Genomic DNA, 54,515 nt, shown 5'->3' on the forward strand with positions numbered 1-54,515 from the left:
TTAATCTCAGCACTCGGGAGGCAGAGCCAGGCGGATCTCTGTGAGTTTGAGGCCAGGCTGGGCTACCAAGTGAGTTCCAGGAAAAGGCGCAAAGCTACACAGAGAAACCCTGTCTCGAAAAAACAAAACAAAACAAAAAAACCAAGACACAAATTTAAAGCAAGAACGGAAGTAGCAGCCATGGAGGAACACTGCTTACTGGCTTGCTCTCCATGCTCACCTAGGACAACCAGAGCAGCGGTGGCCCCACCCACAGTGGGCTGGGCCCTCCCACATCAATCATTAATCAAGTAAACGACCCCACAGACTTGCCCACTGGCCATCTAAGATAATTCTTGTGTGTGCCAAGCTGCCAGGGAAAAACAAAAATAAAACCAACCGGCCAAACAAAAAACAACCAAAAAACCCACCAGGATATGGTCTTTTAACTCTTTGTGAGAGAAAACTAACCTGTTCTTTAACCCGAGATGACATCAGACTATGACCTGGAATAGTGTAAGAGTGTAAGATGAAATATGCTCCTTCTTGCCTGGCGGTGGTGGCACAGGCCTTTAATCCCAGGGCTCAAGAGGCAGAGGCAGGTGGATCTCTTGAGTTCGAGGCCAGCCTGGACTACAAAGCGAGTTCCAGGACAGCCAGGGCTACACAGAGAAACCCTGTTTCAGAAAAACCTAATCCAAAACCAACCAACCAACCAAACAAACAAAAAAACCAACAACAACAACCCCCTCCCCCCCCAAAAAAAAACCAACCCGCTTTTTCTTCTCTTTAGTTGTTTATCACAGCAACAGAGAAATAACTAGAGAGGAAAATAATAAAACCGTTTCCTGGGAAGAATGCTTGGGCACTCCTTCCGCCCATTCATTCCTTAAACTGTTTCTGGGTCCACGCTGGCTTGTCCTAAAAGAGCTATGAACGAGGCACTCAGGTCCATAAATCTGTTGTCTTAGTGTCATTATATTTCGGAAGAAAACAGGAATAGGGGCTGGCAAAGGAACACGGATTTATTTACAGCCTGGCCAGAACTGCCTGGAGATAAGTTCTCAGGTTCCTTTGCCCTTCCTGTTTACAGCTTTACAAGGAAAGACGACGCAAAAGCCAGGAGGCATGCATGCAGAGGGGGACCGGGACGAGACATCCCGGGGTTTTCAAGCTACTCTTCGGGGGCAGGGCCTTCGCCTTTCCGTTTCACAACATGGAGTCCAGAGGACACTAACTGCTCAGGGTCCCCGGGACACTGGTTCAGACGGTCTGGACCGGCGGTTGTCATCGCGGGAGGCTTCCTTAGATCAGTCCTTCGCCGCCGCCTTGGACAGACTGACTCGGGCACCCGACAACCGCGTACCCTGGGCCCAGATGTCTACACGGCCTCAGTTCCGGTGGGAACCGGAAGCAGCAGGGCGGGATCACTAGTTCTTCCGGCACGCAGACCCGCCCCCTCTAGCGTTAAGTCGCTGCCGGGGCAACAGCGCGCCATTTCCGCCGCTGGGAGACGTCATTCCGGCGCGCCGGCAGGGCTACATCCGGGTTTCTGCTGGCGGGCTCCTCGCAGGCTCTCGGACGCTGGGCGAAAGCCTTGTGGACCGCGATCGCCGAACCCTCGAGGTGAGCGGGCGGCGGGGTCGCGGGTGGCGTCCTGGGAGCGCGGGCTGATCCCCTGCGGCGAAGGCCCCGCGGCCTCCCTGCGGCCCGGTCTCCAGCTCTGCCCGCTGCGGGACCCGCCGGCGTCCCGATGCTGACACTAAATAATCGCGTTCGTGTTGTGAGCGTCTGCTGACCGCTGTGGGCTTCTTACCACCTCTGTGCTGGGGAGGCGTCTGTGTTGTAATCCGGTGGGTCCAGGGCTCCCTGCCTCCTTTGAGGGCTTTGCACTCAACGTGCACTCGTAGCTGAGGTTGGAACTTGTTGCGGTTAACCGGTGCTTAGTGAGGCGGAGCAGGGAGACCTTTGTAACTTCTAAGCAGTTCCACCGGGCCAGAGGAGGTCCAGATCTCGCTGTACGGAAGACCGCTGTCAGGCAGTGGTGCAGCTGAACACGGTGGCCTCACGTACTGAGGAAGTTAGTGTGCAATGTACCGTGCTGGGGTTTTTGTATGTTGTATCCACGCGTGTGATAACCACGCACAGAGGCGCTGGTAGAGGTGGGCTGTGGTTTAAGTGTTCCTGATTTTATCCATCCATCCATCCATCCATCCATCCATCCTTCGTTCCTTCCGGTTTTTGGAGACAGGGTTTCTCTTATGTATCCTTGGCTGTCCTGGAACTCTCTCAGTAGACCAGGATGGCCTTGAACTCACAGAGATCTGCTTTTCTCCGCTTCCTGAGTGCTGGGGTTAGAGGGATGTGCCATTTGGCCTGATGAGGATGCTGGATTTTTTCGTTTTGTTTTGTTTTTTTCTTTTGGTTTCTCAAGACAGGGTTTCTCTGTGTAGTTTTGGTGCCTGTCCTGGATTTTGCTCTGTAGACCAGGCTGGCCTGGAACTCACAGAGATGCGTCTGGCTCTGCCTCCCAAGTGCTGGGATTAAAGGCATGTGTGCCAACACCACCAGGTGAGGACGCTGTTTTTTAAGTACCTACTGGGAGTTCAGTTTTTGTTATTTTGTTTGTTTTGAGACCAGGTCTCACTGTGTGGCCCTGGCTGACCTGGGACTCACTATGTAGACCAAGCTGACTTTGAATTTACAGAGATAGACCCTGGTGGGGTGGTGGGATGGGGTGGGAGGAGTGGGGGAATGGTGTTGTCTTTTCTAAAGTGCCACCTTGATCAGTTCTTACAAGCTCCTTCTGAAACTGACTGTAGCCACCGATGCAGTTAGAGAGAGAGATGGCTGAATAGATTCCTGGGTAGAACAGTTTGTTTATCCCACACTCTATAGGTGCGACTTTGAAGTATCACTCGTAAAGACTGCAGCCTTCCATTACCTCAGACGCTGCTCGGGTTTGGGAGAGAAAACCTGAGTGTTACACTGTCATTCAGTCTCATGAAACAGTATTTCAGAAGACGTTCGGAAGTTTCCCTGGGACTCCAAATCGGCTAGATATAACCCTTTCCTGGAAAACCGAGAAGGCTTGGTTTCTAAGGTAATAACACAGAGCTGTTACTTCTTTCCTGTGGCACTCGTGTGTGATGTTTGACTCTGACAAGGCCATGGCAGTGTGGGTTGTTAGACCTGAGTAGACTGCTGGGACTGACTTCTTTCACTTGTTGAAGGGCTGGTCACTTTGTCCTGTGTTAATGGCTACTTTATTGAGTAGTAGCATGAGGCTAATGGGATTTCCTTTGGAGGAAACAGGAGTAGAGATTCCCGGGGAAATCTTCAGCTAGCCCTAGGTTTTCACAGTGCTCTTCTTGTCCCCCTTCCTTTAGTGACCGGCTATGTCGCTGTCCCACTTGTACCGGGACGGGGAAGGCCACCTGGATGATGACGACGACGAGCGTGAGAACTTTGAGATCACAGACTGGGATCTCCAGAATGAGTTCAACCCCAACCGGCAGCGTCACTGGCAGACCAAGGAGGAGGCCACCTATGGGGTGTGGGCTGAGCGTGACTCGGACGAGGAGAGGCCCAGCTTTGGAGGCAAACGGTACTGTCTGCTGGGCTGCATGTCCTGGCTCTAGAGGGTCGGGGAGGCTCCCCCAGAAGACTCTTCCCTTGGCCTTATTGAGTCCTGTAGCTCCAGCGTCTTGCTGTGTGTTGTTGAGCGGGAGTGGCAGGTTCCTCCTCAGTAATGGGTGTGTTAAGAGTACAGCTGCGTATGGAGAGAGGCGTGCTAGTCACCACAGGCACGGCAGCTTTGGAAGCGTGCCCTGGTCAGGAGCATCCTCACAGGTCCTGAAGGACAGGGAGGCTAGGGAAGCTCACTCTGGAAAAGACTGTCGGCTGAGACAAAGGTAGAAAGTGACAGGTCCACAGGGCAAGTGTGGTGGTACAGCCTGGGCTACATAGTAAGACACTGGTGGTACAGCCTGGGCTACATACATACTAAGACACTGTGGCGGTACAGCCTGGGCTACATAGTAAGACACTGTGGAGGTACAGCCTGGGCTACACAGTAAGACAGACAGTGTGGTGGTACAGCCTGGACTACACAGTAAGACACTGGTGGTACAGCCTGGGCTACACAATAAGACACTGTGGCGGTACAGCCTGGGCTACACAGTAAGACACTGTGGTGGTACAGCCTGGACTACACAGTAAGACACTGTGGTGGTACAGCCTGGGCTACATAGTAAGACTGTGGTGGTACAGCCTGGGCTACACAGTAAGACACTGTCTCACAACCAAAGGAAAAACAACAAAAAAAGCATGTGTCCCCACACTTGATGACTCTCAGAATTTTTTAATTATACTTGGAATCCCCATCCCCACTCCACCCCCCCCACCCCCCCCAAGAAAGGGATTCTTTGTATGGCCCTTGCAGTACTGGAACTCCCTCTGTAGATCAGGCTGGTCTCGAACTCACAGGGATCAAAGGTGTGCACTACCACCACCCAGCTAGGATTTTATCTATCTGTTTGATTTTCACACTTGAAATGTTATCTAAAACAAATGCTGTGTGTGTGTTGCTGGGAATTGGACCTGGGGCCACATGCATGCTAGGTAAGTGCTTTACGACTCTCAAGCTAAAAGCAGTCTTTTCAGTTGTGAAGGGAGGCCCAGTGGGGTGGCTCAGCAAGTCCAGGTGCTTGCCACTGCCTCTCGAGCCTGGCTGGCTGAGTTCAGGCACCAGATCCTGCATGAACAGTGAAGAGAAAGAACTGCTCCATACAGCTGTCCTCTGACTGTTATATGCTTGTCAAGGCACACAGGCCTCATCACAAACACAACGGTAATACCATTTTAAAAGGGTCAAAGGGAAGTAACATTATTACATCTTACTTTGAATTTATAATCAACTATTGATAATGACAAATCTTCAGCTACAGATTCAAATTGAACAGACCCCATAAATGTTAAATGTGGGCTGGAAGAAGACTCAGCAGTTAAGATCGAATCCTGCTCTTGCAGACCTGAGTTTGGCCCCAGCCCGTCAGCTCACAACTGCCTATAATTTCACCTTCAAGGGATCTATGCTTTTGGCTCCTTGTACACTCACACAGTCATGTGCGTAACCACACACAGAGATACTGTTTTGTTAAACATAAGATTGCTGGAGGCCAGTTTTGAGTCCTTTTTGGTGTTTGGACATAAGTAAACATATTATGCTTTAAAGTGGATCCCGTGAAGGCCCTCTCTCTAAGGTGTTCTCTTCTGAGCAGTTCCCAGGACAGCGTGCTGCAGAGGTGTTCTCTATAGCCTTGGGGGATTTGGGTCTGTCTGCAGGGCCCGAGACTATTCTGCGCCCGTCAACTTCATCAGCGCAGGGCTCAAGAAAGGGGCGGCTGAGGAAGTGGACTCTGAGGACTCTGAGGATGATGAGAAGCCCGCAAAGCAGGAGGACTTTCCAAAGGATTTGGGACCAAAGAAGTTGAAGACGGTAGGTCCTGCAGGGGAGTCTCCAGGGGTACCCCTCAGAGGTCACCAGTGCAGAGGCTTCCTCGACAGAGAGAAGCCCAGCGGGCACCCATGTGTGTGCTGCCCCTGTGGGTCCACGTACAGCTTTTCATAATGCACTGTAGCTGCAGGCTGTCCTCTCGTTGGCTTGAGTCCCTTGTATTGTTCTGTGTTTCTCTCTCACCCTCGCTCATCTTGCCTTCTTCACAGGGCGGCAATTTTAAGCCCAGCCAGAAAGGCTTTGCCGGAGGAACCAAGTCCTTCATGGACTTTGGCAGCTGGGAGAGACACACAAAGGGGATTGGGCAGAAGCTGCTGCAGAAGATGGGCTATGTCCCCGGGCGGGGCCTGGGGAAGAACGCACAAGGTGAGGCTGTGGCCTAGGAGGAGTGGGTGTTGGGGGGGGGGGGCTCACCTCATCTGCCTCTTCCCTCTAGGGAGCCTGTCAAGTATGGCGTGATCTCAGTGGATCAGGCCCTGGGAAGGATGCTTAAAGTCAAAACCAAACAAAATAGCTGTTAACTCTGCAGCTGGGTTTGGCAGCGTGGCCACTTGTGCCCCCAGCTGCCTGGCTTTCTCAGAATGAAGTAGCTGCTTAAGTGGGAAGGAAAGTATTAGGGTCTAAAGTGGCTGCAAATAACTGCAAATATTCCAGACTCGGACAGTTTCACTGAGAACTCCAGATTTTGCCCGGCAGGAGTTGGGCTGCTTCCCAGCTGCCTCTGGGGCTGTGTGAGGTCTTAAAGCTGTGTCCTCCGCTCCCTGTGGCCTGCCAAGTGACCGTTTATGTGAGGCTGCTGGGCTCTGAGGCTCAGCTCTGTCCTCCCTGCTGTAGTCTTTCTCGGTCAGCAACTCGGCACCAGCTAGGTCAGTATGCAGCATGGCGGCCTTCACCAGCTGATGTGCCTGCTGCTGGCTGACTAGAACCGTGTTTCCCACACCATCCCCATTGAGAAACAGCCCCTGGCACACACAGCTCATTACCTTGGCCCGGAGCCACGAGGAGCAAGAACTTGGTCTTTTCCAGCAGGGACTGGGTCCGGTGTAATTTGCACCCGGGGCCACCCACGTTCATCTCAGTAGTGCTGAGAATGCTGGGAAGAGGATGGCAGAGCATCTGTGAGGTTCTAACAGAGCTGAGGGGGAAATGGAAGGAAAACCTGGGAGCAGCAGGAATCCTCATGAAAATGCTGTGTGTTTATTTCCAGGGCTTAGCCATGTTACAAACGTTAATTGCAGGCTGTGTGAGCCCCTTACCAGTCCACAGCTGTCTTTCAGCCAGTCAGCTCCTGAGTTACTTGACACACAGGCTTCTGAATGCTGGCAGTGGACAGTGCATAGGGCTGAATCCTCAGAAGTAGTCTGTTTCCCACTCATCCACAGGCTGCATGTTACGAAGTGATGTTACTCCTCACGTCCCAGGGCCATGGCACTGTCCTGAGCACAGGGTCCTGCCCTGAGTAGTGGTGTGCTGTGGGAAGAGGAGTAGGGGGTGTTCTCTTAGTGGTGTCTTCACATGGGTTGCCAAGATCTGAAAAGTGTGTCTGTCTTTCACCTGTCCTTGCTCAGGTATCATCAACCCCATTGAAGCCAAACAGAGAAAAGGCAAAGGGGCTGTGGGGGCCTACGGCTCAGAGCGGACCACTCAGTCTCTGCAGGACTTCCCCGTGGCCGACTCGGAGGAGGAGGCTGAAGAGGTACTGAGAAGGCAGCCATATGGGTGGCTTGTGGCTTGGACCATTCCAGACAGCGGTTACTCATGGGCTGTGTGTTCTGATGGCCTTTGGGTGTCACCACACACCTGTTTGTGTGGCAGGCCCTGCTGGGGGCTCAGTGTGCAGCCAGTGGCAGAGTGTGTGTGAGGTGGACGGGGTGGGCACTGGCATGCTGCGCTGTGGTGGTCTGACTGCAGAGTGGGCTCAGCTCAGAGACAGCCCTGCAGGAGACCGGGTGCCGTGATTCCTGCACAGCTGCAACTCTGGACACTTGGAAGGAACAACAGGTTAAAGCCGTGTGAGAAACGGCAGTCACGGCACTGACTTGAGGGTGGGCGTGCCCTCGCTCAGGCTGCCCTCTGCTCACCGTCTCCTGTGGGGCTCTGCCAGGTGGGGCCAGTGCTTTCTAATCCTTTGTGCTGTTTCTGAGTTCTGCATGAGTCAGTGAGGACCAGCAGAGCTTTGCCCTTCCCCCCGGGGCACCTGCCTTGGCATCTCACGCCTGTGCTGTACAGGGGTGCTGGGAAGTGGTGCTAGGTGGTCCAGGCAAGGCCTTGGTCCTGGATGCTGTGGAAGAGGCTCCTCCTGTTCTCACTCTCTGCATCCCTCTGCCTCAGGAGTTTCAGAAGGAGCTGAGCCAGTGGAGGAAAGACCCCAGTGGGAGCAAGAAGAAGCCAAAGTACTCCTACAAGACTGTGGAGGAGCTGAAGGCCAAGGGTAGGATCAGCAAGAAGCTCACAGCGCCTCAGAAGGAGCTGTCTCAGGTCAAGGTATGAGGGCTTCACATCGGTCCCCGTCCATCCTCTGAGGTCTGATAACTAGGTTACTGGTGTGTGTGTGTGTGTGTGTGTGTGTGTGTGTGTGTGTGTGTGTTGCTTCCTTTTCTCTTTCCCAAGACAGAATATCACCATGTAACCCAGGTTGGCCTAGAATTCTTAGCTCAGGCTGGCCTCAAATACTCAGTCCTCCCCACACCTCCTGACATTGGGATTCTAGTGCATGACCGCTTCTCAGTCCAGTTCTTCTGGCCCTTCATGGCACAACAGTGGTTAGGGCAAGCGCACAGTGCTCCTATCCGTCTGGAGCTCATGCCCAGTAAGTTCAGTAACAGTTCTAGGAGAAAGTACTCAGCAAGCATAGAACATGCCAGGCCCTGCCTCCCCATGCAGACCACCTCCCCATGCAGACCACCTCCCCATGCAGACCACCGCGGTGAGCATAGCTCCTAACCCTGGGGCCGCTCTTCAGCCTGCAGCTTCCTTTGCTTTGTTTTGGGTTCTCTGTAGGTACATTTGTAGGTAAACTTTGCTCCCCTTGAGACCCAGGAGAGGGCTCCTGGGAGTGCAGCAAGCAGGTAGGGAAGGCGTGCTGACTGGCTGGGAGCCTGGAGAAAGACCTCTCCTTTAAGGACTTCTGACTTGGGGTTCCGACTGGTCCACAGGTGTCAGGGTTGTCGTAGTTGTGAATGAAGTGAGAAGTTTGGGACAGCTGGGATGGGGGGGTGGCCTCCCCCTCGGTGATGGACAGCAGTGGGGCAGCTGCCCGTCATGGTTCCGTATGAGGTAGTGTGGTGTGACAGCTCCAGCCTGTGGTAGGCAGCTCTGTCCACTAGCAGGGCTCGTGATACTTGGCCAGCGTCCTCTCTCCCTGCAGTGGGGGCTGACAGGTGGCACCCTGCCACTCTTTCCAAGGTGATCGACATGACAGGCCGGGAGCAGAAGGTGTACTACAGTTACAGCCAGATCAGCCACAAGCACAGCGTGCCCGATGAGGGGCTGCCGTTGCTGGCGCAGCTGCCCCCCACAGCTGGCAAGGAAGCCAAGGTGCCAGGCTTTGCGCTGCCCGAGCTGGAGCACAACCTGCAGCTGCTCATTGAGCGCACAGAGCAGGAGATCATCCAGAGTGACCGTCAGCTGCAGTATGAGCGGGACATGGTGGTCAGCCTGTCCCACGAGCTTGAGAAGACCGCTGAGGTCCTAGCACACGAGGAGCGTGTCATCTCCAACCTGAGCAAGGTGCTAGCCCTGGTGGAGGAGTGTGAGCGCCGCATGCAGCCCCATGGCACTGACCCCCTCACGCTGGATGAGTGTGCCCGCATCTTTGAGACACTGCAGGACAAGTACTATGAGGAGTACCGCCTGGCGGACCGAGCCGATCTTGCTGTGGCCATCGTCTACCCACTTGTGAAGGACTACTTCAAGGATTGGCACCCCCTCGAGGTGAGCTGGGGTGCAGCCTGCAGCTTGGTCCTGGTTACTGAGGTGGGAAGGCTGATGATGATGATGATGTCACTGTTCTGCAGGATGGCAGCTATGGCACCCAGATCATCTCCAAGTGGAAGAGCCTCCTGGAGAACGACCAACTTCTGTCTCACAGCAGCCAGGACCTGTCCTCAGACGCCTTCCACAGGTGCCAGGGGCCCCACCCCACCGTGTCCCCTTGCCTGCCCGAGGAGCAGGAATTCTGCTAAAGGCTCCTCTTGACTCTGCTCCACGCTGGCACTGCTCTGGGGGTTGAAGGCATGCTCGCTCACATGTATTACATCCTGAGCGTCCAGGAGCTGGGCTGACCCTGGGAGGACCATGAGCAACTTTGCCCCACAGTCTGGAAAGGCAGGTGGCAGTGCAGGGTACTAGTGAGAACCGAGAATGAGGCAGCATGGAGAAGGCAGAGGTGACCCCGAGTGTGAGATGTGTGAACAGAGGCTCTTGGTGGGAAAGCACGTCATACCCTGTGCTGACACCATTAGCCCACATGGTCCTGTGGCAGCTCTGTCAGTGCGTGGCACCACTGAGGAGCCCAAGGCCCAGAGCCAAGGCATCACGGGAGCCCGAGTGGGTCTGTGGGTGGCACACTTTGAAGCCAACACTGGCTGACCAGCTGCCCTTGCCTCTCACAGGCTCATGTGGGAGGTCTGGATGCCTTTTGTTCGGAATGTTGTCGCCCAGTGGCAGCCCAGGAACTGCGACCCGATGGTGGACTTCCTGGACAGCTGGGCACACATCATCCCTGTGTGGATCCTGGACAATATCCTGGACCAGCTCATCTTCCCCAAGCTGCAGAAGGAGGTAGGACAGAGCTCTGGCTGTCTCTTATCACTTAGCACCTCTGCCACTAGACTGCTGGGATTGGAGGACTCTGTTAACACGGCCGGTGTCCCCAGTGCCCCCTTCCTACCGCCCTCAAGAGGGAGTTCATTTCCTCAGTGCCTTCAGTGAACCTTGAGCCATGCTGAGGTTGGAGTCGGTGGCATGAGTGTTTTTTTTTTTTTTTTCTCTGTGGAGGGACCTCGAGTACACAATGCCTGCCATTTACCTCCATGGTGGATCTTGCCCTCCACACACATATCAAGGACTGTGGCCCTTGGTCAGGACACACACACCTCTTTCCTAAGGACGGCACTGGTGTGTCATGAACTGTCCGCACTGCTCATCCTCCTCCGTTCATCCTGCAGGTGGACAACTGGAACCCCTTGACAGACACTGTTCCCATCCATTCGTGGATCCATCCGTGGCTGCCCCTCATGCAGGCCCGCCTGGAGCCGCTCTACTCCCCTGTCCGCAGCAAGCTGTCCAGCGCGCTGCAGAAGTGGCACCCCAGTGATGCCTCAGCCAAGCTCATCCTGCAGCCTTGGAAAGAGGTCCTCACCCCCGGGTCCTGGGAGGCCTTCATGCTCAGGAACATTGTGCCCAAGCTGGGTAAGGAGATGGGGACATGTGGGCCACTTGGGGTTTGCTCAGTGTTCTACCACCGGGTGTACTGCTTTGGCAGAGGTGGAAGGGGAATGGAACCAGGGCCTTCCTGATGTTTCTCCACCACTGTGACCAAGGTCTGAGTGACGACTCTGGGCTCTCTGTGCCTTGTGGTTTTCCTGACGAGGCCAGAAAGCCACTGGCTTCTTAAGTGCTTATGAATCCTGGGGTGGAAGGAAGGATCTGACCAGAGACGGAAGAGTGCTGGATAGCACCCTGTGCTTCCGTGACTGCACTGTGGAAGCTGAGCCAGGGACCATCTCTCTTGCAGGCATGTGCCTGGGTGAGCTCGTCATCAACCCCCACCAGCAGCATATGGACGCCTTCTACTGGGTGATGGACTGGGAAGGGATGATTTCTGTCTCCAGCCTGGTGGGGCTGCTGGAGAAGCATTTCTTCCCCAAGTGGCTTCAGGTGCGTTGTGTGGTCCAGGAGGGACATGGTGGGGTGGCGAGAGCCTCAGAGTCCTCAGTGCCCATTGCTGTCTGGGCATGATACGGCCTCACCTCAGCTCCTCACAGAATCTGTCTGGAGATGTGGAGATTAAGGGTCAGCACGTGCAGGCCACAGGCTGGCTCCAGATTCTACTAGTAACTGCTAGATGCTGCAGCTCTGTGAGCCTGTAGTGCAGGCTGTGGGGAGGAACAGCATTGCATACAGCAGATGGCCCTGGGGACACTGCTCCCACCGCTGGGGGCCAGCGTCTTTCCAGTGTGTGGCCACTGGCTCAGAGTCCTGTGTCCTTTGCAGGTGCTGTGCTCCTGGCTCAGCAACAGCCCCAATTACGAGGAGATCACCAAGTGGTACCTGGGCTGGAAATCCATGTTCTCAGACCAGGTGCTGGCACATCCCTCCGTCAAGGACAAGTTCAACGAAGCACTTGACATCATGAACAGGGCCGTGTCTTCCAACGTGGGTGAGTGGGGCTCCTGTGGGGATGTCCTGGACCTGGTCCCTAAACATTGTCTTCTGTGAGGCCACCCCAAGCGTAACTTCACTCCCTGGACAGTGTCCAGTGGACTCAGCTACTTATAGAGGCCGACAGGCATTGGGTCTGACTCCAGGCAGGTTTCCCACACTGCTGTGCAGACATTGGTGCTCCGCTTTCCAAGCGATGCCGTGTTTGACAGTGTTGGTGCCTACTTCATGGGCTACAATGGCTGTGTGCATGTCTGTGGCACTTGGCAGCTGGGTCCTTGTGTATCATTGCTTGCTGTGGAGGCCCAGGGCTTCTGTGTTGCAAAGGTCACATTGCTGAGCTCTAAGTGGACTGAAGGGGTTCATAGCAGGAGCAAGAGTGTTGCCACTTAAACTTTATACACAATACGGGCCTCACCTTGCTGTGTGTTAGCTCTTGGTGAGGCCCAGTGCTTATGGAGGGCTACGTGGCTCCGGGGTGGCAGCTGGAATGGGAGTTGCTATCTCCTTTAACCCATCTCCACCTCGTCCACCCCAGACCACGTTTCCAGAATTCTTTCCCTGTACTTCTCACAACTTAGCATTTGGGTCACCACATGATCCTTCAAGTAGCCATACTCTTGCTCCCTATAGTTTCCTTTTTTTTTTTTTTTAAATTTAAATTTTTGTGGTTATGTTTGTGTCTGGAGGGGGCTGTTGTACACACGAGTGCAGTGCCGGGGACCCAGAAGAGGGTATCAGATCCCAGGGATCTGGAGTTAAGATAGTTTTGGGCCAGCTGAAGTGAGTCCTGGGAATCAAACTGGATTCTCTGCAAGCATAAGACATACTCCTAACCAATGAGCTATCTCTCCAACCCCCGTTTTCCATTCTTTGAGGGCAGGGGCCTCAGTAGCCATGTTAGACTATGAGGTAGTCTTGTGGATGGTGGCCACCTCTGGGCCCACATCTCATCTGATACAGGTTTGCGTCTGATATTTGATATTAGTTACAAGCTCCCAGACCAATTTTGTGGTACTGTCTCCAAGCACACAGTGATCATGGATTAGGGTCTGGGTCCTTAGGCAGAGTTGCCTCGGTGAGTCCCATGTACCGTGCCATCATAATGCATGATGGGGTCACCTCTCCTCACCGCGCTCCCTTCTTTCAGGTGCCTACATGCAGCCAGGTGCGCGAGAGAACATTGCCTACCTCACCCACACAGAGCGCAGGAAGGACTTCCAGTATGAGGCCATGCAGGAGCGCCGTGAGGCTGAGAACATGGCTCAGAGGGGCATCGGTGTGGCTGCCAGCTCCGTGCCCATGAACTTCAAGGACCTCATTGAGACCAAGGCGGAGGAGCACAACATCGTGTTCATGCCTGTCATCGGCAAGCGGCACGAGGGCAAGCAGCTCTACACCTTTGGCCGTATCGTCATCTACATCGACCGGGGCGTGGTGTTCGTGCAGGGCGAGAAGACGTGGGTGCCCACCTCCCTGCAGAGCCTCATAGACATGGCCAAGTAGACCTCAGAGCCCTGCACCGGACAGGCGTGAATAAACAGCACTTTAAACCGACTTTACAAATAATGTCTCTATTTGGGAGACCCGGCCACCAGGGCAGGATGTGATGTGATTTCACCAGCCTGGGCTGTATTCCTGGCCTGGCACAGGAGATGGCATGGTCTGCACCATGGCTCCTGGCCCAGGCGGCAGGTACTGCCCACCACACCAGCTGAGCTCAGTCTGTCTGTTTCCTGATGATCTCCAGGTCCTCACAGTCCTGGTAATCAGGCTCTTCCTGAGATGCCCACAGGTCCCTGGGCAGTCTCTCCAGCTTCAGGAGAGGGAACCAGTGGACGGAGATGTCGTTAAAAGTATCCATGTACTGCGGAGTCTGAGGCAGTGGCAGCTCCTCCAGGCTTTTCAGAATCTGAGCAGAGGGTCCAGACACAGCCATTAGGCATGACCCTGCTCTCCTGCCGTACCTTTCCCTTCACTGTCCACCCCATTGTCCTTTTGAAAATACGAAATGGGGATTTGTATTTCAATGCTTTTCAGTCCCAAAGGCAATGGAATGCTGGACTCACCCCAAGAATGAAGGGAATTGGGCACTGACTGACTCCAGGGAAGGCCCTGCCAGTACATTATGCTTTGTGTGCTCAGAAACAGCAATGGGGAGTGTGGCTTTGCATCCCCACCCCCTACCCGGCTACTCCGTCAGATACCTTCTCAATGTAGGCATAATTTTTCTGCAGAATCCTCGACAACAACCTAGAAATAAAAATATATATACACAATTAGGAAGTATATGGATGGTTCTTTAAATGAGGTGAGCTCAGAAAGGGTTGGCGGATGTGGAATGAGATGCCCCAGCAGGCGGTCACAGGGAAGAAGGTGGCACAGGGTGGCACAGCCAGGCACTGCGAAGTAGGTCTTTGCACTTGAAAAACATGGCTGCTCAAACATATTGTCCCCAAGAAGAGGAAATGATTTGCAGATTCCTTAAGTGCTTTAAGCTGGACCCAGGGTTTGGCATTTGCCTTAAACCTTTTACCCAGTTCCTTAAGGGGAAAGCCTTTCTGCCTGCAGGTGGGTCTGGCTTACCTTTCCTCGAGGCCTCGGAAACTGTTCCCAATGATGACCATCCTGGAAAGGGCATCTACGGACCAGTTGCTCCACAGCAGATTGTTGTACAGAGCTGTACCACAGTGTGGCATGTAGAAGACAGTGGGCTGGCCTTGGATACTGTGCTTGCCTTCCTGTGGAAACAGAATGGGTGCTAAGGAGCTGAGTGCAAAGCCTAACTCTTCGGTGGCATGGCTGTGAGTGATGTAAATGGGAGCTAGATGGCTGTACAGGAAAGGAACCCAAACTCACTTTATGCCATGTGATGATTGTCCCCATGTCCTACATTCCAGAACCCTGGATCACTGCAGATCCTCTTCACAGTGGGGTCAGTCACCCCTTAACAGCTGTCTGGCCACACCTCCCTCTCCCCACAGCTTCCCTTCTGTCAGGCACCAGCATGTTGGTTTCCTGTGGTTGCCTCCACAGGAGCTGCTGTGGTCTTGGACACAGCCCTCGAGGCTCTCGGTGCACACGCTAACCTTGCTGCTCAGCTTGGTCCCTACAGCTTCGAGGCGCCTCAGGCCTCGCTCATTTGCCCTGTACAAAGCCAGCACTCAAAGGCTGGTCCGAAGTGAGTGTTGCAGGGTCTCCCCACTCACTGCTCAAGCAGCAGGATCATGAGGCTGAGACCATCCTGGGCTCCAGAGACCTTGTCAAAGCCAGGAGGGGCAGGGTCAAGGTGCTTGGAACTAGAGTTACAGATGTTTGTGAGCCTCCACATGAGTGTTGGGAATCCCCCCCCCCCCCCCCCCCCCCCCGGTTTCTCTGTGTAGCTTTGGCGCCTTTCCTGGAACTCACTCTATAGACCAGGCTGGCCTCAAACTCACAGAGATCCGCCTGGCTCTATCTCCTGAGTGCTGGGATCAAAGGTGTGCGCCACTAGCGCCTGGCTGGGTGTTGGGAATCTTAAGAGCAGCCAGTGCTCTTAACAGCTGAACCATCTCTCCAGCCCTAGACTTAAGGGTTTTGCAAACCCAATACTAGTTCATGGTGCTTATTCAGGTTTTCACGGTGGGTCTAAAATGAAACTGACTACTGGGCTTCCATGGGCTCTAGGAAGGCCAGCATGCTGGGGCCAGGGGAGGCACTGTCCACTGCCAGAGGTGGGTGGCCTGGAGGAGATGAAAACACCTACCTCATTCTCACTGAGGACAGTCACCCCGAGGGAAGCAAGTACTGAAACTTCAGCTTGGCTGAACAGAGGGTCATAGACCCAGCAGCGGCTTCTGGGAATCTGGATGGGAAGAGGGAGGGCCGCTTTGGTCAGTTCCAGGTACACCTCCACCATACCAGGTGCAGGAGAAGACCACAAAGCTCACCTGGCACTTCTCCAGGAAGAGAAGCATAAAAGCGAGCTGGGTCCGAGCAGTGATGCAGGAGGCAAAGTTCCCCAGGCCGTAGCACACACATTTCACAGGGCAAGTGCTCGTGGCCAGGGGCTCTCCCGACTCGCCAGGTGATGAGCCGAGGCACAGCCTTCCGAGGGCTTCCGTTAGGCCCTGCAGCTGCTCCAGCTGTTTTCTAAGACACTGGGTGATGGTTTCTGAAAGATCATTACCCTAGACGCGGTCAGAGCATGCACTCTGACCCCTGGAGCCGGGACAGAAGGGCAACAGGCCTCAACACCCAGCGTGAAGCTGCCTGAGACTGTCCAGGCTGCCGAAGGTGGGATCCTGGACTCTACTGCCCCAAATCTAAGAGCGGGTTAAAAGGTTTACATCTAAAACCACGTGACTGAGACGTTTGTGCTGATTGTCGGAAGCTCTTGAAAGGTGTGCAGGATGCTGATGATCTCTACAAAGGGAATGGAGTGCTAGGTTCAAAACCACTGTCTCCACCACCTCCAGCCCTCCTTTTAGGTTACTGTCATAAAAAAAGAAGCTATTTGTTCCAGCACTAAGCAAGCTGTTTTTGCTCACCAAGGTGGCAAAGTTATCTTTGCACAGGTTCCCCAGGTGAGGAAAGGCTGGACAGGAAACTGTCTATGTCCTTGCTGGGAGGAGAACCCTAGAACATTTTTTGGGTAGCAGCTTGATGCTGCCTTTCATTTAACAATCCAACTCTGGGACTGCAGCCTGCAGAGGAGATGCAACTGAGTGATTGAAATGGGAGCCTTTGATACAAGGTGTTAAGGTGACCTGTCTTTTCATCTGTCTTTCACAAGGAACCATGCTGACACACACTGTATTGAGGACATATTAAGGTCTTCCCTGTAATATCAAGGGAAAAGCAGGATAATTATAAAATGTAGCCATCCTGATAATGACTAACAGCATTTATTGCCTTCGGTGTGACAGCCAAGGACTTACCATCTTACTTAATTCACAAAACTACACTGCACAATATATATATATACATATATATACATGATATATGTATACGATATATATATATACATACACACACACACACACACACACACACACACACACACACATATATCCATCTCCACACAGATTTAGCTGTGCCAAAGACACAACTCTGAGGAAGTCAGCATTAGAACACATCAAAGCGAGGCCATGAAGCAAAATGCCCTTCAGTGAAGAATGTCCTTTGCCCACCTTCAGGCAGGCCCTCCTTCCACTCCCATGCCACTTGCTCCTCACCCCCACCCCACCTCTGTCCACCCACCCTACCATGCCCAATGATACTCACCCAGTGCTGAACTGCAGAAATCAGAGATCCGCAGGTCCTCCCTGAGAAGAAATGGCACGGTCATCTCCCTTCTCTTTGGGGCCATCCTAGCCCTGGCCATGAGCCAGATACATGGAGAATGTAGGACCCTCCAATGTAGAACCAGCCCTTACTGAGTGACATACCCATGGCCTGGATGCAGGCTGCTGGGATAAAAAAGGACCCTGGTTTCCCAGGGATGGTCTGGGTCTGTTCTGCATCTTTGGCCTGGCTGAGAGCAGCTCAATGAATACTGGGAAGTCCTTGGATGTAGCCTTTCTATTCATAGGAGTTTCCTTCCTTCAAGACTGTAGAGTAGCAGGAGGGACTAAATGAGCTACCCAGCAGGCACTCCATAAAGAGCGCCTCCATTATAATTTAATCCAAAAGGGAAAATCCAAGGGTCTGGTCTGGTCTTTATTCAAGTCAACTGGTTCCCACAGCCTAGAATTAAAATATGCCAGAGGCAGTGTTTAGGGGACCCTGAGAGGAGAGGAACTGCCCCAAGGTGACCTACGTTCCTCATAAGGGAAAGGAGAACCTATTACATTAAAGCTCTTTGGAAACTCTAGGTAGTCCCGGATCAGATTCTCTATGCTCAGGAGTCAGGAGTGACCACCTTCATCTCACTGATCTTTAGGGGCTGTAGAATTCCTGCTGGCTTCTATCTGCCCCCTCGGCCACTCGGCCAGTGATTTCTGTTCAGAGATAACTTCTGGGTCACCACTGCTTTGTGAGTCTAACTTGGTGCCCTCATCACAGAAGTCTCATCTGAAATGGTACCCAAGTTTGTAACACAGCCCTCCAAGACCACAACTATAGTAAGGCAAGAACATGGAGTAGTCTGTGTATGGTGGGCACTGTCTATGTGCCCTCCAAGAAGGTACAGACCAAGCTGTGGGGAGATGGTTATGCAGTAGAAGAGTCCAGTGCAATGGAAAGGTTGAGGTTTGAAGTCATCAAGGCCTGGGCCTGCAACAATGACCTCTGTATGTCTCATTGAGTGCCCAAGATACTAATAAGGTTGTGAAGCATGTAGGATGCCAAAGTCTGTGCACACAGCAGCTGCTCAGTAAATCACTGATGCCAATGTTGAGAACTGTGTTCATGTAGCAATCATGACTTACAATACCGTTAACAGCCAATGTGGGGTGTGGCCCACACCTGTAATCACACCATTAGGAGAGACAGAGGCAGAATCTCCTCCAGCTCCAGGCCTGTTGGGCTAGCCTAAGCTATCACAAACCCAAAACCGAAGCTGGGAAGATGGCTCATAGGGTGAAGGCACTTGCCACCTGACAACCTGGGTTTGACCATCCTGATCCACGCAGTGAAAGGAATAGCCCTCTGATCTCCACATACGCACCGTGACACACGCCCCCCTCAACCTCAAATAAAGAAAACCCAAACCAACCAACTAAAGAAAACAATCAACACAGGGCATAGAATCAACATGAACAGGAAATCCGGGCCCTGGAGCTTACCAGGTGCCAGGAAGGGCTTTACGGTCAACACATCACCTAATCCTCTCAGCAACCCTACGTAAGGTTTCCACCTCTATCTCAAAAAAGGCAAACTGAGGCACAGCATGGCAAGCTGTTGTAACTGCAGTCACGGCAAAAATGGCAGCTTCACCGAGAGCTTGCGACACACTGCGACCCGAGAGGAGCTCGGCCTTCCCAGCGGGTTGGCACACCCACTGGGGGAAACTGAGGGTGGAGTGGACTCCAGGCGCTGCACTCACTCGGCCTCCCGCAGGCGGCGCCGCACAGCCTCGCCGTCCGCCTCGGGCTCGGCTCGGGGCCCGCGGGCCCGCCCCTCGTCCCGCCGCGGCCGCCTCCCCGCGGGGCGCTTCTTCCGCGGAGCCACGGCGCTCCAGGGCTCCGGCACCGCCGCCGCCGCCGCGACCGCCGCCATGCCGCCGACGTCACCACCACGCGCCAGAGCGGCCGCCCTGCCACTGGCGTCACAAGCCCGCGCCGCACTCGCACGTCATCGCCGGGCCCCTGGAGGCGGGGGGAGGTGGGGCCGCGCGTGATCGCGGGGCTGCTGAGCGCAGGTATCGGGTGCTGTCTTGCAGGCCGAACGGGGCCCGGGCTCCCGGCGGGTGGGAGGGCGGGCGGGAGGGCGGGAGGGCGTGCGACCCGGGCGGGGAGGGCCGCAGCTTCCCGGCTTCCCCGGCCCTCAGCCCGGCTCCTGACCCATGGAGGCCACTTCCCACGCCTCCGTCCCCGGACCATCCCCATGCGGTCACCTCCCAGGCTGCCAGGCCCTTCTCAGGTCCCTGCCCACAAGATGATCGCTGACCTCCTCCGGACCTTTGAGAACCAGGCCTTTGGGAATGGGAGGAGTGGGTTCCAGGACCCGGGATGCCCCTGCACAGACGCCCTGCGCGCTCTCTAGAGCGAGGTGTCTGTAACTGAGATGACAGGTCTTGAGGCCTTCTCAGGTGTGGAGGGGATCTCCGTCAAGGCACTTCCTTCTTCCTCAGGGACTTTGCTTGCTTTTAAGACGGTCTTACTCCATAGCCGTGGCTGGCCTGGAACTCAACAGTCTGCCTCCCTTTACCTCCCGGGTACTGGGATTAAAGGCCTGACTCCTTCCCCAAGACTGTAAAACAACTGTCTGTGTTTCCACAGATGGAAGACTGGTGGCCAGCTTTGGAGACCGTGCCCCTGAAGGAATTAACCGGAGAAGTGGGAATAGGGTTATAGATGAAAATTCCGGAAGGGTTGCCAAGTGGAGGGATTAAACCATTTTTGTGTTTCCTCCTAGTGTTATCCGGGCAGTGCAAGACTACTGTCACGGATAGTCATTGTAACTCCTTGAACCACCCGTTTCTGGGCTGTTCCCTCGGAGGAGTCAGGGAGTAAGTGAGGCCAGGCTCCCTTCTGACTGGGTCTTCTGTGATACACTGAGTGGTCTTCTCCCCGTGGGAGCTTGAAATGAAGGGCACTCTGAAAGTTTCCTTCTTGTACTCTGAAAAGCTGCACACATTCAGATTAGGCTTTTAAGTACCGGTTCCACTGTCATCCCAGCAACCGTTTGATTGATCTGTGTGGCTTTTTTTTTTTTCCTTCTGAGACAGGGTTTCTCTGTGTAGCTTTGCGCCTTTCCTGGAACTCACTTTGGAGACCAGGCTGGCCTCGAACTCACAGAGATCCTCCTGGCTCTGCCTCCCGAGTGCTGGGATTAAAGGCGTGCGCCACCACCGCCCAGCCTGTGTGGCTTCTTAACACTCAGAATGCTCACACTTGTTATTTCATTTCCCTTCAGCAAGGCTGACAATGTTTCCTGCTGAAAAAAAATGAAGGAGCTTTGATGTTTCTGCTACCCAATCTCTTTTTATTTTGAAACATAGTTTTGAAAGCTGTTTTGAAATCAACCATTCATTGAACCTTGTGGGTCACATGCATGCTCATGGGTTTCTGAAAGAATTGACTCTTTGTGTTTACTCAGAGCTGAGACACTGGAGTGTGAACTGGAAACTTCAGAGCATTCGAAGGGACCCACTGGATGGCTTTGAACCATTCTAAAGTTAGATCCTATCTGCAGCTGCCTCTGCCCATCGGCTGTGCTTCTGTCTCCCGTGGACCTCCCTGAAAGAAGTTGGAAGAGGTCCCAGTGCAGACAGCCACATGGAGACTCCTGAAGCCAGACTACAGACCTGACTTGTTGAGTGGATTTAGTTCATCTTCAGTCTGTTTCCTCCTAAACTTCTCAGAGATGCAGAGAGATTTCTGGAAATGAACCTGCCCCGAAGGGAAGTTACATTTTCATTTTGAATGAAAAGTAAGCAAGTGACAGAAACCACCCGACTTGACCACACCTGGAGTCAGTGGCCTGGGGATACCAGTTGGGGACAGAGAAGTGCTTCTAGGAGGAATACCAGATGAAGAGGATGAGGCCAGCTGGAGATTAAATGGCCACCGCCACTCCCCCAGAGACAAAGTCAGCCTCATGGTGAGTGTCAAGGCCTGCCTGAAGCTGCTTCCAGGATCATTTGAGTGAACTGGAAGCTTGGGCCAGCTAGTCTTGCTGTTCTCCTGGGAACAACCTCATTAAATGTGGAAGCCATTTCTCTCCAGAGAAATGTGTTCAGACCTTGCAAGTTTTGGGCTGGGGATATAGCCCAGGGGTAGAGTGTTCTCTTAGCATTTGGGAAGCCCTGGGTTCAATCTCTAGTACAACAAAAATAAGCATAACCCAGAACACCTTGCAAACTCCACCTCAGGCATTGTAGGTAGATGATCGTGATGGTGCAGCCAGTCTTCATGGTCACCTGGGTGTGTCTGTGGAGAGGCAGGATGGTTGCAGTTGAGGTTTGGCCAGTCTGGCTCCTAAGGTTCTTGCGCAACATCTGCCTGCAACTCGGTTCCCTCATGTAGCTTTGTCCTTTTTCCTAACCTGGTTTGGCAAGTGCTCCTGAGGTGACAGTTGTTAGGTGTGGCTGAACGAGACTCAGCAGACCTAGCAATACGTGTGGAGCCGTTCCAAAGGATGCCTAAGGTACAGTGTACCTAGAGGAGCAGGGCTGATTTCAGAGTGTGGGAAGATGGAGGATGGGTGGTCCACAGCAGGCTTTGAAAGTTCACAAATGCATTTGATTGCCATTAAACCTGTGTCCGGCCAGTTGCACATTGAGTCCTGGAGCTTGAGAACATGGATGGTTCTGGGTCAGGTGTCTGTCATGAGGAAGGTGAAGTGGGAGGTTCAGGGGAGGGCCTTGAGTCCTGTGAGAAAGCTCCAGTGACAATCTTATGTCCCCTGTGTGGGCTACTGTGGCCTGGTTGGTGTGCTTTCTGAGTCTAAGAACTAAAACTGAAGCCCAGTTTCTGCCTGGCTCACCTTGTGCAATTAGGTGATGTCTGCCTCAGGGCAAGAGTCTCCAAATCCAGACGTTCTGACTGGGGCTGTAGTCCCAGAACTTGGGAGGGAGGCAAAGAGAGGAGGCTGTGGAGTTTGAGGTCAGCCTCGACTACAGAGTGAGACCTGTCTGGGTTGGTTGAATGTCTTTAGAAAAAGTGCAGAAGGTGCTAGAGACTCTAAAGGAAGACCCCTTTGCACCGAGGAGTCTGGAAGAGTGGGGAGGAAGCAAGATTGAGCTGCTGGCAAGGTTTTGAAGGTCAGAGAGGAGTCTGGTGTTTTTCTGTCCGCTTTCAAAGGCTACTGTCTTCTCCTTATAGGTGAGCACGTCTGCTGCAGGCCCTCCATAGACATCTGTTAAATGAGTCCATGAGTTCTCAGGAAAGGGCTCCTCCTTCCCACCAGCATACTTAGAAGTACAGTGAAGACACCTCAGTCTGTGTTGTTACCAGAACCCAGAGACAGCAAGAAAGCATGCAGGCCGTGTGCTTGTACAGCTAGGGGTGCTGGTTTCTACAGTGCTGGCAGGGGGTGAGCTGGTTCTCTGTAGGACAGACGGCTGCCGCCTCTGGCAGATGGCTGATGGCTGCGCACAGGCGTCTTTAGTCTGCCTGTGCCGCACTTGTGGTGGGTTTATCTGCTTGTGGCTGCTGGACTCTTCCTGGCAGCTGAACATCAAGCCCTCCCAGAGCCAGAGACAAAAGAGGAAGTGTCCTGAACTTGTCACTGTCACCAGCGGGGACCCATGGCTCCGTTCTGTTCTCTTACCAGGTGGAACTACTTTTTTCTGTATGATGGTTCCAAGGTAAAGGGAGAAGGAGACCCAACCAGAGCTGGCATCTGCTACTTCTACCCTTCCCAGGTAAGAGGGGCAATCGATATACATGGCCTGGTTTTTTTGTTTTGTTTTGTTTTGTTTTGAGACAGGGTTTCTCTCTGTAGCTTTGGAGCCTGTCCTGGAACTCGCTCTGTATTGCAGGCTGGCCTCGAACTCACAGAGATCCTCCTGGCTCTGCCTCCTGAGCGCTGGGATTAAAGGCTCGTGCCACCACTGCCCAGCAGCACATGGCCTCTTTTAAAACATGTTGGGGATGAAACTCAGGGCCGCGTGCATGCTCTGCCCTCTTCCCAGCCCTCTTTTTATTTATTTACCTTTTGAGTTTCGAGACAGGTTCTCACGGAGTTCTCGGCCTGCGTAGCCACTGGGCTGACAGGCCCATGCCACCGGCAGTACACTTGTCTCTGTCTCAGTTCTCAAGCTGTTCAGTCCTCCTCTCTTCCCAGCTGTAACTGTGGGAGTTGTTTGTCTGTCTCCTGTTCTCGAGTCTTTGGTCAGCCGGTTTCAAGACGCTCTTATTCACACAGAAGAGGGCATTACAGACTTTGACACGCCACCCTAGTGCCAGCATTGTGAGCACTGCAAACTTTACGGGGCCCTCACATCTCTTACTGCTTTCCCCGGAGACGTGTAAAGCAGGTTCCAGACAATGCGTCATCTTACCCATGGGTGTCAAGTCTCGCGCCTAACGGAAACGTGCGTTGTGTCGTGATCACACCCGAAGTGACCATGAGTGGCAGCACTTCAGTGTCCTCAGGTGTTGCAGCTAGACTCTAATTGTTACCGTTTCTTTGGCGACCAGCCTTGCCTGCCTCCCTCTCCTCCCCTCCCCGCCCCCCTTGCCAGGACCCTAACAACACCCACAGCCTGCTTGCTTAGTCTATGCTAAGTTCCATTTTTACTATCAGTCCTCGGACGCCTGTCATCCTGTATTCTCCTCGTTCCCTCAGATTACCGAGCTGCCTGTAAAATGCCGTGCTGTGGGTTGGGATGATCACCTCCTCGTGGTGACATCAAGTGACATCTGTCCACTGATTTCCTTTCACTTTCCGTTTGCAGCAAGCTCTAGACCCCTGGTGAGGTCCACGGTCCCTTCTGTGAGGCAGGATGTCATCATGGTGGCAGGTGCACTTCCTGTTACACCCTGTCCTGTGTGCTTGTGACATGGTTCAGGGAAAGTGTGCGGCCTGTGTTCACTGTGGCTTCTCTACCCCAGCAGCCATTCGTGACTCCGTGAAGGCCGGACTCGAGAGTCACCAGGGCTCCACTGTTCACTCTCCTTCGTTGGTTTTCTTGTGTGGTGGGGAGAGGGTTGGAGCTAGTGTCTTGCCCTATGACCCAGGCTGCTCTTAACTCTTTTTTTTTTTACATTTATTTTATGCATATGAGTGTTTTGTCTACATATATGTATGTGTCTGGTGCCCATGGAGGGCAGAAGAGGGTGTCACATCCCCTGGGACTGGATGGTTGCAGATGATGTGAGCCATCATGTGGATACTGGCGTAGTTGGTTGTTTTTGCTCTTTTGGGGGACCTGCCGTCCAGCTCCTAAATAAATCACACATGGGGGCTTATTCTTCATTATAAATGCCTGGCCTTAGCTTGGCTTTTTTCTTGCCAGCTTTTCTTAAATTATCCCATCTACCTTTTACCTCTGGGCTTTTTCCTTTTCTTATTTCTGTATGTATATATATATATATATATATATATTTGTTTGTTTGTTTGTTTGTTTGTTTTTGTTTTTTTTGTTTTTGTTTTTCGAGACAAGGTTTCCCTGTGTAGCTTTGTGCCTTTCCTGGAACTCACTTGGTAGCCCAGGCTGGCCTCGAACTCACAGAGATCCGCCTGCCTCTGCCTCCCGAGTGCTGGGATTAAAGGCGTGCGCCACCACCGCCCGGCTTATTTCTGTATATTACTGCTGTGTATTACTATATCTTACTTTTACTCTTACTCCATAGCTGGCTGGGTGGCTGGCCCCTGACGTCCTCCTCTCCTTCCTCTCCTTCCTCTCTTGCTCTGTCTTTATTTTCTCCCAGGTCTCTCCTTCTGTGTATTCTCTCTGCCTGCCACCCCCTCCTATCCTCTCTCCTGCCTCGCTATTGGCCGTTCAGCCCTTTATGAGACCATCAGGTGCTCTAGACAAGCACACTAACACAGCTTCACAGAGTCAAACAAATGCAACATAAACAAAGTAACACACTTTAAAATAGTATTCTACAGCACACTGGGACTGGAACTCCAGTTCTTGGAGGAGCAGCAAGTGCTCTAAACTGATGAGCCGTCTCTCTGGTCCCTGCCTTTGAACTTTGGATTCTTTTGTGTCAGCGGGATTACAGGCATAGACCACCAAGCCCAGCTGTGGCTGTTTTTTATGGTGATTAAAAATGTAAAAACTGGCTGGGTGGTGTTGGTGCACACCTTTAATCCTAGCACTGGGGAGGCAGAGGCAAATGGATCTAGGTCTGCATGGAGTGAGTTCCCGTGCAGTCAGGCTACACAATAAGACACTGCCTTAACAACAACAGCACAACCAAAGCACACACAGTCAGCTAGCCAGATAGCTCAGCAAGGCAAAGCACAACCTGAAGTAAATCTCTGGAACCCACAACAGAAGAGAAAATTGGCTTCCAGAATGGTCCTCTGATCTCCACACAGGTGCTACGGTGCAGGTGCCCAACTCCCACACGAGCACACAGAAACGCATACGATAGTCATCACAAAAATTTAAAAAATATAAGAACTATCTTCGGCCTGGGAAAGTGGGGAGCAGATGCTGGTATGCAAAGAGCAGTCAGATCAAACGTTGTCTGCTTCTCCCACAGACCCTTTTGGACCAACAGGAACTGCTCTGTGGCCAGCTTGCTGGAGTTGTGCGCTGCCTGTGGGACCTTTCTGGGACCCCGCCCACGCTTATCCGTCTGCGGAAGCTCAAGTTTGCTGTCAGGGTGGATGGCGACCACCTGTGGGTAAGTTAAGTCTGAAGACGCGGGGCTGGTGCTGCAGTGCTGTGATGACACCTTGTGCTGTCCGTGACTGCAGCTGCTCCTCAGGCCTCGGTGTTCTCTGAACACTGCTGTGATGGAGGGGAGAACCTGCCAGGACCTCACGGTGCTTGACACCACGTGCTCTGCCCCGAGCTACACCACAGCCCCCTCCAAAACACATCAGATATGCCCTGCTCTGGATGTGGCAGATTTTTTCATATGGTTTTTACTTATTTATATTTGCACACGTCTGGTGTATGCATGTATGTGTGCATGTGTATGTGTACCATGTATACGTGTATGGAGACCCGGTTTGCAGCACGCCTAATGCTTTTCCTTGGTGAGCTGCTGTTCTCATTTTGATGGTGTCTAGTCAGTGTTTCCCTCTGTTGCCTTCTGCAGCTCGAAAAACTACTGCCTACTATTTTGATCTCCAATTTTTAAAAAAGATTTGATTGTTTTTGTTTCTCACTTTCTGTTTCTAATCTCACCTGAATTTCTGTTTGTGGGTGGTGTGAGTGGAGGTCAAGGGTAATTTTTTTCCCATCTGGTTATCCAGCATTCCTGTGCCGCTGATGAATGCCCTAAGCACCTTTGTCATAAGTCAGGTGACTGTGAGCATGGGTCTGGGTCTCTTGGAAGATTCAGCAAGTCCTGCATACTGTGATTTCTGTAGTTTTGTGTGAGTTGGGATGGACAGTGTCTCTCCCGAAGTCAATCCCTTTCCCAGGGGCTCTGGCTGGGATGCTGTTGCGTTTTCATTGCAGTTAGTTTGTGGGTGTGACCGGGAGTCCTGAGTGCAGAGGCCGGTCCTGGGGTGGGGGTGGGGGTCCCACTTCATACCACAGGACAGCCTGGGCTTCTCTCCGTCCAGGTTCCTTGATGATGTCACATTTCTAGTGACTTCCTTCCATCCCATTGGTTCTAAGGCACCTAGTACTGGCAGGCTCACATTCCAGCTAAGCATCACCTTCCAGAGAAGCAAGCGCCGGCCTCAGCATCACTGACTTAGAACTGCAGTGTCTGTCACAGCATCCCGTTCACATGCAGTGTCACAGCATGGCCTCAGCACACAGCCAAAGGGAGGCCAGCACAGGGGCAGCTCACAGAGCAGGCCTGGGGAGTCACGTGGATCTGGAGTGCACTTGAGCTGAGCAAGGACCTGGAATGAGCAGGAATCGCTGGGAGACAGAAGAGCTTGGTGTCTGTGGAGGTCGGCCTTGCTGCAGTGGGGTCAGCTTTTAAGTTAATCTCCCATGTCAGCACACGCAGCAGCAGGATACGTTATGGTGTTTTCATGCACAGATGTCATGTCACTTGTTCTCTGCTCCTGTTTTGTGTCCTGTGTTCCATCGTCATCTCAATGTCCATCCTCCCTAAGGGGTCTTCTTGGCCGAGTGTGGTGGTGCACACCTTTAATCCCAGGATTCAGGAGGCAGAGGCAGGCAGATGTCTGTGAGTTCCAGCACAGCCAGGTCTACACAGTGAGCTCCAGCACAGTCAGAGCTACATAGTGAGACCCTGTCCAAAAAAAAATTTCCTCTTACCTCCTAATGATCTCCGTAATCCCCTTTCTGATTTCATGGCTATGGATCTGGAGATCTGGCTCAGTGGTTAAGCTTTTCCCGAGCACCTGGGTTCAGTTCCCAGCACATGGTGGCTCACAACTATCTGTGACTCCAGTTCCGGGGGATCTGACACCCTCTTCTGGCTTACTCAAGATGTGTGTAGTAGAAGTAGAGAACCTACTCTTGCAAGTTGTGCTCTGACCCCTACCTCCCCAAAATAGAAAAATATATCTAAGTTCTCTATAGGACACATGTGGTATTTCTCTTTCCCAATTTTTTTTATTAAATTTATTTTACATCCTGACGGCAGTTTCCCTTCCCTCCTCTCCTCCCAGTCCCCCTGCCCTCACTCCTCAATTCACTCCTCCTCTGTTTCTGTTCAGAAAGGGGCAGGCCTCCCATGGGTATGACAAAGCGTGGCATACCAAGCTGCAGTGAGACTGAGCTCCTCCCCTTCATTAAGGCTGGGCAAGGCCACCCAGCATGAGGAGTAGGCTTCCAAGAACCATTATGTTGCTGCTACACTGATTTCCATTCACTCTGCAGATACCACGGTTTCATTATGATGGATGTACATTGTGTATTGTGTATCACCCTGATCTTCTGCTTCCCCCTCCCAAGCGATTGGATGATTGGCACATAATACCACATCTGGCATCATATCTTACCAACTCATGTTGCTGTTCATTCATTCATTGTGTGTGTGTGTGTGTGCGCACACACACACCTGTGAGAGAGAGACAGACAGAGCGAGCGAGAGTGAGCACATGTGTGCATGCGCATGTCCACACTGCGGCAAGCATGCTGTGATGGCTGTGTGTAGGTAAGAGGACAACCGTCTGCTGGAGGTGGTTCTCTCCTCCCACCATGTAGATCTCTGGGCGGGAACTCTTGTCATCAGGCCTCGCAGCAGGCTTTACCCACCTAGCCACCTCACCGGCCCACATGTGTTCTTCGTGGAAGAAGCTGCCTTCTTGGAGAGCTTTGTGAAAACCTAGATGGCTGAGGTTTTGCTGGTTTGTTGCTGGCCCATCTGTCCTCTTTGACTAACCTCCAGGTTAGCTTTTGTGGCGGGGCTGTGCTGGTTCTGTGACTGTGGCTTTGTGGTGTAATTGGACATCGAGTACTGTGTCAGGGCCAGCACTGCTTCTCCTCAGGAGCTTGGTTTGTTTTGTTTGGTTTGTTTTTTCCATGTAAATTTGAGGATTATTTTTCTGAGTTCTTTGAGGAACATTGTTTGGATTTTGATGGGGTTGTATTGACTGTGGGTTGTTTCATGTCCATTTCACACTGCAGGTTACCTGGCCCTGAGCTTTAAAGGCCCTCTGTCTCCCTGAGCTAGCTAAGGAGCTATCTGTCTGTCTGTCTATCTATCTATCTATCTGTCTGTCTGTCTGTCTATCTATCTATCTATCATCTATCTTAGTTTTTCAAGACAGGGTTTCTCAGTGTAACAGCCCTGGCTGTCCTGGAATTCATTCTGTAGACCAGGGTAGCCTCAAACTCACAAAGATCTGTCTGCCTCCGGCTCCCAAGTGCTGTAACTAAAGCCATGTGCCACCATGGCCGGCTTTTACTGTGCTCTTGACCTTAGTTCTTCAGACTTGAAGGTTGTCGTGTCTGTCCGACGAGGGAGATTGGACTGTGTGTTCTTCCCTTGTGTCCTTGTCTGCTTTAGGTCAGGGAAACACCGGCTTGTGCAGTGGGAGACGGTGTCCCTGTTTCTACCCATGAATTCTGCAGAGCTGAGCAGCACATACTGCCTCATGTCTAAGAGCTGTGGTGGAGTTTAAACAGAATGCCAGCTGGAGGACTTGGCTACTACATGTAGATTACAAAATGAAGGATGGAATAAACGAGGCCGCACACTGCCAGGACCCGGTTAGCCACAGATCTGTGAAGCAGCGCCAGGCAGGCCCGCTCACCATCCGCCTGTTCACCCCAGCCTCACCCAGCATGTCCCCAATAAAAGCTGTGCTGTGGCGCAAGGGTCAAGCTCATTGTTCCCACTGGCAGGCAGCCTGCTCAGCCGGTGTTTTTCTCCAGGTCACTGACCACATGTACTCTGCCAAGAAAGCAGCAAGTCTGTGATCCAGCAGATGAGGACTCTGGGGACCCTGACTCCTTAGAAACAGTCAGGAGACAGGAATCCAGGACCTACACCCTTAGACATACGCAAGGCAGACAGAGAGCTGCTTTAGGATAGGCTGGCTTAGGATGTTGCTGAGGAAACTGATGGACATGATGAGGACTGATTGAAATCTTCCCTAAAGCCACCAGACTGGCCTCAGTCTTCATGAGGTGCAGAGACTAGGTGAGGTACTGGGGTATCACATGACATGCCAGCAAACTTGTAGTTCTTTGCTGACATGGGGCCACGCAGGACACACGGGGCAGTAAATGCTGCACAGGGAATGGGATGGAGATGGCCAAGGGGTGGCTGCCCATCAGCTTCAAATACTAGGACATGGCCACCTGCTGGACCTCCTGGCCACGGTGCCACTCCGTCTTAAACCCTTCAGATGTTCTATGCCCAGCGAGATGGACAGCAATATGGTAACTTTGATGTTAAGTCTTTCCCTGTCACACTCCATCTTCCACCTTCCTTCACACCGTGGTCTCTTACCTTCATCTTTTATTTTGAATACTCACAAGTAGGCTTTTGTTTGGGTAATGCTAAACAGACTTTTATTATGAACAATCATAGCCAGGCTCTTATTTTTCAATAACATGGTTTAAGAACAAAACATTTCACATGCAAGCTAAATCTGTAAACCAAAGGTACATTCATTTTCATTTGCAGCACAGTTTCAAATGAGTTCATTTTATAGCTAAGTAAAAGTTAAACATCTACAATGTAATGCTGAGGCTTTCTGTCTGCAGCAATACCCAGGACTCAGAGAGCTGTCTATATTTTGTCACACAGGATCACAGGACCCAAACCCAGGGCCACAGGCCACATCACAACCCACAGCTCTGCAGACAAATCCAGCCTCAGCCACACACAAGTGCGAAGAACCCATTTCCCCAGAGAACACCCTGTACCCACCTGTGACACCACTCCCACTACTGTGAGATGGGGTGACTGTATGGAAGGTGCTGATTACAAATGCACCCTGTTGTCATGAAGTCCACACTAGAGCAGGGATTGAGCACCAAAGTCTACACTACCACAGGGAACTTGTTGTCAAGGAGAGTATGGAGTCTAAAGAACCAAGTTTCCCATATGCTGGGAAGCCTTTGGTTAGGAGAACCCTTCAGGCTGCTGTGAGGGGGCCCAAGCCTGAGAGACAGGCCAGGCCAGGACCCCTCTGCCTCTCTGAGGAGCTCAGCCCTCCATCCCCTTGGTGCGTCTGCCCCTGCCCGTGCATTATCCTGATGACATCTTCAAGTCTTGTGTGCTACTCCCAACTTGAGCTCCAGTCTCCTTCCTGGGACACGGCAGCCATTACTTAGGAGTGGCTCTCGGCCTGGCACCCTGTAGACGGCCCTGGGTTGGGTGTGGGGTGGCCTGTGGTTTAGGGGGGCGGTGCTCCATCTGCCACAGGCGCTGCCTCCCCCGGGCCAGGGCCTCCAGGTACCACTGATGCTCTTTCCATTGCTGTTTCCGCTGCTCCAGCTTCTCCCTTCTGGCTTCCAGCTTGCAGAATTCCTGATCCAGCTGCTGGAGCTCCGTTCGCAGCTGCTTGTTCTCAGCAATGACACCCTTGCAGAAGTCCTTGTGAGCCTGCTGGATCCTAGCCTCCAAGGCCTTGGTCTTCTTCTTCAGCTCCCTGGTGATGTCCTTTCCTGAGTCCAGCAGGTTCAGTTCCTCCACTTGCTTCTCCAGGTCGGCCTTTTCCTTCAGGAACTGGAAGTGTGCCTCTTGGTCCATGAAGCGGATGTCAGACACGATGCTGGCTTTCTCCTGCTCTAAGGCCTCGATCTTTCGGTCCTGGCTCTCCTTTATTTGTGCTACGGGCCTCAGGGTCTTCAACTTCTTCCTGAAGCAGACCTCCAGCTTACTGCTCCCCAGTAGCTGCTCCTGGAGGTCAGCCGTGCGGGAGGTTAAGTCAGAGACCAGCTCTCGCCTCCATTCCTCGATCTTCTGACACTGACGGCTGTAATCTTTCCACAGGGAGTCATATTTCCTCTGGCTCTCCCCCTTCCTCTGTTTCAGGTACTCCAGGAAGGGTTTGCTTTCTGTTTCTTCCAGTGACATTTCCATCTGCATTTCCTTGATGTCCATTATCAGTACCGACCGCCGGCTCTTAACTGCTTCCATCTCCTCTTCTAGCTCACGCAGGGCTGCTATGGTCTTCTTCCTCACCCTCCTCTCCAGCCGGGTCATTAACTCTGGCCTCAGATAGTTGTTGAGAATGGTCACATAAGGAGGTTCTGCAGGATAGTGCTGAGGGCCCACAGCAAACAATCCTTTGGAGTCCTGGAGCTCACTGGGAATGCTCTCCAGGTCTGTGTTGCTGATGCTGACCACCGATGAGGAGGCACTGACCTGATGGACCTGCTTCTCAGAGGAGCTTTGGCCAAGTAGGGGAAGTCCCCCCTCCTTTTTCTCCTGGTCCAGGAGAATCAGTTCTGGCCACCTCACCCGGAAGTCGCATATGGCTTTCTTCCTGGTCAAGGAAGGCCTGTAATAGATGTCTTCGTATGTGAAAGCAGGCTCATCCTTCCTTGAAGGAAGTGATGGTGGGTCAGCAGCCCCACCTCCCTGCTTGTGGTGGAAAACGGTGGTTCTTCTGCCCCTGGTATCCCAGGTGGTATGACCCTGGCGGTGGGACGCCATAGTCCCTCCCCTCTGGGGTGCAGGGCTTTGCCCCTCCCAGCTCCTGCTGCCCGAGGCTCAGAAGCTCAGCACCTTCTCCTGGCTACAGGAGTCCCTTCTGTTCATCCCCCTGGCTCAACAGTCACTGGTAACCACCACTTCCACGTCTCCCTAGTCAGCCCAGGCAGAGAAGAATGTGGACTGTTGGCCTAGTCATGAACACTTAAGTGGCGGATTTGCCTGTTGGGCGGGGCTGGGGAGGGGCGGGGCTTGTGTGGGCAAACCTGGAACCCGGATAGACCCTGGGCTTGGAGCCATAGGGTAGCGTACATCATGGTTGCAAGAAAAGCTGCAGCGGCTTGGCTCCTGCGGAGGGCAGCACCTGGGCTTTCTCAGCCTTGCACACCAGTTATGTCGTTATCGGGCGCCAGGAAGGCCCCTTGCACCGGTGACCTACACTGAGGGCTGGGCAGGAGTCCCAGGAGGAAGGGAAGGTGCCAAGGGTCGGGAGGCTCCAGGCTTCTGGCTTCGCTTTGCAGTGTGGTTTGGGTACAGCGTGGGTCTGTTCCGCCAGCTTCGGATTCCCTCCGTGCTCTCTGGGTTCCCTGGAGCATGAGTATCCTCTTGATGCCATGGCTGGTGTTGAAGGGTGGGGCTTGCACATCAAGCTACCTCAGTGTCCTAGGAAGGGAAAGCGGCCCAGAATGGTGCCCTGTACAGACACCTCGTTACCACGGTTACAGGGAAAGCGAAGTGAGAAGGCCCGGAGTGTGGAATGAAGGCTCCAGGAAGGGACATGGAGAAAGACCTCCCGGGAGCAGAGGAGCTGAGCAGAGCAGAGGCCCCCAGGATGGCCACTGCACTGGTTGGCTCTCCCTGCTGTGAGGGACAGCCGAGGCACTTCCCCAGGGAAGGAATCACTTGGCTTGTGGCACAAGTTTCCTGCCTCCTGGCAAGGAGGCCCAAGGGAGCTGCAGGAAGCAGGGAGAGGTGTCATTCTGTCTTGGAGGAGCTTCTGGGATAGGCCATGTGTAGTTGACGCCCTTCCCTTTGTGCCACCACTGACCTCAAATCCTACCCTGCTCCCGGGCTTTTGGGTCTCAGCACGGCTGCGTGGCTGCTCTGTGTGCAGACACAGACTGGGTGCCTGGGAAACACTAGTGAACAGGAGGAGGAGACTGAAGGACAAGGAGGAGGTCAGTAACGCACCTTTAATCCCAGCACTGGGAGGAGGGGGCAGAGGCCGCAGATCCCTGTGAGTTTGGGGCCAGCCTGGTCTATAGAGCTAGTTCCAGGGCTACACAGTGAGACCTGATCTCAAAAGGAAGGAAGGAAGGGAGGGAGGGAGGGAGGGAGGGAGGGAGGAAGGAAGGAAGGAAGGAAGGAAGGAAGGAAGGAAGGAAGGAAGGAAGGAAGGAACCTACCTGGGATGCTGTCTTTCAGTGATGGATGTAAGCACAGGCTTCTGTGACCTCTGACCCTCCCTCTGCATCATTAACCATCACCTCCATCCTCTGTGTCAGTGGCAAGGCCTAGTCCTGCACTCACATCTTTGCATCACCCCTTAATAAGGGTCATGGTAGCAGGCTTGAGCACAGTTCCTGCACAAGGCACCCCACCTCACTGTTGCCGCACACCGTGAAGAACTCTGCTGATGGAGGGATCATAAGAAGCAGTTTGTTTTTCCCACATGAACAGGCAGGCTGTCCTCAGCAGGGCCTGGAGGACAACACCAGCTTCCGATGACCTCACCACCTTTGCTCAGCATCTTCTGCATCAAAGAGGGACAGACCCATGTCACATGCCCAGCATGTAGCCCCATGCCCAGCACAGCATGCACCACAAAACAGTGTTTTTCATGGCACAGGGAAGCCGGTCCGTCATTGTGCATGATTTGGCTTCGCAGTGAGACTCAGACAGGGAGAGCCATTTTGCAAAGATCTCTTCCAGAACCCAGCCGTCTACAGGTCTGCCTGTCCTGTTGATAGGAAGGAGCAGTGTGCCCTGGTCCCATTTGCCATCTGGACCACTTCATCCCTGCTTCCTAGCCAGGGCCTGACACATTGCATGTCTGAAGGAATTCTGTGTCCTTGAAAAAATTGATGGAAGTCTTCCTTTTCGCTCACACTTGGCCTTTTATGGCTTTCTGTCTGTCTGAACCTGAGCCACTGGGATATTATGACTTGGTTGGAGTAACATGCCGCCACTCTAGTGGCACACCTACACACAGTGCCCTCTGCTGCTCTTGGGAAGAGCCCTATCCCCAGAGCAGGGCTGGACACGGGCCGGAGGAAATACTCGTTCTTGCTCTGCCAGAACCCTTTGTACAGCTTTCCCGTGTTTTCATTGAACCATCGCCTTTTGCCTCCAACATTTCCTTTGGCTTCTTTCAGAATCTAGTTGATGTGCTGAGTTTTCCTCCATCCTTGTTGTTTCTGCTCTTTTGGGGGGCCCACCACCCAGCTCCCAAAGAAATCACTCACAGAGGCTTATTCTTAATTATGAATGCCTGGCCTTAGCTTGGCTTATTTCTTGACAGCTTTCCTTAATTTATCCCATCTACCTTTTGCCTCTGGGCTTTTCCCATTTGCTTACTCTGTGGCTTGCTGTGTAGCTGGGTGGCTGGCTCCTGATGCCTTCCTCCTTCTCTGTCTACTTCTTTCTTCTCTCTCCCCTCCCAGATTTCTCCTTCTGTATATCCTTTCTGCCTGCCAGCCCCACCTATTCTCTGTCCTGCCTTGCTATTGGCCGTTCAGTTCTTTAGTAGACCATCAGGTGTTTTAGACAGGCACAGTAACACAGCTTCACAGAGTTAAACAAATGCGACATAAACAAAAGTAACACACATGAAAATACTGTTCTACAGCACATGCTACCGACTCTTCTCATCCGTGCTGGTTACTGACTTCCCCTCTAGAGTGGACTGACTCACCTGCTCGTTAGCATCCTCTGTGCGGTCACTGACCATTGTGGTTTTTTGTTTTTTCGTTTTAACCAGAAATATTTTAATCTGCACCGGGCATTTTTCCCAGTTAAATGTCTGTGCTCAGCAGTGGAGGTGCTTGCTCTTTTGGGGAGTCGCACTGCCTGGCTTGGTCACGGTGCTTCTCCGCGTTTGTCGGCTGGCAGAGCACTTAGAGTTTTAGGGGATCGTCCTCCTGAGGGGTCTGTTCTGAAGCCACATGGAGGAGAAACAGATAGCAGCCTTTTGCACATGACACACATGCATTAAGGAGGAAGCACAGGCTTCAACAGGCCCACAAAACCAACAGCGGAAAAACTGTAGACTGCTATGGTGTTGGCATGACCTCAGTACCTGTGGTCCTGCCCATGAATCAGAGTGAAAACCTTCAAAACATTAGATAAGCATAAGAAGGAAGAGTGAAATAAACTGTGTAAATGTTCCTGTGGGCGTGTGCATGCCTGTGCAGGCCGAAAGTCAGTGTTGGGTGTCTTCCTCAGTTGCTCTCCACCTCCCTAGTGCTAGGATTTCTGCCATGCTCCATCGTGGCTGCCTTCTCTTTGAGTGCTGAGTGTTAAACTCAGGTGCTGCTTGCACAGCCAGCCACCCAGGCATGGTGATCTAAAAGGAAAACCAGGAAGCCTCTAGTGCTTCTTGTGTCTCCTCAGAATGCAGAAGGAGGGCAGACTGCCACCGTGTGTGCAGATGGAAAGGCTGAGAAAACAAAAGGGATGCTCAAGGGGAAAAAATCAACAAAAACTGTTGCATAAATCCTGATGGGCTTAATAAAAATCCGGAGCCAGATATTGGGGTACATACTGAACGATCAGAGGAAACAAGCCACAGCTACTTCTCACCTCCAACTCCACGAATCCTCTGACTGAATGCCTCTGAGTCCCCACTCGAAAGCTCCCTAGTTCCTGTCTCCTCATACGCCTTTCTCTGCCCAGCCATTTCACTTCCTGTCTCAACCTTCCTAGTGCTGGGATTAATGGTGTGTGCTTCCCAAATACTAGGGTTAAAGTGTGTGCCACCACCGCCCGGCTCTGTTTCTCTCCTAGACTGGATCAAGCTCATGTAGCCCAGTGTGGCTTTGAACTCACAGAGATCCAGACGGATCTCTGCCTCCAGAGGGCTAGGATTAAAGGTGTGAGTGCCACCACCACCTAGCCTCTATGTCTAATCTAGTGGCTGGCTCTGTTCTCTGATCTTCAGGCAAATTTTATTAGAGTACAACAAAATATCACCACAAAACAAAAAAAAAAAAAAAACAAAAAAAAACAAAAACCTGCTGAACAAGAGTGGAAAGTCCGTAACTGCAGTTGGACGAATGTGCAGAGGAAACGGCAGATAAGAGCACAACTTCAAAACCTTCAGTTCAGTAGAAGTTCTGGCAGGAATTCAATAAGAAAACAGAGGGCTGTGGTGTGGTGAGGGATGTCCTACGCTCAAAAAGCCAAAAACAACCCCAGACAAACGTCCTGAGTGACACTGGAGCCTCTTTCCTTGTGAGTACTGGGGAAGGGAGGAGCCAGGCTTTCCTGGGACTTGTACTGCTCCTCAGTCAGGGTTGGACAAGTGTTCACTGTCCCCGTGTCTGTGCAGGAGTCAGCTCTGCTGGCCACCCTCAGCTTTGTATCCTTGGGCCAGGTAGATTCTCTAATCCTCCCTGGATCCCGCCCACCTTGAGGTGGCTGATGTTCTAGTCTAGGGTGCCGCCCACATGCGTTGGAAGTGTGGGAGCGCTCACGGCACTAGGTGTGTACAGCAGAGGACCCACCTTCCTACTTCCACGACCTTCTGAGTGTTAATCACCTGCTGGAGGGACGCTTTTGTGGGTGTCATGCACACCCTCCAACTTCAGAGTTCTTGGGGCTTTGCAGCTTTGACAGACAGGTTTAACCCACCCACTCGGCTTGGGCTCAGAGCTCTCAAGCCCCCAACATTACTCTCAATTAGTGAGATCTATTCCTGGCCACCAAGGATGGGGCTGTGTCTCTTAATGCACTTCCCAGCCTGTGCCCACCTCCTGCCACCTACACCCTTCAGCTTGTCAGTGCCCTGCCCTCCTGCCCTCTGCTACCTCTCTTAGCCTTCCCTCACCTAGGGGTTATCGCAGCCACACTAAAACTCCCCACCTGTGGATGTTCCGTGACCTCAGGCCAAGTTAGCTCAGTCTTCAACAAGATAGCATTCAGCTGTTGTGGGAAATGCCACTCTCAGAACAGACTTCCTGAGACTTGAGTGGAGAACGCAGTTTGTTCATATCGGCGACTCGGGTAGCCCGAAGAACTTGGGGGCCCAGCTGCAGCCACTCGGGTGTTTATGGTGTCATTCTTGATTCTTCTCTTCTTTGGTGGGTTTCAGTTTTGGTCTCTGTAACTGAGCACCATAAGGGACTACTGGCTGGGACCACAAGAGGGAGTTTCCAGCAGCAAGTGGTTACAGAGGCAGAAAGCAGGTCAGGCTGACAGCTCTTTTACTAACAGCTGCTTTACTAAGGCTCTGTTGTTTTATTTTCTAGTGGACTCAGGTCCTTCGTGGCAGATAGTGTGTGTTGTGTTCCTGGGGGAGATGGAATGGTTGTCCTAGTCAGGGTTTCTATTGCTGTGATGAAAAACCATGCTAAAAGCAGTTCATGGAGAAAAGGGTTTACTTGGCGTACACTTCTATATCACTGTTCATCACTGAGGAAGCCGGGACAGGAACTCAAGCAGGGCATGCAGAGGCCATGGAGGGGTGCTGCTTACTGGCTTGCTCCTCATGGCTTGCTCCATCTGCTTTCTTATAAAACCCAGGACCACAATGGGCTGGACCCTCCCATTAGTTGCTAATTAAGAAAATATTCTACAGGATTGCCTACAGCCCAACGTTATGGAGGCATTTTCTCAGTTGGGTTCCCTCTCAGATGACTCTAGCTTGTAAACTTATGTCACGTTACATAAAGTTAGCCAGACAGGTGTCTGCTTACCCTAGAGAGGGGGGCCATGGCACACCAAAGTATAGATACCACCAAAGCCCAGTTTGGTGAGCCAGTGAGTTTACTGGAGGTACTAACAGGAGTAGAGACAACTCAAAGATGGCTTACATCATTAACACTTAGCCAGCCCGGGTGACAGCTCACAAAGCTGGGAACCTGGAGCGCACTGCACAGCCTGCGGGCGGCTCAACGGGTCAAGAGTGTCCTTTCCTGGTGCCTCAGTTGGTCTGAGCCTCTTCCAGGCAGCTCGGCTCCTCAGAGTGACTCTTAGCAGTCTTTATCATGTATATCCTCTTGGGGAGGGAGGGGCCTAGTGAATCTGCTTAGTTTCAGGGACTTCCTGGAGCTGTTTTGAGTTGCTTCCTTCCTAAGCCTAAGGAGCTTCTCTGCAGGATGGAGTGTTTCACTGTAAACACCCTGAGTCTTAAAGAGCTTCCCTCCAGATGGAGGGTTCAAATGTCAGAGGGAACTGCTGCAGCACAGTGACAGGTGAGGTTCCCCTTTGTCACTGACTTGCCCCCTGTTTGCTTTGTGAGGGCTGTGGACTCGTCCTGGAGGCAGGACTTTGTCTGCTTACCTGTAGGAAGTGGCTTCTGTTGCTCTGTCCCCCGTCTGTGCAGCTCAGGCTGTTTGCTGCTTTGCTGGGTTTCTGGGTGGGTTTGTTTGTTTGTTTGTTTCCGGCTCTTTTCTTTTGTTATGGATTTCTGAAGCTCTCCCCCGATTTCTGTCTTGGGATCAAGGCCATTCATGAAATGACTCTTCCTCACGGGCTCACACAGAGTGATGCTCCTTTGTTTTCAAACTGAGACTTCACACGTACTAGGCAAATGCTCCACTGATGAGCCATGTTTCAGTCCCTCGGGGCAATTCTCTAGAAGATACAGTTTTTACAGGATCTCACTGTAGCTCAGGCTGACCTGGAACACACTCTGTACGTAGCCCAGACTGATCATCATCCCTCAATCTCCCAACTGCCAGGAATGCAATCTGGAGCTACCCTGCCTGGCTAGGTGGTGACTTCAAGGGCCTGTGGCAGGTGCCATAGAGAGCCTGGATTCTGGTTGTGGCCTCAGAGACAAGCTACAAGAACTGTCTTTCTGCTCTCCCTCTGCAGGCTCTGGGCTGTGGTGTGGAGCTCTCTGATGTCAGCTGCAGGCAGTTTCTGGATCAACTCATTGGATTCTTTCATTTCTACATGGGCCCTGTCTCCCTGGCCTACAAGGTAGAAGTGCAGATTGCCAGGGGCGTTGGGCCCTTCAAAAGCAGCACTGCTGGGACCAGGCCTTCCTTGGGCCGGACACCTGTATTACGTGGTGCCATGTGACAAGGTGGCATGTCCTAGAGCCCCTTGGGGATGCCTGTGTCCTCATGTGTCTGCTTTCCCCTCCCCTGTGGGTTGGTTCCCCCTTCTTCAGGATGGTCATTGGAGTAAGAGCTAAGACATGTGTGGCCGGGATGGGATGAGACAGGCCTATCCATCCTGCTGTCTTCTGTTGGGAAGTCCCCTGCAGAAAGCAGCAACCCTTACTGAAGAGCTCGTGCCTGACCTCAGGCGCTGAGTCCCTCTGTCTTTATCTCAGAACCGTCCTCAGGAGGAGCTGTGCTTGCAGTGGGACACTGTCATCACACAGGTCCTCAGGAGCACCAGTGAGTCCCACAGGATCTTCAACGCCCTGTGGAATCTGGACCACACCAAAGTAAGGCTGCTGCCCTCCTCTTCACTGCCCGAATGGCATGGGGCTGTGGGCGTGGGCATGGGCTGCTGGCACAGGCTGTGGGTGTGCAGAACACCTTTGGCAGGGCATGCACGGGGCTGTGAGGTGTGCAGGACACCTGTGGCAGGGCATGTAGCTGGAGAAGTGAGCGGACATGTGTGCTCCAGCAGTTCCCATGCTCTGCGGGGGTGAGGCGGGCTGCTGCCTCTCAGACCTCCTGAAGGCCAGTGAGACGGCACCAACAGGCACCAAGTAAATCTCACTGAATGGAGGGTCATCATCGCCTCTGAACTCTCTCCACACACGGCATGGCTTTAGTGATTCCATCAAAGTGCCTGGCTCACATTTGAACTCATTTGCATCTGAGAGAGGCAGGAAGGTCCTCTCTCTCTGAACCATTCCATTTCCAGTTCACACTCACCTAATGAGTGCTGGCTGCTGTGTGGCTGGCCTGGGTGCCTGTGCATCTCAGATCTGCCCCTTTCCTCTCACTGCTGAAGAAAGTAGCGGGGACCCGGCATTTCCAGAGCCCACTGTGCTGGGCATGGGCTAGGTTTTCCCACTTGTGTGGACAACTTGGAAGGCCAGTTGGTACTGAACACAGTCTGGGGCTGTGAGAGTGAGGTCACCCTGTGTGTGTTCGGCCTCTCTTCTCCTGACCACCTGGCTCACATCAGTGCTGGCAGCCAGGCAGGAAGCCAGAAAGCTGCAGTGTCTGGGCGGTTCTTTGTGGTTGAGCAGCTGATTCCTTACAAGAACCGTGGGCTGGCTGTGGGTTGTGATCCCCTCAGCTGGTCTCTGAAGCCCGTGTCACTCTTGCCCCAGGCACTTGTAAGCATGCTCACGGGCACATGTCTCCTCTTCCCCAGGTGGAGCCCCTGCTGCTGCTGAAGGCAGCCCTCATCTTACAGACCTGCCAGCGCTCGCCCCATGTCCTAGCTGGCTGCATCCTCTATAAAGGACTGTGAGTTGTGCCTCCCCGTGTCCCCAGTGAGTTGTGCCTCCCTGTGTCCCCAATGAGTTCCCATCACTGTCCCCGCTAGTTCCAGATTCTTGTCTGTAGTTGTTTAACAAAGTCCAGGTCACTGAGATTGGCCGAGGGTGCATCACCGTGCAACTGGGAACTGCTCAGGAAAGGGACACTTGCCTCTGGGTGTTTGTGTACACACACACACACACACACACACACACACACACAGACAACACACATGATAAATGTTTAAAAAATTTAAAAATAGTGTTTGTTTTCTCACTCATTTTCTATCTCACATATATAATATATGTAAGTACATATGTATGTGTAATAAGTATATGCACACACTTTATTTTGAGACAGTATCTAACTGTGTAGCCCTGGCTGTCCTGGAATTCGCTATGTAGACCAGGCTGGCTTTGAACTCCCAAAGAGAAGTTGTCTCTGCCTCCCAAGTGCTGAGACTAAAAGCATGTGCCATCATGCCCAGCCCTCTCTGTGTACCAACTGCACAGAGAGTAGAAGCCCTTCTGCCTTGCTCTCAGCTGTGCCTGTGGCCAGCAGTGTAGAAGACATGCCACACTGTGCTCCTGTGCAAACCCCACAGTGACGCCCTCTGCTCTCTGTGCAGTGGGACACAGCACTGAGGTCTTGGCGTGTGCGTGGAGGCGCTTTTGCTTCTGCTGGTGTAGACATTCCCACTGTACACAGAGCCCAGGCTGGCCTAGAGCTCAGGGAGGAGCAACCTGACCTGCAGCTGCACCAGCTTCCTGCCCTGTGAAATGCTGGCTACCTTTGTGCTCCAAATGGTTGGCTCAGTGACTCTCTTCCCGTGCTCACAGTGGGCTTACCTGTGTTTTTAACATGCCAACCATCTTCTGACACCTCATCCCTGCCTGATTGGAGAGCTTACATTTTGACTCTCGGTGGAGACTGCAGAACAGAGAGCCCTTCACCAAGGATCTACTAGATGAAACTTCTGCCAGCCACATCCCCAGGATCCTCTACCTCCAGGGATACTAGTGTCTCTGGAGCTGAGAGGCCCCAGCACTTCTTTTCATGGTATTCTTGTCCCTGTGTTTTACCCCCAGGATTGTGAATTCCCAGCTTCCTCCTTCCCTCACCGCCAAGGTCCTGCTTCATCAGACTGTCCCTGCAAACCAGGTAGAGTACAGCCTGTGACCTGGTGGGAGGTGACCCAGAACACCTGCCATCCAGCTGTGGGGGGCTGGTGCCACATGGCGGACAGGTCTAGGGCACTTGCTTCCCTGATTGTCACAACTCTTGATCCATTGGTGTGGTCAAGGAGTAAAGCAAGGGTGAATGCCAGCATGTGCCCTGTGGGGGGGGGGGGCTTGGGCACTGGATCTTACAGGCCCAGCAGAGCTGCGTGCATTCAGCTCTCCACTAGCATAGTGTTGATAACAGAGGGCACACTGGAAAGAATATATGCTTAAATTAGCAGGAAAACTGCTGACCATGGTGCTGGGTGCCTCTCGTGCCAGCCCTGGGAAGCTGAGGCAGGATGGTCATGAGTGCAGAGCTCCCGTGGGCTACATACTGAGATTCTGCCTCTAAAACTAGAGGAAAGGAAGAAGAAACAGGAGGGAAGGGTGGAGGGAGACACTGAGCTTCGCGTGCATTCATTGTGTGTGTGTGTATGTGAAGAACAAAATTGTCCACAGGCAGGTGGCAGGGTGGTGCACACTCCAAAAGCAGAGGCAGGTGGCTCTGTGTGAGTTTGAGTCTAGCCTGGTCTACAAAGCGAGTCCCAGGACAGCGAGGGATACACAGTGAGAGCCTGTTTAGGGAAGGGAGAAAATGGCCCAGACAACAGCATAGGCTCCACAGCTCTCACCAAGCAGTTTCTGTCTAGTCTCTCTCCCTCTTTCTCTCTCAGTTGTTTTGTTTGTTTTGATTTTGGAGATGGGGTTCCCATTGGATAGCCTGGTCTACATAGAGAGTTGAACTTCTGATCCATTTGCCTCACCTCCCCAGTGCTGGGGTCCCAGGATGACCCACCAGCCTGGCTTGTTCTGGGAGCGTTTGCTTCAGATGCTTCACTGGCCTCTCTCTCACCATGAGAGTGAGGCTCTGGTGGGCTCTGGCTTCCTGTGGAGGTGTGTCTGGAGGGCTGCCCTCACTGTCAGCAGTTTGTGCCTTCAGACGCCCTTGCCCCTCAGCTTCTGGGATTCCATACTGAGGAAAGGCAACGCTCTAGCCTGCTAGTGAAGGGGGAGCTGGTGGGACTTGACTGCCTGAGGGCGCTGCAGCCCGGCCTGCTGATGTTGCCCCACGCAGTAGTGTTGAGCTGCTCTCCAGCACAGCAGCCAGGATCCGTGGTTGGGACAGAGGCTCACGGCCCTGAGGCTGGGAGTCTGTCCTCTCACCTGTACTGAGGAGCTGCTAGCGTCTGGTCTGTGGCTGAGGGTCAGTTGGTTTGCACGAGCTGCTGCAGACTTCCTCGGGTCTTAGCCAGAGATTTTACAATGAGTGCAATCACTTACACTGTTTCAAGTGAAAATACTGAATTTTATGTAATGTGTCAGAGTAGTAAGAGGCATTTCCTTAAAGAGGAAATTCCCAAGTATTAGCAGGATTGTGAGCTTCAGAGAGAGAGAGAGAGAGAATATAAATTGTCTGTTTATTGCTGCTGGGGATCGGAGCCCAGGGTCTAGAGCTTTGCCCCGGGCTGTATGTATCCCAGCCTCTGTGGCTGCACTCTAGACTTGGTTCCCAAAGGTGGACTCCAGTGGGGAATCCTTGCTTTGGTCCTTCATGGGAGACACTTAACAGTTCAGAGCTGCTGCTTTGAAGCCTGAGTGGGCCCAGTTCTTGCCTCCTCCTGGCCTCTGAGAAGCAAGTGGCCCCGCTCCATCTGCTGGGCTCTTGGCACAGGGTCACACCGGCTCCCTGGGCTTGGCTGGGTCCCGTGAGCAGATGGTGCCATGAATTCCTAGTGGTTGTCAAGAGGAGAGCGTGGTGCCTGGTGCCAACCGGTGTGTGTGTTTGTTTCAGGGCCTTCCTGGAGCAGGGTCTTCCCCACAGGATGCAGGTATGTGGTGTGGGACAGTGGTATCTGCCTTCATGCCGGGATGAGCCCCCTGTGTGGATTTCCTCTGCTCAGAGAGCAGATGGGTCTAGTACAGCTATAAGGACACCCCGATTTCCAAGGTCATGGTTTTGGGCATGCCCTCCTTCGACTCCATTCTGTGACGTGGTTTGGATGTGTCTGGGGTGTGGTGATGGGGAGAGGGAGAGAGCTGGTGGCTGCTAACTCCTTCAGGATGGAGTGGCTTCCCCAAGAGGCTCTGCCTCATTCTAAAGCTGGGATCTGCTGGGTCCTTGGCCAGCTGAAAGCGGTTTCTTCCAACATCTTGTCTGATGTCCCCCTTCTCCACACTGCAGTGAAGTCGCCACACTCTTCTTTGCTGCTGCTGCTCACAGCATCTAGGCTGCAGCTCTGGGGCTCTGGGCTGAGGGAGCCACCCCCGTGCTACTGTCTGAGTCAGGTGTGGTGTGAGGCGTGTGAGTGCCCAGGGCCCACCTCATGCCGGGGAGCCCCGCCCATGTTGTTTTTATCTACAGGAGCAGCATTGCCGCCTAACGTGCAGATCACCCCGGTTTTTCTGAGTGAGGAGGAAATCGCTAGCCTCCACGAGTTCACAGTGGAGCAGGAGACTAGGTAGGTGGGGTGCTCCTCTTAGGGCGTGTGTGCTCCCCACTTGCATCCTCCACTGACCCCAGGTGTCCTAGCATTGGGGGATGCAGCAGACTCAGGGTGGCACCCAGTGTGAGGCCACTCTCGGGAGACCCTTTAATTGTAGGTGACATGGCCACCTCTAGTCAGTGATGATGAGCTCATTGTGACAAGCCCTCACCAGTCAGTGCCTGTCTTTACTTTTGTGTTTGACCGTGGTGGCGTCTGGAGCTCTATGGGTGCAGATGGCTGCTTGTTGCTGATGCCTGCGCCTTTCAGGGGATCGGAGCCCCAGTGTCCCCACGGAAGCCTGTGTCCTACACTCCACTGATGTGCCATCTCTTTTGTTTAACAGACTCCAGGAAAGTTCATCTCAGTACCCTCCCTGGGATCGAAGCACCCCTACCCAGACAGAAGATGCCACTAGGTGTGTGGCATCTGTGGCCTGGACGTCAGCCGCCATTCTGGAGCCCACACCTCATGATGGAGCATGGCTGAATGGCAGGGGGGCAGATGGACACTTGCTTGGGCAGGAGCAGGAGCAGGAGCAGGCTGCAGCTGCAGGACTGTGCACCACTGCCCGTGGCCAGGGTTCTGGCATCAGCAGCAGGCTGCAGCAGGAGCTGGGTTTTTCCCAAGAGGCACTGGACTTATCTGAAATCCACATCTCTGAGGCTCAGGAAGCCTCCCCACCCGTGCCTGCCCTAGGTGATCTAGAAGCTGTCATCACCAGCCACCAGGCCCCCACTCTGCCTGAAGACACAGCAGTGTACAGCTGCCTGGACCCTTCCCCTCCTGAGAGGCCCCCCGAGAGCGGAGGGCTGGAGTCGCTTGCAGACCTTCCCATCACCAATGGCCAAACCCAAGTTCCTGGCACAGACCCTCTCCCCAGAAGAAGCTGTAGGCCTGTGGTGCTTCCTCCTCAGGATCCTGTGGGTGCAGAGCCCAGTGTGGAGCAGTGTGAGGGTGGAAGCCATGACAGCCATGGAGCCCCAGCGAGCACTTTGCATTCACCTGACTCTCAGGGTCCCAGCACCTCTGCAGACAGAAGTGGCTTCAGGCCGTCCCCAGCTGGGCCCCATGCAGGGCTCTGGCCTATGAACCTATACATTCACAGTGTGAATGGCCTGGTCCTATCCCTGCTGGCTGAGGAGCCTCTTCTCAGAGACATGGCAGCCATCGAGGAGGTGGTGAGTGTCCCCGGCGCCCCTGTACCCTCATCTTCCTCCTAGGAGCATGCATCAGCCAGCCCCCTGGAAAGAACCCCCCAGTGTGTGTAGTGAGGCTGAGGGTAGTGCCCACTTCTGTGAGGTTCTGGGGGTGTGTAAGAGTGAGCCACACATGCATCATAGCACCAGCAGACAGATTTTAGGCTCTTCTTTTTCTGCTCCCTGAAGTCTGGGAGCACTCCTCTTCTGCTCCCCGAAGTCTGGGAGCACGGGTGTTGGGGAAGGAAGAGCTGAGCAGAGTGTCTTGCACACAGCTCCCTCCTCAGTGCCTTGTTTCCTTCTCAGTAGCCTGCAGTGGTGTTTGGCTTCCCGCTCAGAGGTGGTGAGGTCATGCAGGCAAGGCTGAGCTGCCCGGCTCCTGGCTCAGCTCCTAGCTGAGGCAGCATGGCACTGTCACCAGCACCTGTCTTCTGCAGCACATCACAGCCTGGGAGGGGTTGGGGGTCCCAGGAACCCTGCATTTTCTTCCTAGGCCAGCCTCACATGGTGACTTGGTGCTCCTTCCCAAAGTATGCTTGAGATCCAAACTGGCAGTGGAGGGCTCTTTTTGAATAGCCATCCCTTCCTGAAGCAGTGAACTGAGCTCTAGGGTCCAGGCCCACGTTGGTAAGAGAGTTGCTATGGTAACAACATTGCTGTGGTTGGCAGGAAGAACAGTTGCTGCAGGGCAAATGGTGTTCTGGGGCTCGACTTGTTTTTCTTCTTAAATCCACATTATTCTGAGGCCGTCTCATTGACATGCATGCCTTGCGGCCCTCCACTGAGGAGCGAGTCACCTTGGAGCGCAGGACAGGCTGCTGGGCAGCTTCTCTGTAAGCTACCTGACTTTTCTGTCTCTTTCCACAGACCCTGCCCACAGCCCAGAGTTGAGGCTTGTTGCCTGCCTGTGTCCTCATTTAGCAGAGCTGTGGGTGGCTGTGTTCACCTCTGCTTTAGGCCAGCGAAGGGTCCTGGCTGCAGCTTCATGCAGGGCAGCTCTGTGCCTTGGCTCCCCCCAGTTCTTACTGTGCGGAGGGAGCTCAGGAGTGTTTGCTTCGAAGGCCCTGGTGTTTGAATGCAGCCCCTGACCCCTCTGAAGAGACCCAGCCCAGGCTGCCTTGGGGAGGGGTGGTCTGCGTGATTGTTTGCTCAGCTGGCTTGCTGTGCTAGCCAAGCGGAGGGCGGTTCTGGAAGGCAGACACTGCAGCTCCTGTCCTGGGAGGAAAAGAGCCTGGTGAGGTGGAGGCCCCTGAGTTCCCGGTGATTCTCACCGCTCACTCCTCACTTCTCTGTCCCCAGGCTGCTCTGCTCTTGCTGATAGGTTGGAAGGTGAGCGGAGAGTGCCCTGCCCTCTGCAGCCTCTGCTGTGTGGAGACATTTGTTATGACCATAGCCTCCAGCTTGCCTGCAGAGTAGGGTTGGTGCTGCTAGGCCCAGGAAATGGGGTGCAGGGTAAGGGAGACAAACACTAGCGGTGCTGTCTACACTGGGGAGCTGCTGACTTTGAGCGGTGTGCTGATGTAAGAGAGCGAACTTGAGCCAGACAGACCCCCAGTCTGCTTGATAGGAGAGGTTTGTTCCCATCTGTCTTAAATAGAGTAAACTTGAGTAGAAAATGCTCCACCTGGTCTCTCTGCAGCTTTCCTGCTGCTTCCTGGAAGGCAGACAGAGTCTCTGCAGCGTGGTCCCACAGGCTAGCCAGCCAGAGGGTACACAGCCCACTGGAGAGGCTCGGTCCACACGGAGGAGGCGGGGCAGTGGGGGATGAGGCTCCTGAGCCTGAGAGCTGTGCTGTCACAGGGAAGTGCAGGCGGCCCCCAGCAGGGGGCAGCTTAGTGTTCCAGAGCCTGGTTTTCAGCTCTGTACCCACCATCTTCCCATGAGCCTTCAGTTGCAGGGAGCCTATGAATACTGCTGCAGTAGGCCATGCACAGGGGCATCAGGCTTGGGTTGGGTTGGAGGCAAGGCAAGTCAGGGTGGGAGCACTTAGTGAGATACCCAATGGAAAAGCTTCCCATCTCAGCCATGTGGGCTACACACACTGCTCCCCCAGCCCACAGTGCTCCCTCCATCGCCTGCCCTCGGCTGTGGTGTGGACTGAAGCCAGAGCCCTGTGTCTCCTTGGGCCATTCTGAGATCATAACCAGTCAGAGCTTTTTATTCAGGACTCAGAAGGCAGATGTTTTCAGCCTTGTGTGGTTCAGAACCAGGCAGTGTATAAATGGTGTGGTTGTGACCTTCCGTGACGACCTGTAGACTTCTCACAATACTGTACAAATACACACAAATGCTGTAACGTACAAAAACTATCCTCAGTGGCTAGGCTGTACAGAAGCAGGTCACTTGGATTTAACCAGGCCCCTGCACTTAGTCATCAGAGAAGTCTCCTCCATATTGTATCACATGTCTTGTGAGGGTTTATGGCTAAGCAACTCTATCTTGACTACAAGCCAGGCAGAAAATTTTGGAAGCAGAGCCTAATACATTTAGAGAGAACAGGATTTAGTTGGCCCACTCTCTGGTTCAGGTTTCCCTATCTCTTGTTAGCAGCTTGAGGGGTGGCTGTTAGCAGGTCCCTAAGATCCAGAAGGTGTAGTGCAGCTCCATGGCGAGCTCCCCTGGGTGTCCAGTGCCCCCTCCAGCTCCATGGCGAGCTCCCCTGGATGTCCAGTGCCCCCTCCAGCTCCATGGCGAGCTCCCCTAGGTGTCCTTGTGTCACCCCACTGCCACCCCCCACCCCTGCCCAGCACACACAACTTTGTAGCCTGGGCCTGTTGTGTCTGCTAACCCTGTCCTGGTGCGTGTCCCGACCGTCGGGGCAGAGGTGGTTCTGCACACACTGGTTTCCTCAGCTGCACACTGGGAGGCCAGGGTTGAAGTGCCGGGCACTGACTGTGTGTCCATTGACTCGTTCGTGGGATCTGCTCCCACACTGTTTACCTGCGGGGACAGGGTGGGCTCATTCCTCCAGCCTCTCAGAGCCACTGAGCACAGGCCACTGGACAGCATTCCTCCGTCCTTGTAGAACTGCACTTTCTTCACGGGAAAGATTAACTACTGATGAACTTGATCCAGGCCATGTGGGAAACACTGGGAGCACAGTAGGCCGCCCATATTGTTAAAGCCGACGGTCCCAGAGCTGGAGAGATGGCTCAGGGGTGAAGAGCACTCGCTGCTCCTCCAGAGATCTTCCAGAGGACCCGAGTTCAGATCCTAGCGCCCATATCAAGCATCTCACAACTACCTGGAACTCCAGCTCCAGGGGATCTGATGCCTTCCTCTGGCCTCTGCACACATAAGGCAGATAAATTAAAAAATAAGTAAATATTGAAATAAAACAAGATGGATAGTTCCCTAGGGCTTCTGGGATGCCACAGCTAGGCAGCCACCACTGGGTGGTGACATCGTGGGTAATTTTTCTTTTCTTTCCCCCTTTTTCTTCTTCCTCCCTTTTCTTTTCTTCCTTTCTTCTACCTATGGTGGCCTCAAATTTGTGACCCTCCCATGTCAGCCTCCTGAGTGCTGGGCTCTGGGTTAGTGCTACCATGCCTCACACTTCTTAACTTAGAGGCTGCTCATTTTAGCATCACACAGTATGACCCTTCATTTACAAATATTAGACCATGGGGCTGGAGAGATGACTTAGCAGTTAAGAGTTGGTTCTTGTTCAGGGGACCTGAGTTCAGGGCTAGCACCCACCCTGGACAGCTCATCATTGCCTTTACAGCTGCTCAAGGGATGGGACACCTCTTGTGAGCTCCACACGTACTCACTCAACACAGCACACACACAAAAAGAAAAATATATGTATATATGAACATAAGGGGTTGGGGGTGGTGTACACTTATAATCCAAGCATCCAGGAGGCAGATGCAGGAGGCTTTCCACAGGTTCGAGGCCAGCCTGGTCTCCATAATGAGTTCCAGGCCAGTTGGGGCTGCACAGGGAAGCCCTGTCTCAAACAAGCAAAAGGAGCATGTAAGTGGAACTTGATGCTTCAGGCGGAGGCACTGGCTGTTTTTGCTGAGTCTAGTGACCACAGAGGCATTGTCTAGGTGCTTGCTTCTTAACCGAGTCTGCCAGCCTGTGACCCACTCCTGGCCCCTCTGCAGTACCACAGCAGCCTGGCATCCCTGAATGGGCTGGAAGTCCACCTGAAGGAGACACTACCGAGAGACGAGGCTAGCCTCACAAGCAGCTCATACAACTTTGTGCATTATGACCGAATCCAGAGCGTGCTCACAGGTAAGGGACAGGTACAGGGAACTCAGCTCTACAGGGGTTGGGGGGGAGAACCCAGCCCCCATCATGGCAATGCAGCAGGGCATAGCCCTCTGGCCACAGCTAGGGCATAACCACTGAGATCACTGGCCAACGCTCATTTGCTCCTTTTCAAGCTTGCTCTTTCCCCAGTGGGAACTTGGGAGTTTAAGCGTCTGTGGTAAGGTCGGCCCCAGGGCAGGAGTTGCTGTGGCTTGCAGCGGGCTGGCAGTGCTCTCTCCCAGGCAGCAGCAGGGCCAGCACTGGGGCTGTTTGCCCCCAGGTCTCTCGCCTACACTCAGGCTTCAGCCTCGCTGCCCCCATGTCCAGGACTGGGCCCCAGGAGTGGGGGAGGGCTGCCACTCACCACCTCTGTCTCCTTCTGCAAGCCAACCTGCCACTAGTGGCTGCTCCCCAGGACCGCCGCTTTCTGCAGGCCGTCAGCCTCATGCACTCCGACTTCACCCAGCTGCCGATGCTGTACGAGATGACCGTCAGGTGAGCCTCTGAGCCCCCCTCACAGCAGCTTTGCCAGTCCTCGTCACCAAGTGGAGAGTGTGGGCGGTCCCTTTGGAGACCTTCCTCCCATGCATGCACAGGTCAGGTTTTCCCGAGTCTCCCCTGCTCTAAATATGCAGGTTACAGCAGTGGTATAACCCTACGTCCCCACTGTCACAGAGCACAGGGCTGCAAGTTCCTGAGGGCGGGCCTGACAACACTACAGGCTTCTGATTACAACGTGCTCACTGCAGAAACCCCATCCACACCAGAGCCAGCCCGTGTCTCCATTTGTGGTGGTGCTGCAGGGCACTTCTGTCGCAGTTTTCGTTCTCTGTGGCTGATACAGACGACACAGGGTTCCATTTCCTTCCCCACTGTCACACTACCTCCTCTTCCAGGTGTCGGTGCAGTCTGTGAACTATTCCTGAAACTAGATGTTTAAACAAGCTGTGTTCGTTCTCTCTGTGCTTTCTGAAGCTAGTTTTGGAAAGTCAGACATGGTAGAGGGCTGGAGGGAGAGCCTCCCCCGGCCCCTCCATCAGCCTGTCGGCTCTTGGACTGGCTGTGCGAGCACACTCTCCCTTCATAGTGAGAAACGTGAGCATATGTGGGAACAGTGATGTCCCAGGTCACAGTCTCACGAAGCCGAGGGCAGGGTTTGACTGCAGGCCTCCATGACTGAGGGGCGTGCTCTTTCCCCATAGCTCTCACTAGTTGGGCGAAGACCATGGACTCAGTGGGAGCACTCAGAGCCTCGGTGATGAAACTCCCCTGTCCTGTCACTTGTCACACTGATGCCGCTGTCTGTCCTGTGTCATCTGCTGCTGATAGTCTGTCCTCTCTAGCTGGCAGCCGAAGTGTGACTTACATCTGCACCCACCGCTCTGGGACCTGGTGTACTGGGTGTTTGGCTGCTGAGTGGGAGGTGGCGGCAGGCGAGCGTTGACATCTGCCCCGCCAGCTGCTGGTGGCCGCTGTGCTTCCCTGAGCTGAGAGGGTGCAGTGTGGAGGAGAGCCCGAAGCATGCTGGGTGGGTTCTCACCACAGTGATGGGGGCACAGTTCCTTGGCACATGCTAAGGAGTGCACCCAGACTCCCGTGGGCTCTGTAATAAAGCCAAGAGTTCCCTGCTTGCCAGTAGGAGGGCTGGCATTGCCACACAGATGTTTTCCCACCAGGCCACACTCCCTTTGAGCTTTGAGAGGAATGCCTCACAGGAGCTGAAGACCCCTGTGCCAGCCAGGTCCTGCAGGTGCCCAAGGCCTGGAGGTTCCTCTTCTCCATCCAGCAGGAGGCAGCTGAGGGAAGGAGCCTTAGCCCTGACTCAACTGTTGCATGCTAGAATCAGGGAAACTGAGGCTTGTTAGGCTAAGGCCTCTCAAGACAGGAAGCATGTGGGGGCCAGAGTTGACTGGGTGGGTCCGTTAACAAGTCAGAGTCTTTGGTCCTGCGCCTGGATAGGAAGATTCCCCTGAGAGATGGGTTAAGACGAAGCTTACCTGGCAAAGTGGAGGAGTTGGGGCAGCTGTCCTCAAAGTGGGGGAGCATCATAGGGATACCGGTGGTGGGTTTTTTAAAGAATGTGTGTGTGTGTGTGTGTGTGTGTGTGTGTGTGTGTGTGTGTGTGTCTGTATGTGTATGTGATGTGCGCATGTCTGTATGTGTGCATATGTTTGCATGTGTACCGCAGTGTGCTGTGGGGTCGGAGGACAACTTGCAGGGGTTGGTGCTCCCCTTCCACCATGTGGGTTCCAGGATGGAACTGAGGCTGTCAAGCATCCCTCTGGCCCTGCATGGCGGATTTTTAAGGCGTTCTTATGAATATTTATGAGATTGGTGGCATATTCATGGAGTAAAGTAACCCTTTTTCTTCCCAAATTTCCCCATTAGTGTATTTTCCCCAGGTTTGGGGGAAAGAGCATAGGGGTGGGGGTGGGGGGTTAAATCCACAATGCAAATGATGCTGGTGTGGAGGGTGCCGGCCCTGGGGTAGTGTTCACATGTGGTGTGGGAGAGTGCCCTGCTGTCTGTGTCTGAGGGGCGTGGCTTCAAGGATGTGGAACAGACAAGCAGAGCGCTGTCAGGAGCTTCGCTACCAAGATGCAGCTGCAGTTCCCGTGGTTACCCCACACCCACCTTCTTGAATACCCATCGCAGGTCCTCATCTGCCACTCTCTGTCCCTCTGTCAGCCTGTGGGTCCAGGTTTCCTCCTTCCTGTCACATCCCACTCCTCTGTCACCTTACAGTTATCAGAGTACAGCAGCATCAGCCACCCTCCTAAGCCCGGGCTCCTTGGCCGGTGGGTGGAACAGTCCCTCCTGCCATTGTGAGGGAAGGAGAGACATGAGCAGGGCTTTTGCTCTGCTGCTGTTGAACCGACAGCAGCCTCAGGGTCCATTTCTTCAGTGACTTCAGACCCTGGCTGGAGCCACCTCTGGTCCACCATGCATCATCCCAGCCCCCAGCGAGCTGAAGAGACAAGGCAGCTGTCACCCAGGCCTGCAGCTCAAAGGGATTTCCTGAGCCACGGCAGGCACCGGGGTACTGGGGCGGCCAGCCAGGGCCCACACTGGCACCCCTGAGCTGTCCTCTTTCCTCCCCAATAGGAACGCCTCCACAGCTGTGTACGCCTGCTGCAACCCTGCCCAGGAGACCTACTTCCAGCAGCTGGCACCCACTGCCCGCAGCTCTGGCTTCCCGAACCCTCAGGACTGTGCCTTCAGCCTCGCAGGCAAAGCCAAGCGGAAGCTTCTGAAGCACGGGGTAAACCTGCTGTGAGCTGTGCACAGCCTGTGTGTCACCTGGGCCGTGCAGCAGCCCCTCCAGACAGTGTCCCCAGTGCTAAGGTTGAGCAGGACCTTGCTGTTGAGTGGCAGCTGCATGAGATCGAGAGGGCTCGGGTTCTGCCGTGTGTGACCTGACTGTATAAGGTACAGAGCAGGCTGCAGCCTCAAGGAATCTCAGCTGACAGTTTACTCAAGGTACCAATGGTGCTCTGCAACCTTGAGATGCTGAGTTTCAAATTTCTGAAACAGATTCCCAAGGGCTCAAAAATAAAATGACCAGACTGAGTTCTATGTGATTGACTAGCATTTCCGTGACAGAATGAAGGTCAGTGTGCGTGCTTCACCTGGGAGTGTGTACATGCAGTTCCCTCCATGCCCCTGTTCCACACTGAGGACTCTGAGTCGCTTCTGTTAGAGCACAGAGTGTCTGCATAGAACCCACATACGCCAACCTGTAAGTTGAACTCATCTCAGATGATTGACAGCACCAACCTCCCAGACCTGCTGTGGAGGGATTTCGGTACCGCGTTGTTGAGTCTGCATGGTGACAGCGTGTGATTTCATTTCCCATATGTCCCTGGGCTCACAGGTGTAGAACCCATGGGTCTGCAGAGCTGGCTGTGTGTTTTTCCCATGGACTGGACACACCAGTGTGCCCATCTGCAGGGCCGTAAGGCACAGTGACCCGCAGCCTCTCCCTGAAGCCCCTCCAGCTACTGGCTGGCCAGAGACTGACCTCCCTGCCAGGAGGGTCTTGCTTTCAGCCCGACACAGCACAGCGATCTCTGCTCCTGAACAGTTCTGAGAAGAAATTCATTCCAGGTGTGTTGCCAGCTCTCAAGAAACCCCTGATGAATTTACAGTTTGTTTTACAGCCCAGGGGCGCTCCGCACAGCACACTGTCCCTCCTGCCAGCTGGTGCTCAAGACCTTCTAAGTCCTGGCCCTAACCTCTATGAGAAGACAGCCTGTGGCATGTCAGAACTTGGGACTCGGGCTTGGCGGCATCCCACCTTCCTTCTGTGGCCTTGCTAACTACCTGTGTTTGAGGTCTCTTCCAGAAAGCTGTTTCAAGGAATGCCACTGACCTCCCTCCGTCCTTGTGTGACACGGCGCTGGCAGGGCGGCTCTGAGCCCAGCAGTGCTTTGCACTCACACACACTCGTTCTGAGAACCAGCGCTGTGGAAAGCCATGCGCCTCCCCCAAAGTGCAGTTGTAACCAAAGGTGGCGTGAGCACCATTGAGTGG

At 53.4% G+C, this 54,515-nt stretch overlaps 4 protein-coding genes across 4 annotated transcripts; 2 read left to right on the forward strand and 2 right to left on the reverse strand.

The window, feature by feature from the left end:
* The first annotated feature begins 1,493 nt into the window (after nucleotides 1-1,493).
* Tfip11 (tuftelin interacting protein 11) lies at nucleotides 1,494-14,160 on the forward strand. The gene is made up of 14 exons (XM_059249042.1): nucleotides 1,494-1,605; nucleotides 2,878-3,082; nucleotides 3,369-3,586; nucleotides 5,326-5,479; nucleotides 5,707-5,863; nucleotides 7,066-7,193; nucleotides 7,829-7,981; nucleotides 8,903-9,430; nucleotides 9,514-9,620; nucleotides 10,111-10,279; nucleotides 10,666-10,909; nucleotides 11,235-11,377; nucleotides 11,714-11,879; nucleotides 13,032-14,160. Exons 3-14 carry the CDS (start codon nucleotides 3,378-3,380, stop codon nucleotides 13,385-13,387), a joined length of 2,514 nt encoding a protein of 837 aa, XP_059105025.1. The 5' UTR covers nucleotides 1,494-1,605; nucleotides 2,878-3,082; nucleotides 3,369-3,377; the 3' UTR covers nucleotides 13,388-14,160.
* Srrd (SRR1 domain containing) lies at nucleotides 13,456-19,081 on the reverse strand. The gene is given in 9 exon segments (XM_059249043.1): nucleotides 13,456-13,506; nucleotides 13,508-13,603; nucleotides 13,605-13,793; nucleotides 14,089-14,134; nucleotides 14,468-14,622; nucleotides 15,627-15,725; nucleotides 15,811-16,034; nucleotides 17,147-17,187; nucleotides 18,909-19,081. Coding segments are annotated over 9 exon segments (1,074 nt in total).
* A 1,508-nt stretch (nucleotides 19,082-20,589) lies between these two features.
* Nucleotides 20,590-53,261, forward strand: Hps4 (HPS4 biogenesis of lysosomal organelles complex 3 subunit 2). The gene is made up of 13 exons (XM_059249103.1): nucleotides 20,590-21,127; nucleotides 22,802-22,892; nucleotides 25,690-25,833; nucleotides 39,238-39,345; nucleotides 39,704-39,820; nucleotides 40,708-40,802; nucleotides 41,903-41,975; nucleotides 43,830-43,866; nucleotides 44,400-44,496; nucleotides 44,867-45,701; nucleotides 49,832-49,964; nucleotides 50,369-50,477; nucleotides 53,088-53,261. The coding sequence occupies exons 1-13, from the start codon at nucleotides 21,087-21,089 to the stop codon at nucleotides 53,257-53,259; spliced, it is 2,052 nt and encodes a 683-aa protein (XP_059105086.1). The 5' UTR covers nucleotides 20,590-21,086; the 3' UTR covers nucleotides 53,260-53,261.
* Nucleotides 30,094-32,416, reverse strand: LOC131898050 (coiled-coil domain-containing protein 121-like). The gene is given in 1 exon segment (XM_059249102.1): nucleotides 30,094-32,416. A coding segment is annotated over 1 exon segment (1,413 nt). The 5' UTR covers nucleotides 32,203-32,416; the 3' UTR covers nucleotides 30,094-30,789.
* Nucleotides 53,262-54,515: the final 1,254 nt, after the last annotated feature.

The sequence above is a fragment of the Peromyscus eremicus genome, chromosome 23 (assembly GCF_949786415.1).
Source record: "Peromyscus eremicus chromosome 23, PerEre_H2_v1, whole genome shotgun sequence".
NCBI classification, from domain to species: domain Eukaryota; kingdom Metazoa; phylum Chordata; class Mammalia; order Rodentia; family Cricetidae; genus Peromyscus; species Peromyscus eremicus.

Excerpts from the sequence above, each read along its gene's own strand:
- Hps4 (XM_059249103.1), top strand. The coding sequence starts at position 21,087 with ATGGCCACCGCCACTCCCCCAGAGACAAAGTCAGCCTCATG. Across the intron at positions 39,346-39,703 it reads CTGTCTCCCTGGCCTACAAG|AACCGTCCTCAGGAGGAGCT; the intron begins GTAGAAGTGCAG and ends TCTTTATCTCAG. Across the intron at positions 50,478-53,087 it reads CTGTACGAGATGACCGTCAG|GAACGCCTCCACAGCTGTGT; the intron begins GTGAGCCTCTGA and ends CCTCCCCAATAG.
- Tfip11 (XM_059249042.1), top strand. The coding sequence starts at position 3,378 with ATGTCGCTGTCCCACTTGTACCGGGACGGGGAAGGCCACCTGGATGAT. Across the intron at positions 9,431-9,513 it reads AGGATTGGCACCCCCTCGAG|GATGGCAGCTATGGCACCCA; the intron begins GTGAGCTGGGGT and ends ACTGTTCTGCAG. Across the intron at positions 11,378-11,713 it reads TCTTCCCCAAGTGGCTTCAG|GTGCTGTGCTCCTGGCTCAG; the intron begins GTGCGTTGTGTG and ends TGTCCTTTGCAG.